Here is a 72089-nt window from a genome sequence, read left to right on the forward strand (position 1 = left end):
CACGAACACTGTATGTTCATGGTACAAGGTATAGAATGTATAAAACGTATATGTGATGTATAATGTAAATAATATGTAAAGATGCTGAAATAGAATTAAAATGCATCACGTAGTATATGAATTACATTTGACCAGAGATATGTTCTGAAAGTATAACGAAAAAAATATGTTAATCAGAATATTATTTATTTAAAACTTAATATTTATTTGTGTAAAGAATTCGGAAAAAATATAAAAATTATAATATAACAGAGAAATATGTTAATCATGTCTTTATTTAAAAAATAAATATATATGTATACGTGTATATTTTATAAATATACAATGTGCGTATTTTATTTATCATAATTAAAATTTTGTTAAATTAAATGATTGATATGCGATTGATCAAATGCATCTCAAATGCTCTTTTGAAATACATTATTTCACTTGAATGAGTATAAAAACTTGTTTGTCACGATGACAAGTGTTATAAGTTTACGAGTATTGAACCTTGTAATAAAGATGAATAAGAAGTTTCCTGAGAAAAACAAAAAAAAATATTTAGAATTCTATATATGACTCGTTGACATAACACAGCGACAATAATTCAAGATGAGAAGTTTTCTAAGTTGCAAAGTTTAGTTCGATCAATGTGACTGATTGTGATCTCATATACGACATATATATATATGTGTACACAGCGCGTCAGGAATTCGAAGAGTAGGCGCGGGGGATCGGAAAGCAAGCGGGCCGTACGATTCGTACGGCGCTTGTTGGCGAGCAATAATATATATATTATTATATATAACATATATATATATATTATATACATATATATATTATATATATGTGTGTATATAATATATATTATATATATATATATTATATACATATATATATTATATATATGTGTGTATATAATATATATTATATATATATATATTATATACATATATAATATTCATATATATGTATATAAATGTGTATTTTATATATATATACTTTACTATATATATATGAAACAATTATATACATATAAAACGTATATTTGTGCGACCACGTTCCAAAAAATTCGCAAAAGTTTAGCGAGTGCATATCAAACTCGACTAACAATGAATATTCAAGTCAGATAACATCATGTGCGCATCAAATTTGGAGAAGTAAGATAATTATTTTTAAATACACAAAAACTTTTTTCGCAATTTAAAAATCTCTTTTTATATTTAAGATTGTTAAAAGCAACATGATAATATTCAATCAACATGCTTCAACATGAGAATGGAAACGATACATCTGAAACGCTTAAATTTGAATTTGGCCATTTGAATTTGAATCGCGACTACGTTCAGTGCGCGCCGGTCATTGTATCGTGCGGTTAGTTACGCGAAAGTTACGGCAATTTTAATCGAATTTTCGCGCGCACCCGTACTGTTGAACAATTAAAAATGTTTTGCAAGTGTAATTCTTCATATCAGTGTGATCGTGTAAATGTTTCTAAAGCTGCTTGAAAGAGACTTTGGCCGTGGACGATGACGCTCGAACGGTAAGTCTGTATAATACCTCTAACTTATACTACACCATTGTCAAATGATGCGAATGAAACGCATAGTCATCCATCGCCAGAGACGGTAAAATGTCGAAAGAACACGATTTTGATATGTAAATAACACGAACGTTCGTGTATATACAAGTTGGAAAATACTTTTATCGATGACAACACACGCCTCGAAAATATATTGTAATATAAATCTATAATTTTTGAAAAACGTACATTCTTTCGAAATCACATGTAAGTACATATGCAAGTAGTCGAGAGAGTATGTAACGCGTAATATTTTAGTCTCATGTTTCCGCGCGTAGAAGAAGAATTGCATCATCTTTTGTTGCAAAAGAAGTTGCAACTTTTGTTCTGAAAGAGAGAGAGAAACGGTTATCTCTTTTCTAATCTAATTCAAACGCAAACTGTTGGCTTGGCGTGTCGGGTATACCTACAACGTTTACACGTATCTTGGAAGCTCATACATATAAGTTTAGCGGTTCGAGAGTCGACAGAATTACGGATAAGATATTACATCCAAAAAATGCTACGTTTAGACACTACGCTATACTGATATATCGTTTTACTCACAATCACTCAGACTGGACCTCATTGTATACAGTTGTGCGGTCGTTCTATTATCTTTATTTATCTTACCCCTCAAGCACATCTAGGTACAAATTGTGATAACCGGATTCTGATTATGCGGTATAGGAAAGACATTATTTCGTGCTTGAGTGAGATATTAAAACTGCGTTACATTAGATAAACGGTTGATTATACGATAAAGTAGCTGTCGCTCATGGAAGGTAATGTGACTTCTTAAATGTCTTAATTAGGATTACACAACACAGCGAATCGATCCCTCAGATCATGTGTAACGATATAAAGTCAATTTAAAATAACTAGTAATATCAAGTAGATTGATGGAAATTTTCATATGTCCAGCAATAGGAATTGAATTAAACGTGTCGTTCAATTTGGTTTCAAGGAAATGTTTCAAGAGAAAAACTAAAAGAACGTTTATTCAGAAATCACTTAAATTTGCAAGTAATCTGAGCAACCGATACAGCTTCTGACTTCTGATTTCTTAAAACTACAATAGAGACTTTAACATGATTTCTCGTTATATCATACATAAATATATACAAACACATTTTTTCTTATATCAACAATAATTCTCATAATCGTTCATACTAATATCATACAAATATATATATATATATATAGAGATATATATATATGTGTGTGTGTGTGTGTGTGTATATATATATATATAAGCTTTATATATCAATTTGAAGTATAATATTAATTTATATTAGAATACTCTTCAACATGTTGAAAGCAACATTTGCATTTTAAATATGCACATATCAAATTACAAATCACATACCAGTCCATTGCACCTTAAGGTTGCCATAAGATACACTCTTTGTGTATAAATATCATAATCATTAGTAAATATCGAGCTACGTTTTCTTTTTCTTTCTTAATTACATGTTATATGTACCAGTTTCGAGAGGAAGAGTGTAGTTTTAGGGGAGGATTACATCGCGCTTTATAAAATTGACTGTTTGCACGAACAGACAACTAGTGTATTGGTACCTGCAAAAGAGAAACATAATCGAGACGGTGCTTCCTAATTTATCTCGTTATGTACATTAATATTTTCAATATTAAGTTTTTTATATTTTTCACATAATTTTTCTTCATAAATTTTGTAAACATTTTCCAGAAAGTTACATAAAATATTTAATAATAACAAAGTTATAATAACTACAAAAAAAAGTAAAAGTTATAATAATAACTACAAAAAAAGTAAACACGCTTTGCATGCGACGTTTAACTTTGCAAATATTTAAAATAAATTTGTGTAACTTTTAAGAGATTTTTTTCAAAGCGCTACACGCGTCATATTCTATCGTATCATCTCTCTACCGAGATAGTATATTTTTAAGAAATAATCGAAACTTTAGATTATCTGTGTGTGTGATATATATATATATATATATATATATATATATCTTATATATAGAATAATAAATTATATCTGCGATTTCTCTAAGTAATATGGCAAACACCATTCAGAAACTTGTTTAGCATGCTACATAGTTTTGGCACTACGTGTCTTCCATCTTCTGCCTCTTATGATCCTCCCTAACCACGGATTCTTCCGCACTTGGTTTCTGAGTATTCTCTTTATCTCTACTACATTTACCCGTGCTCCTATCCCCGTGAATATTTGTACTAGACTCTGTTTCAATGTTATGTTCAACAAAACAGTGTACCTGTAACTCGTTTACAGTACGCATAGATACATGGCAAACTTGGCACTTGTATGATTGTAAATTGTCTTCCGCTCTTGTGTCTTCCGTCGAAACAACAGCCGGCATCGGTCGCTGCTCTTTAACAGGGAAAACGCGTCTCTGTTGACCGAACTGGGGACTGCGGAGGCGAACGTCGTTGACGGCTTTCGTTTCCTCGGTAGCGATTGGCACGTGATATGATCGAGAGACGTCCGCGTCCGTCGCTTTCATGTACTGCGCGTGAAATGCGTGCTGCGATATAGGTTCGCCCTCGTCCGATGAGGTTTCGCTGCCGCTTACGACCGGTCCAGGCAGAGTTTCCGTGTCCCACTGCGCGACCTTAGCGGGATCCTTCTCGCACAATCTTTGAGCTAACATCTGTCGAGAAAAACGCAAAAATCGATTTTTATGTTACATGTTCTTCGTCAATTGTAGAAAACAACTGCGTGCATCAACTTTGTTACAAACCTTCAAACTATTAAGACTATTATCACAGTCCGTAGTGTCAATATCGTTCAAATTGACACCCGACCTTTCCATCTCCGCGTATGTTCCAAATGGCAGCTTGCCCAAGCACTCCAACTTCATTATGTGCATCTTGCTACGAAGATGCTTGGCCAAATGGCCGTGTATTCTGAATGCCACTTTACAATCCGTACATTTGAATGGCCTGGGATTGCTAGTAGTCGCCGCACCAAATGTAGAAGTCATACTGACCTGTGGGTATAATATAAATTTTTATTTTTAGAAATTTAAGCGTATAATGTTTTTAGCACTTTTGTGTTGTTTACAAACATGTAGCATTGTTTGTGTTTTCGCATTGGGAAAATAAAATCAACTCGTCGATTTACCTTATTGTGATGGGATACAGATCTCTCGTGTTTTGTTAAGTGACCTTTCGTCCGGAAGGAAACTGCGCAACTTTCACATCTGAACGGCCGTTCAAAATAATGAATGTTGATATGCAATCGTAACTGACTAGGCTTGTTGAATATCTTGTTACAAATTGCACATATACTTCTCCCATCTTCTGTAATACTGTAATCAGATTCAATGGTCTTGAGCACTTGTATATATATATATATATATATACGACCGAAATTATTTTCAAATACAAAAAAAATAAATAAGTAAATATATAAGAGAGAGAAAGACGAGATAAAAAAGAATGTTGATATTTATGAAGAAATAAATATTCGGTAGAACTCCATTTATTGAAACAAATTTTTGAGAATAACATTAATTATCGGAAAGATTTACTGAGCTCTTATTATCAAAACTGCTGTCAAGCGTCAGTCCGACTATATATAAATTTGCGTAGCGCCAAATTCTTTTAACTTTAGAGAATATGTAAATACAATATGTAAATACATTCAAGGTTTCTAATTTGATGACTAGACATTAGTTAGATACCAAGCGGCGTTTTGAGATAAATGGAGTTTTCTACTATAATTCAAAAAAAATAAAAAAATAAAAAACAAGTTTATATTAACATATATGTATAGACGTTTATGCAAAACTTTTTTAAATTAAGAACACTGCTCACCTAACGTAGTTAGGCGGCGGTCCGCTCGACGGTTGTAAAAATTCTGCTTGCGGCTTCGGGTTTCCCATATTCGGCGAAGGCGATCGAAAATCCGGCCCGACAACTATTTTTCTAGCTACCGTGTGTTTTATACTGTCCGGTATATTTTGTTTCTCCGCATTGTGTTTCGTATCGTAGTAGACAATTCGTATCTCTTGAGTATTTCTCGCATCGACGTTTTGCGGTTTGCCAGATTCGTGCATGGATGGTTGTATTACCTCGTAGTTTGCACGATGATCTGAAGATTGCGTTCTGTATTCCGAGAGAACTCTTATGTCACTGCTTGGCGGTCTATTATCTGAATTTGTTTGTCGCATTTCCATATTTGTCGACGGCATAAGCTCCTGAATAACTTGCATATCGTGAGCGTTGTATGCCGCCAGATATTCACGGCTAGGTGGTCTCATTTCCTGTCCGCGCATTTTGTACTCCATCTTGTACTCCTGCTGACTCGGTAGTCTCAAATCCTGATTTGGCGTTTTGTATTCCTGACCGGGCGTTCTAATCTCCCTACTGGGCGGTCTCAAATCGAGATTTCGCGGACTATGATTCTGTATTCGCATGTCGCTATTTACGGCTCTTAATTCGTGATTCGCGGATCTCATTTCTTGGGTAACAGGGTGGCATTCTCTGGGTCTTTCTATTTCACTCATCATCTTCATCGCGAACATGGGATTTCTGTCAATGTCGTTGTTCACGTGCATCAACGGCGGTCGATTAACGTCCATATTCAAGGATTTTGGTGAATGTCGCTCGATCACCGGTGTATTGCGATGAGATGCGTCACCAGAATAAACCGATCTCTCTACGGAACTGTTGTTCTTAGTTACTGGCAAATTGTATTCGATATTCGATCTTATACCAGCAAGATCGTTAGTTAAATTGTGTTGCTCAAAATTTTCACGATTAGAAACCAGATGATTGGATTGCTCTTTATCTTTGTGAATATTTTCATAGTCGAACGCTCGTCTTTCCATCGCCATGTTGTTTTGATAAATCTTCTCTCTGATCTCCATTTTGATGTCGTCACTTGTATGCTTTGTCATATGTTTAATCCTAGATTCCATAATAGTGTGCTGCATCTTACTAGGATCGGTGTACGTCACTGTTGGGACGCCGTTGCAATCTACGTGTCTAGATCTACCAAGATCCTGATGCCGCGGATAAGTCTCTCTTTCTTGTACCTGCTTGTTGTCCATTTTAGTATTTCCTACACGATACTGCTGTTTGATTTTGCTGTCCATTACGTGTCTCTCCGTGAGATACGCTTGCAACATGTGACCTTCCGCGTCCGGCTTCCATTCTCTACCTTGTATAGGCAATCGTTCCATCGTCTGAACTATCGTTTGCAACAGGACCGGTTCCGAAACAGGAGTCAGAATATCTGCAGGTCTAGCTCTTTGCGGAATCGGCGAGGGTAGCAATTGCGTTGTCTGTTTTAACGTGAGATCTATAGGTTGAGATAACTGATGAGGTGATTCAGATGAAGCATCGATGACTTCTTCGACCTCGAAGTCAGCATCGTCCTTCTTTGACGATTGGATCACGCTGATTCTCGGTTCTTCTGTCGAATTTCGAGTCGACGGAAAGTAATAACGTTGTGGTACCTCGTTTTGGACGGGAGCCGTTCCTTGCGCAGTGACGTTTTGACTGCTCACGACCGATGTACTCGCCACAGTAGACACGACGCTCGCTATGGTAGTAGTCGATAAAGTCGACGACGCGTACGGATACGTCGTGGGTCTACCAGACGGCAGCAGACCCGGTATTGTGTTGGTCGTGTTACGTTGCGAAAGACTCAACAGGCTTTGAGCCGCTTCTTGTTCTTCGTTGCCAGACTCTTCACTTTCCTCACCTTCACTCTCCTCTTCTTCTTCCGAAGATTCCTCGACATTGCCCCCTCCAGTCGCGGCTAGTCGTGCAATAGCTTCCTTGTCAATATTTTCATCGCAAACCGTTGTGGGAACTGGTACCACGCCTAATTCCACGCACTTCTTATAGTGTGCCTTGGACTTCATATGCTTCGTAAGGTTGCCCTTCGTTTTGAAACTGTCGCATGAATAATTTAAACTGTGATAAATTGAAGACCAATTGAAGACAAGCTAACAGAGTTATCATATATTTTCAAAAACTTACCTAAATGCACAATGCTTGCATGTGTATGGTCTAACGTCTGTATGGGTTCTGATATGTTTCTTCAACATAGATGGTTTTTTACAACGAATTCCGCATTCTTGGCATACATATCGTCCCCGACCTTGCGTAAAATATGATATAATTAAAGATTTACGTTTGCAACACTACAGTTAAAAATAATAATAAAAAAAAGAACAACTTTAATAAGATCTGTTTCGAGCAATACAAAAGTTCTTAAAATTTATTAATCAAGAGGCAACAAGAATGTTGCGAATTCAATTTTAAATAGAAACGTTTCGGCCCTCCTCACTTGAGCCCTCCTCTCAGTGTATAATATAAAATTAGTAATTACGCCATATTACATGAATCGAAACGCAAAAGTATATAAAACGCAAACGTAGTTGAAGAGCTCGGTGATTAACAATAAACACAGACGAAGAAAACAGTTTACATTTAGAAAGTTAAGAATCAAACATTGAACAAAGCAAAGGCAACGGTTTATACGTATAAGTCCCCGCTACTGTGACAAAGTCGAAGTAAACAAGTTTGTTAGAATCCAAAATTTGAAAGATTTGATTTCGTCAAGTAAATTAAAATACGAGTGGCCAAGCAAATCAAGTGTCATTTATTAAATTTAGACCATGTGATTGTTCTACTAATATGTATGTATAGTCTCAGATATCAGTCTTTTATAAAAATTAAGATCATGGTCTAAACTATAAGTATTGTCCCAGTTAAAAGAATGATTAAATTCAAGTCTTATGTTTAGAAATTATTGATAATTGTGAGGATGTCTTATTAATATTGTTTTTATGTTCTTTAATTCGTGTTTTGTGTTGTCTTTTAGTCTGTCTAACGTAAGATATGCACACAACAATTTATATAATCAATTTTATAAATTATATTCGTATTAAAGTCGTGTGCAGTGAGAGGTCTTTGTGTACTTTAATAATTTTATTCAATCTATTAAGATATTTGTGTAACCTACAATGACTTCAGCTTTTCTGAAAGAGTGTTGCTAATATTAGAAATGTTATTAATATAATGGTAAAACAATTAAATTTCTGTCTGAACTAGAAGAGTTGAAGTCAAAAGATTTATCAAGTTTCTTGGAAATAAATTTTTTAATTCTAATATTAATATTGTTCTTAAAGTTGTTCTTTTTTTTATTATCTATATTACGAGCGGATTTCTATATTTTTTTATATAGTTAAAAATATTTATTATAATATCTAAAACATGCAATGAGATTCAAAGAAAGAGAAAGGCCGCAATACAGATTTAAATCCTTGAAGCCAGTCTTTATATATTAATCATTTGGTGAAAACGACAGTAAAAACAAAAAATAATATGTTTTTCCTCACCTCTTCCGCGCACATACGTATAATCTTCATTGCTCTCGAAGCCTCCGTCACATATCTTCACTCTCTTAGCTTTCTCTTGCATGTCATTTTCCAATCCGCTATCCGGACTGACAGGGGTGGTTGGTCTTTGTGAAGAATGTGTCAGAATATCTTCTTGCTTTTTCCACGCGGTAGTGTAACCGAGAGGCCTGTGCCGCGAGTCGTAGTGCGCCATGTCCACGTCTGGCGGTGTCTCCTTACATACCTTCCAATTGGAGTACATCGACAAACCGTGTTGCTGCGTAACGTACATCGGCTGCGGTCGATTTAAAGTGCAATAGAACAGTCTGGTGGAACACTTAAGTCCCAGATATGTGTAGGCGTGCCCGTTCAGATACAACTGACCGTACGACTTCTTAGGTCGCGGAGTTTCGGGACTGATGAGAGGGAGCGTGTTAGCCGTTGGTGTGATCCCGTGATGCATTTTTGCTGTAAACGTACCGGGCTTCAGTGGCAACGATGTGGGCCTTAAGAACTTTTTAGAGTTAGTCGCTTCCTTAGCGATATCGCCGCTATTTTTCGGCGATTTGGCCTCAGGCTGTTTGTCCTTAACAACTAATTCTACGGAAGTTTTTGTTGGCACTTCTGTTTTGGAAGAATCTAGATTTACTAGTATCACTGACGGCGCGTTATCGGCCTTTACCTTGGCCCCGTTAAATGAATATCCGTCCGCGTTCTTCGCCCATCCACGTTCGTCTAAAGCGATGCTACTCTTCAATCGACCGTTTTCGTGAGGAGATAGATCGTATTTGGAGATTGCAACATGCGTGTCTACTGGCGCTGCCCTGCCGGCGTCTATCTCGCTGACACCCCAATTGGACGGCCTCTTCCTACTTTCTGAAATGTTTTTCGGTGAGTATCTCAGTTTGCTATAAGAAGAAGTCGTCGGATCCATGCCGTTTGGATAACTAAACGTTCTATCCAACTTTGGGCTCTTGTCATATGTAAATTCTCTTCTCTCGCGCGGGCTTTCTAGGTTTTTGTATTTCACATTATTCTTGATATGACGATCAAGCTCTGCCTTGCCGATCTCTCCACCGGTAGGCGTCGACGGCATCCTCGCACGATACTTGTCCGTCGATGTCTCGACCTTGACACTAGGAACTTTAGGACTGGTCAAGCCGCTCTTCAGACTGTCGCTGTTCGGAGTTTTGAAACTGATTTTTGCCGTCTCCTTCGCCGGACTAGCCAAGTCCAGAGGCTGGTCCAGCATGGAGGAAGCATGTCCAGACAACGGACCCGGCATGCCGGGCACCGTACTAGGTTGCACCTTCACCGGACTAGCCAGATCTAGCGGCTGAGGTACCATGTGCAGACCCGGTACACCCGGTATTACCTTGTAATTGGCTTCGCCGGCTGTTATACTCGGAGATATGTCTATGGTTGTACCGGTCAGCGTGTGCGGTCCGGGCATACCAGGTACATAAGGTATTACTTTACCGCCGTGGAGAATACTAGTGACTCCCGCCTGTCGCAGTGTCAACGGATTGTAGGCAGTGATGCTCGGCAGCGGGTTGAGAATGGGAGGTTCCAACAGGTTATAGCAGTTAGGCGTTATATTCGGGGTTGATATGTTCGGTATGATGGGCGCCAACAACTTAGGCGTATTGGGTAAGGATATGGAAGAGCTAGATGTACTGGCCGACGCTGGTGTCGACGGTTTATGCACCATTGTACCACCCGAATGTAGTCCAGACCTCACCACGACCGATGTTTCCGTAGTTATGCATTTGCCGTTACTCAGATGCTCGTTAGTAGGCGAATTGTTTTGCCGCGGCTCGATCCTCATCGTTTTCGTCTCACCTGTATTGTCAAGTATCCTCACCTCGCCACCGAACATCTGTAGCGAGTTTGGACGTGGATACTTGCTGAGCTCTTCCAATGATCTCAAGCTTGTGGGAACGAGATCTGTTCTTGGTTTCTTGAGGACCGGCGCGTACGCGTCGACTAGTCTAGTGTTGCCTAGCAGAGGACCCGGCGAGGGTAATGGCTGCAAGGTGCTGTAATAGTCGGAAGACCTAGAGTCGAAGTCAGAATCACGTTTTTCCAACTCAGTCTGATAGTCGGTTCCTTTTCGAGGGCTGCCGACGCCCTTACAATAGTATCTACGATGTGTCTCCAAGTTGTCGATGCTAGTGTAAGGAATATTACAACTGGGACAGAGAAAGTTCTCCACAGTCTCCGGCCCGTTCGTTACAACACCGCGAGTCTTCAGGAGGAGATCCTTGATGATCGAACCTTCAGAAGTTGGCGTATCCTCTTTCGCTTCTTGGGCGCAACTGTCGCTGTAGCAACGTTTCCTGCTGCTCGGAGAGCAGCTCTGCTCTACAGAAGACAAGTTCAACGGTTGATGCTCGATCGACTGCTTTGTCTCCACCAGACTCTGCTGACGTTGCATCAGTTTGTGCAAACGCGGATCCACAGCCTCGACGATCGCCTGATTGTCCGTGATGATCTTGTCGATGTGTTCCTGCAGCTGTTCCGCGTTTGGTTTGACGGAATTGGAAGCAGACGTAGTAGTGGAGGGAGAAGAGGAGGAGGAAGAAGAAGAACTACTGGAAGAACTCGGAGATAAGGAAGACGATTCGGTGTCGTTCAGACACTGCAGAGCCGTTCGAGCTTGGAACTTCGGTTTGTAGATCTTACCAGTCTTCACGGTCTTCAATGCAGCGGTTGATACCGTCGTTGTCGTCGTCGTGGGCGTCGACGCGGGAGGCGGCGGTGGTGTACCAGTGCCATTGCTAGCACTGTCCGATAGACTTATGTCGGAATCTTCCGATACCTGCAAAAAAGAGCGTTAAATTGCCGTGTGTTAATTAGATGTCAAGGTCAAAACAATGGTATGAAATTTTTATGTAACACACATCTTATTTATTTTTCTTTAACAGTCTATATGTCACACTCCAAAATTATAAATATAAAAACTTGCAAACTTTAAGACTTGAAAATCACAAACTTTTCCTTTGCATTATTATTCAATATTAGATAACATTATTATCTTTTATAAAATTAGGATAATTTGTATAACACACTAAATGTTTCTATACTTTTTATTTTTAATAATTAATGGAATAATTGATAATATATAGATTACCTTGTCGCCTTTCTCCATCTTATGTGCGTGAGAGCGTGATCTGCGATGCTTGTACAAGTTTGACTTAGTTTTGAAGGCAAAACCGCACGGTAAGCACGGATAAGGTCGCTCGTTTGTGTGCGCCCTGATGTGCTTCTGAAGTACGCTCGGTTTCGCGCAGACCAGCTTGCAGTACGGACAAATATTAGCGGCCTTCCTGGACTCGACGGTGGGCTCGGTTGCCACGGGTTCCGGAGAAGTCTCGAGCTTGCTGCCAGGCTCTTTTGAAGGCTCCTTGCTGTCCTTCTCAGCGTCCTTTCTCTTGGGTGTCTCGATAGGGACGACGTTGTTCGCCGTGGCCTCCTTCTTGGGCTCGACGACCTTCGACGTGACCTCGGTCGTCGCCATCTTTTTAAACTTCTTGTGCAAATATTTTGGTTCGCCATCGTTATTGTTGTTATTGTTGTTGTTGTTATTGTTGGTCAGCTGTGGGTCTGTCATCGCCACGGTGTGGGTCTCTGCGAACAGCGCGGCACCAGGTACGTTTAATCACTGCCGATTGTCGGGAAAAAAGAAGCGAAGTGAAGAAGAGAATGCGAAAGATCACGTGCGACAGTGGTCCCCGGGTGGTGGTCTCTCAGGTGACTCAGACGCGAGAAACGGACGTCGTCGTACGAACAAACGAACGACGACGACGACGACGACGACAACGACAACGGAGGGGAAACGAAGGTGATTCACGAAGGATTCTCCTTACTCCGCGCGAATCGCCGAGACGATTCCACGAAACGGACGCCAATTAATTCAATATTAATCGCCGATTGTCGATATAAATGTGAATGTTGACGATGGAAAGCAAATGCGTAAAAAAGTCCCGACGTAACGGATTTACAGAAGCGATGTTTTTTTTTATTACGTGAGAGGCGACTTTACGTAAGACCGCTAATGACGCGTCTAATTTACAGTGACGATACTCGTTCGGGAATATTTTGCACGTGGCGATTGTACATAAGGAAAGCGCTCCAAGGCCGATCACTGTTCATACTGTGTACCTACAGACGATGGTGATTGAAAAATTCTAGATGTCATTTGCCTCGTGACGTTTCCACAAATACACAGATGATACTCTTGGTATCGTAGGTGTAAGAAGGAAAATATGAATTCTCGTTTAAATGCGTTTGCATTACGTTTTATCGATTAGTTTAATGATTGCTTGACGAACATAAAATAATTGATTTGCGTTAAATCACGGCCAAATCATCGAACATTGTTACATCGTTATTGCATTAAAATGTGTTTCGATTTGTTCAGTTTTATTTGTCCATTTTTATTTGCACGATAATGTTACACAAAATTGCACATACATGTGATTTTTAATTTCTTGTAAATCAAGTGTAGTAGATTAGCAGTATTTGATATAAAATAATGATATGGTATAAAAATAACAATACATCAGATATATTTACAGCAATGCATGCTGCATTCTATTTTCACCGATCGTCCCTCGACTGACAGTGCATCTATTTTCGCATTAATTAACTTGATCGTACAAGGTTGAGAGAGAGATACAAGTATCAAATTTATATACGAAATTGCATACGCAAACGCGAGAAACGCACGTGTGTTCACTTTATAGCGATTTATAGCGTTTAACACACAAGGAAAGTGACTCTGAAATTATTCTGCGGTACTTTCGCGAGCGGGAAAATACTCTCGACCGTGAATATAACCGCTAATAATAATCTGTCAATAGATATTTCTCCGCAGCAAAGAATAGTCGAGCCATGGGTTAAAACCGGTGATACCCACGTACGGGGAAAATAGCGGCGACGACATAAGAACTTGAAAAGGAATTTAATTAAGAAAATTATTCACACGCATATGCGTAAGATATCTTTGCGGCATGCCAATTTTAAAGAAATTCGCTTTAAGCTACGCATTGTTCTTACGATATTCTCAACGAGAAAATTAAAAACAAATTTTAATTATTTAATTATATGTTCTCAGCTTGTTGAATATTTAAATAAAAAAATTAAGGAAATGGCAATAACAAGCTAACACCAGATGTTCGGGTACAATTCTTTTATAATTCTAAGATTTTAAAAAAGTTTTAACAAAAACGTTTCGATCCACTATGGGATCTTCTTCATCATCTTCATGTGATCTTGAATAGATCATTATTTTTGTAAGTTTTTATTAAAACACCGAAGAAGATCCCATAGTGGACCGAAGTGTTTGTTAAAACTTTTTTTAAAATCTTAGAATTATAAAAGAATTGTACCCGAACATCTGGCGTTAGCTTGTTATTGCCATTTCCTTAATTCTTTTTACTTAATTATTTAATTATTTATTTTTAATTATTTAGATTTAAAAAAATTAACGAGGAACGAACGGCGGGTCACAAAAAATGTAATTTTAATATGCTGATTAAATATTCAAATAAATATGCATCAATATCGTTAAAGAGATATTTTGAACACGTTCGAGAGATTGCGGGGATTGGTTTAAACGCAATTATAATCAGTGTGTTTGATATTCAAGGCGCGACAGGTCGTCTCTGCAAAATTACGCGGCAATATAACGTTACGAAAGTGGAAGAAGGACGAGTTTAAAAGTTCAAATTCGTTTACGCATAAACAAAACTCTCTCTCTCTCTCTCTCTCTCTCTCTCTCTCTCTGTCGTGATTATGTTTTCATTTATAAACTGAACGATGTTTTTTTCCGTTTGACTATTGTTGTATAGTCGATCGACAATTTATTGGGTGTAAAATTGTTTAAAATTTTACACTGTTCTTCGTATATTCTTGTATCTCTCTTTTACTATAATGTTCGCGTAGTTAGAACGTCGACCACAGCTGACGCCTCCGTTACAAGTCGAACTTGATACAGTTGATTAATCTGATGTTATCGGCACGCGCCGCAGTTGCATGAAGATCTTTTGAGATCAAAATCTCCATTCGCGTTTCACGAGAGATGCAAGTTGCATAATCATGCGGAATTACCGAAACAGTTACGCTCAAATTCCGTATGTAAATATTATTTTGTAAATATTGTTTTCATTAAAATTTATTATTACCGTAAAGATTTATCGTGTGCTCTTAATTTTAAGTATCTTAATTCGTTCTTATACTTAAACTTGAATTTAAAACAAAATGAGTTTAACTCATTTCGCACAACTGAATGATTACTATTGAAATTAGTATGGGAATCGCAATTTTTATCTTATCTGCGTCTTGTCACCACTATCGTGTCGCAAAGAATAAGCATCGCCGTGACTGAAGGTTCACGTCGTTTTCTACGTATATTTTTATAGCTAGCAGAAATCGCTGGCCTTTTCTTGGACATCACTTTCGCGGTACCGTTCGCCGAAGTGCTCTGATAATTTTGGATCGCGCTATTTATACCCGCAAACACAGGGGAGAGAGAAATAAAGAGAAAGAGAGTGAGAACGAAGCAGAGAAAGAGACAAAAAGAAAGAGAGAGGAGTTGGCAGAACACAAGCCAACCTGATTCGTCGACGGAGACATTCTTCGCGGAAAGTCCAAACGACCAGACTTACGTCGACGGTTCATTTGGCAGCGGTTTTCTCTGAAGAGGAACGTCGGGAAACTACCGTTTCCGCGAAGCTTTCGATTTTAGAGTACGCCTGACGCACGACAATTTATGCGATTTTGCGAGAAGAAAGAAATCGCTCGTTTAATCGCGATCGCGTTAATTGCAGCTGTTAAAAATTACGGCGCGCATGCCGAGTACAAATTGACCGATCCGCGGATGAAAAAAGCTCCTTTTATAGACGACACGTTGTGGGAGGATACGCGTGACGCAAACGCACGCGCAAGATACGCGCGAGAGTTTCACATTAAGGTGTTCTCTCTCTCTCTCTCTCCTCCGGCCAGCGACACAGCGGCGGCGAATCCGGCGGGAATGAATGAAACGACAATGGCTCGCGCGCTCGTCTTGCCGTCCAGTCCATTCTTGTTCCGCTCGCAGTTCTATGCCTCTATATCTGCGTGTGCTATACTGCGACGCGGTATCTACGCCGTATTATCGCAGGATGTTTTATGAGTTACAGCCGACCCAGAAGTTCATGCGCGAGGAAACTGAGTCATCGACATCAACTCGCGTGGCTTTTGCGCGCGATCGCAAATTTACATAAGATGCCTTGTTATAACAATACGTGGCACGATATATCTACCAGTGTGACTTTAGAGAGACAGGTACAATAGGTGTGTCTGTAGGTGTGTGCATCGCTGTTTTAGTGAGAGAACATTGTGAGAATGTTCGAAGTAGATTGTGTGACTCATACTCCTCGCGCAACTGCATTATAATTTGCAACTTGGCGATTGAAAGTTGAAGTTTTTTTCAAAAATGCGTAAAGCTGCGAAGCAGAAGAACGCTTATAGTCAACGAATATTATTTTCAACGAGATTTATTTTGGAAATTTTGATCAATTAAATGACGAGGAATATATAGCTTTTGACACAAACTTGCAGTTTTATAAAAGATTCTTATTTTTATTGAATATAATTCAACTAAATGATAAATATACTTATTAGCATTTACAGAGAGTATTTTTCTCTGATTTTTCGATTTGTTGTATCGTTACGCGCGTCGGTGAATCGAGGCTGATAAACGGACTGACATAAGGGGAAGGGAATTATCACATCGACGGTGGTTTACCCACTCGAGTTTCGGTTTATTCAATTAACGGCTTCTCAAATATTTGTCTGAAATTGCAGCTTGTTATCGAAGTTATTCGTGCATTATGCGCGCCATGTTCACGAGAGAATCGCCTTGTAGCGAATATACTTCACACAAAACAAGTGTATGGCCACGCAATAAAATACGGTAAGCTCGTATATGTGCGCCCGTGCGCGCGGAGTCCGATGAAAATGGGTCATGATACGTTTTGTTTGCGTTTCGAGCAAACGCAGATGCAGATTTCGGCGAGCTACACTTGGCCGTATAAATAAAATACGCCGCGGATATTTCTCCGAATAACGCGCTTGAATAACCACCCCCGCGCACATCGGACGTATTTAACTTCATGAGAGATCACAAACATAGAAACGAAACATAGAAAAACACCGGCTAGAGACCATTCCTTTTTTTGTACACAAAAAACATTTTCTCGCGTGTGTAATATTTTACCTTTCTTTATTTTACTTTAATAAATACGGGAAAAAATCTTACATAAAAAATAGAACCTTATTTAAAAGACTTATCTATATATATATATATGTGCGGTCTTTTTTTGGTATTTCAATTGACGGACTCGTCGAATTTTAATTTTATTTTGACGTTAAAAGAAAAATCAACTTTGACGTGACCTTATCCCGCGCTTATTCGACATTTGATATTTTTCATCTAGAGTTACTTTCAATTTACGTCCACTGTGAGAAATAACTCGAGGAAAATCTCAACGCCGTTTTACCTTTTAAAAGAAGAATCATTTTCGCCTCCGTACACTGTTTTTTTTTGTTTTTTTTTTTTTGTGGCAAATTCGCGCTTTAATCTTGTTTCGACAAATGTAATACTTGCAAGCAAGCGCGAAGTCGTGCGTACACGTGTGTCGATAAAATTTCAAAAATTAAAATTCTACGATACAAAGATCAGCGTGAAATAAACCTGCCACCTCACTTCGGATTGATCGAGGTGAAAAATTACGGTTCAAAAATCCTTGCGTGCTGTTGTGCACGTAAAAAGTTACTTGTGGATTCTCGGGACGTAAAGTTTTATTTTCGGCCGATGAGTTTAGCGATTTCGCCCACATTGCCCGTTTTCGCCGGTTCGAAAAAAAAAAAAAAAAAAAAAAAAACCGACGCGCCGGAGAGAGCCCGAGCTACGAGAGAGCCGGTCGAATCCCTGGGCTATTTTATTGATATATTGGTGTTATTATTGTTTGCCCTCTATATCTCGATAGCTCTCGCTCCCTGACCTCGGTCTCCTCCCTGGACAATGCATCACTACCAAGCGTACGCGCACGAAGATAACACACTCGCTCTGTGTATCTCGCCATATTTAGCCAAAAGCGAGTACAAGGCAAAATTTATGCACGGTTCACGCTTGATTATTGTATCTCTCTTGTGAATCATCAAATTGCAGTTCTATACACACGCCGGTCTTAAGATACACACAAGTAGTTTCTTATCGATTTACGCAAGCGTTAATTGAAGAGAAGTTAATATTCTATAAATTTTCGTTTGGCAATATTTTATTGTTTTAATAACGAAATAAGTTATGCAGATGTGTTGTATATTTAGGCTTAAAAGCTTGAGCGAGAGACCGAAGAGACGAAGCGTAAATTCGTACAAACGACCAATTGCAACCTATGAATAGTTCGTTCAGTCTGCCGTCGTACGTTGTATCAACGTACATCACGGCCGCGCCGCCCGTGTGCGGCTATATAGTCCTAACAATTCGTTAATCGTTTTATGCCGGACGCGTCAGACGCGTTAAACGCTCGTTCAACTAACCGCGACATAATCTTGTCACGTCTCAATTTTCACACTTACGTCTGAGCACGTCTCAGTAACATCGATTTTATCATTTGAGATTTTTTTTTTTTAAATTGTGGGTTTCAATTCTCTTTTGTTTCAATATATATATATACATATATATCTTGTGCGATATAATTTCGCGATAAAAATTAAAAGTCGCCAATTTGTTACTTTGTTGTGTTTACTGTTTTTGAAAGATCATTGTTTCCGTCAGCATGTAAAAATAATTGGACCTTTTACAATTCATTTTAATAGAGAGAGCGGTAATAGATTTCAAGTTAAATTAAAATCGTTATAAACAAGAGTGCACGAAGTTTTATATATATTTTGTTCCGCTTTTATTATTATTTCTTTCTTTTAATTCGTTCTGTCTTGCTCTCTCTCTTTCGAGATTAAAAATTTGAAACAAATAAAATTAATGTTTCTTGCGCGTAAATCAATCGATCGATCAATCGTAAGTATATAGACCCGTAACTTGGCGGGAAAGTACAATGCGATTTTCGTAATCTCAATTAATTGCGGTGCGAAACACAAGAAGAGACCGCAGCTCGTTCTTATCTGACTCAATTGATAAACGGGAAATCAGGTTTGAATGGTGTTACGCCATTCTCAGTGTGTTATTATACAACAAACGACGTCGATCGCTCCCCGCACCTGTATATTGAAGTCAGCGAATGCTCGGCATTCCGTCATATATATATATATATATATGTATGTGTGAATCAGTGGCGTCGAAACGTTATTGAATGCGATTGCGGAAACCGGCTCGGCATTTCTGCGACTTTCGCCGGTGAGATCGTCGATTTCTCAAACATCTTCGTTACCGAAGCGAAGTAATCTTACAAAGCGATGTTTCAACTTTTATTTAAATGTTTATTTTTAACGCAACAAGTTCCAAGTCGTTCAATAATAACACGAAAAAAAAAAACAAGCATCCGATCAGAACATTTCGGTAATTTATCGGAATCAATTATCCGATCGTTCAATATATAAATTTTGTTTAACCTTGCGTGCAATTCTCTTCCTCACCGAACGGATGGGGTTTGATTTAACTGATGAGAAAATCAATAATGGCAATATATAGTTTTCCGTAATGTAGACAATATCGTATTTGTCTGTACAACATTGGTAATTTTAATTGCTCGCTAATAGTATTTTAATGTACGCGGACGGCATATTTACTGTCACATTTATTGTTCATATATATCGCGAGATACACGAACGCGCCCGGTTAATTAGCGCTCGCTCGTTGTAATATTTTGCAGTAAATCGAATCAATGCCGCGTGGCGCAACGTTTCTTGCGCGTAAAGTGATCAATTTATTCCCTTGTTGAAATTTTATGTAAAAAAAAAAAAAAAAATTGCTAAAAATATTGTTACATAATGATGTAATCAGCGCATCCTAATTATAATAAATTAAAAAATTCTAATAATCAAAACTGTCATTAGCTGTATTTTGTTTTCAACTTGATTTCATTAACAATCATTCTCTCATTGTGTTATTATCCTTGGAAAATTGGATTACATCACAGAAGTGTGTCGTCACGGAAGCGAGGTTGGGAAACACTGGTGCATCGCGTAGCGGGTCTGCAGCGGCGCAAGCCAAGCGGAGCGCGCGTCGCTGCACCGGATGAACTCTTCGACCGTACGCCGGCCGTCGTTCCCTTCGTCCCGTCTGTCCGCACAGACTGTACTTGGTCGTACACACGCGCGCGACAGCGGCCACGAGAACGTTGTCGTACGGTGCTGCCACCGGCGAGGAAGTGGGAGATTCCCGCGACGCACAAGTGAGTCACGCGCGACCCGAAGCCGCGCGCGTCTGACGAAGAAGCGGCGTTTCCCTTCGTCGCCCCTCTCCCCCCCGCCTCTTCGCCCTCGTGCACACACCAGTCAGCCTGCTTGCGTCTGACGGAACCCAACCTCTTTCCTCCGCCGTCGGCCTTCGCGCGGCCACAACTGACGCACACAGCCGCGTGCTTCGTTCTCTCTCGGCTCCGATCGCTCGCGCGACCCGCGTCGCTCGGGGATTCCGCCCAACACGAACAGTCCCCCACCGCGCGCCGGCCGAGACTCGACACGAATCTACGTCGCTCTCGCCGCCGGTGAACGGGTGATTGGGTCACGCACCCCGTCGTGCGTCTACGTGCCCTAGGACGTTCACGGCCGTGTATCCACGGAATCCCCTCCCGGTGCTTTCCGAAGAAAGGAGACTCACTCACTCTCACACACGTATGCACACATGTGTACGCAACACTCCCTCCCTCCCTCCCTCTCTATCTCTCCAAGATTGTAATGACGCCACTGTTTTTTCTTTTCTCTTTAGTGCGCATCGTTTTTAGACTTTTTTTTCTCTTCTGACTCAATTTATAAATTTCTTGACGGATTAAATGCCCGATATATTATGTGAAACGTGTTTTTAGTTTCTATATATAGATATGCGATAAATGTATATTTACTCAAATCTCCCCGTATGAGACTCCGTAAGTTTCTCGGCCGAGTGAAAGTAAATAGGCCCGAGCAAGATTTTAATCTATCTGTCTGTCACATTACATCATTTAAACTGCGCGCGCTATCTTGATTTTTATTTCAATCTCACGGGGAGTCGATAAGAAGTCCGATAATTTAACATTGAGGAATGGCGTAAAATATACATGTGCGCGTTCGCGCGATTTTCCAGATTAATCAATATCTCGCGACCACGCGATTGAGTCATTCGGAATATTGCTGTATCAGGCGTGTAAACAATGTAAACTCCATATTTATCTTCCGATTCGTTTAATTAGATTCTATCATTGACAAGCGTGCCGTTATCAGCGATATTATCTTGATGTGTTGCGCTTATGACGCAAAGTACAAATCCAACAACGAATTCCTCGTATTTCATCGCAAATCACACACCGCGACGCACAGTTCTATGAATCGCAGATTCATCAAAGATCGTTAATCAATCATATCACGTATAATACCAAGAATAACGTTCGACATGTTGCGAACACGCTTCGGAATTAAGGGGAGAAATACATTTGTCGAGCAAATAAAGCGACACTTCCGCAATTCTTTCCACAAGTGTGTGTAAAATGGTGCGTTTCGCGTTTATCGCGGCCTTTTTTCCGCGAAAACGAGCAAATCGAACGAGAAACAGTTATCGATGCTTGTTGAGCGTGAACAATACGATAAGCTTTGATGGAATCAATCGCAGTAGCAATCGCGTCACAATCGATGGATGACACGATACGTTATATTATAACTGTATCTCCCGACCGTATAGTCGGTTGACGATTCGCCGCGCGTTCAAATATCAGAACTTACTTATATGATGTAAAATTAAATATAAATATAAATTAAATTAAATATAAATTTGTTTTTGCTATCAGGCGGTTTTTAATAATATACAACAACACATTATTGAGATAATGACAAGTTTTGTGTCTACGAATTACGTGAGCTTTTATTTGTACAGTTTTAAAATCGAAATAATTAAATCACGATTAAATCACGATTTTTTTTCAATAGAATACAATCTATATCTGTTGGAAAAATGTGATTTATGAGATAGTTTTTGTGTGTTTGCGTAGATAATTTTAGTTATTAGCCACACTCTATCGCGTTGTATGATAAAAAAAAAAAGGGAGAGAGAGAGAGAAAGAGAGATATCAAGTTCGAAAGATCACATTGTCGGGATGAAGAACCCAAAGAAGATACATCTGGCAAGAACGATGAGTGTCGTACAATCCTTTTAAGCTTATTACAAGACCGTAACAGGTTTATAGTATCGCCGGGCAAAGCGTAATGAAGTTCGCCGGATTTACGACGGGGGGTTGCACGGGCAGTTAAAGTAAATTTAGATAGTGAGTAAAGTAAATTCCATTGTATTTCGCGCCTCTGCCTTTTGCGGTCATATTTTAACCCCGCGCTGGGACACGGTTTTTCCATTTGACATATACATCTCGTCTAACTTTTTATTTCGGGAAATTCTAACATCATTCACAACTGATATCGAAATTTCGTTATATACATCGCGGGACGAACCAAACGTTGAAGAAAAAACGGAAATGTTAAAAATAAAATATTAACTCGCTCTTAAACTGTAAACTAAAAAATAGCAAAAATGCGGTTTTTTTATGTATGAATCCAATATTAAAAAAAAAAAACCTCTCCGAGTGCAACCCCGAGAACTCGGAGCAAATATTTGATAATAAAACACTTTGCGTTATTTTACGTAACATCTTTTTACCTCGTATGTGCGTTAATCGCATCGCAGTTTTCTCCGATTCACGTAATACCGCGTTTAGCAAAAAGCTAAGCAAACAGATCGAGACGCGATTGCGAAAAAGTAATTCCGCGAAAGGTGTCAATCGTCGATGCTTATGTCATCTCTTCCGCATAACGCGCACGCGCTCGATATAGCGCGGGAGATCGAATACCTTTGACAGATCGTCCGTAGCGAGCAATGGGTGGGGTGAGGGGAGGGGGGAGGAAGAGGGAGAATTCCACGCGAGAGCAATCAGCGAGGATTCCTGCCGGCTGACGAACGATCGTCTGACGTCTCCATATTCGCGCATAAAAAAAATATAAATTCCGGTTAACGAGAGAGAATCTCTCTCATTCGCGCGCTCGCTAAAAGCAATCTACAAAAAGAATGTCTTCGCACAAAAACAAACCATTAATATCGTCCTGTTGCGTAAAAGATATTCTTGGCAATTATTTATGTAAATAAATTTATGTAAATTACACTTTCATACACGTCATTGCAAATTACACGCGAATATATAAAATTTCTTAATTGTTTAAAATCATTTTACGAACGAAAATATAGAAATACCGCACCTTTTTTTTTTTGTACACGCAAATGTAAATCCCATCGCGTGTTTCCTCAATAGAAAGATCTCCGTAGATTGATAGCAATTTAGAAAAATAACACTTGTTATACACGTTCGAAAACGTTCGAAGCAGTAACAGAGAGATGTTTACGGAATAATAAATCCTCCTTCATTCTTCGTTTCTTTAACTTGTTCACGGACTTCCACGATCATCCGCGCGTGCTATTGTTTACACACAAAACAGCCGTCAAGTTCATCGCGCGTGTGTTTATACTTGTTTCAAAGAAACGCTAACAACAAGCGTTGTTGGGAGAGCTCTGCTATACTTGTCCTCGAGTCACATCTTATTTTCCTTCACTTTATAACCGCGTACATGCATATATCTATATATACATAGTCTTGTCATTGAATTACTTACAAAAAAAAAAAAAAAAAAAAAAAGTATCTTTTTTACAAATCTGTTGAGCTCGCATGTAGTTTTGTCTTGATATATTGCGAACCGCGTTATTCGAGCGGGAGTTCAACAATAACTCGTCAACAAATGCTAAAACAATTGTTAAAATTTAAAGAACGACGCGAGAGCATCTCCTTCAAGTTTTAGTGCGCTCAAGAGTCCCGAACGAGTTGCGTCAACTCGAGTGAATTTCGCGCAAAGTGCCATTCTTTTAGAAAATATTTGCGAGCATTGCACTCTGTGAATCGAGCTTGCGATTCTCCGGTCGAGAATCCCTTCCACGAATAGGCGACAAATCGAGAGAAATTCCGACGATCCCACTCGCGGCCGATTCCGGCTTTATACGGCTTGGCGGTCGCTTCGTCCGTCACCGTGTCACACCGGCTTGTGCTCGCTCGTTCTTCTCCCGTGTGTCTTCTTCTTGGCGTAGCGTGAAAATAGCCCAGCGTACTTGGAATATCGCGTGGCCTACGCGCTAAGCATGCTAAACCGGCATCGTCGTTCGACGCGGACGTACGTGCGTGCGTGCGTGCGTACGTGCGTGCGAGAATACGAGTGATCGTACCAACAAAACCGGCCATCGAACGCACCTCGCTGCTAGAAAGTATCGATAACTTTCTTTGGATATTCGCTTATTTACATACTAGATTTTACGGCGTGTCATCGATAAAAATATTATCTTTTGAGACAGTTTTTTTGAGAATAACAAATATTAATATTACATTTTTGAAATGAATGAAACAACATTCTTAGGGGAAGAACTTGTTTAATTAAATTTTTAATATCTACAAACTTCTTCTTTGTAACAATCGAATGTTTTGTAAACTGCGTGATAAAAATCACACTGGTTTTATTTTGCTTTTAAATTTTTAAATACTCCACAAAGGTTTTCGAATCGTACGTTTAAATGGTTACTAATATGTCAAAAGATTTCGAGGAAATTCCTTACAAAGAGAAGGAAGATTGTTCAGACCGAACAGACGGGAAGAAACGGCTCATTTGTTTGCCCCCTTGCGTGTGCATTCCAAAAATGATTTTTTCGCATCCGATTTTATTCTTCTACGTCGCGTGACTGTTTTCGAATGCGTTTTGGATAAATACTCGCTCTGCAACTTGTCGTGTTTATTTTTCAAAGTTCACACGTACTCGTTTGACCAGAGGTAACCGACCAGCGTCAGATATCAGAGAAGTCCGCGATTAATTATAACGGCAAAATGTTTAATCGCGGGTTATTTGTAATTTGCGTGCCGATTCTTTACAATCTAACGGATGATGATGAAATTTTCATTCAGTAATATTTGATCGACTTTATCAAAAGAAAAAAAAACTGCAAAAAAAAAATTATAAAGATTACACGTAACACACACAATATTTGTTCCTATTTTTACGATTCTACTTGCGATAAGAGATCAGAGACTTTATTTTTCACAGAACTCGCATTTTTTTTTTTTGTAAACAAAGCTGTTTCTCGTAAATATCGTTTAGCGAGTTAAAAATAAAACACGAGTGCGGGTTTGTTAAGAGATTAGTCAAGACTGCATTGCACACTTTCAAGGATGAAAACGTTTAGTCAACGGTGATAATGCCAAATGATTGCCGTCGATTATCTCTGTCTCTCTCACTCCGAATATTGAATACCACCGAGTAGTCTGGGGCAAAAACGTTTCTCGAGTAAAGACGTCTTATATCGCGTGCAATGCGCGTATAGTCGGAAGGTCGAAATTACTATCGCGTTCGCGATGCGCCCCCACACACGTGGTCTGATTTGCGATAAGAGACGAGGATAGAGAGAGAATAGCCTAACGCCCGACACGGGGAAACTTCGACGTAACGATCGCGGTATCTCTCGTAAATTTTTACAACGCGATCGTAACGCCGTTCACAATATACGGAACTGGTCGGGGAAGAAGCATCTCCAATCTCATCGTCTTTCTCTCGCCTGCGACTGCACTCGACTTTCCGAGTATCACGAAAACATGTTGGTATCGAGGCGATGAGATCGCAGGGAAGAGGAAGGGAACGACCGAAAAAGGAGAACGAAGTGGCGTCCGTTGAGAGGGAGAAAGAAAGGAGTCCGGAGTGGTAAACCGGGAGAGGAGGACGCGGATCGGAGAGCGCGCGGTCACAATGCGCGAATGAACAAGAGAGAAAGAAGAAGCCAGAGAACGAGCGGGAGAATGAGGGAGAGAGAGGAGAGAAGGAAAGAGAGGAGGAAAGAGAGAAAGAAAGAGAGAGAATGAAAGAGAGAGAGAGAGAGAGACAGAAGCACTGTTGTCGCATCATATCTCGCGAGTATACGGGGTCAGAGAGAGGAAAAGAGGGACAAACACGCCGCGCGCGCGGAGTGTAGAGGCAAGCGGGAAGGGGGTGGGGTCGGTAGTGAGAGGGTAAAGCGGGGAACCGCGGGGAGACTCATGGTTCACCTGTCGTCATGGCAACGCCGCTTCGCCGCTCACTTGTTACTCCATCGGCATAGCTCGGCCCTCGGCAGCGGTCCTCTCGCAGCCTCCGCAGGAATACGAACGCGAGTCACGATCCATCGCGTGGGACAGAGAGCGAGACGACGCCTCCTCTCCGACGAGCGCTCGTCTCTCGCCTGCTCGCCGCCGCGATCACTCTGCCTGCCTCCGAGGATCGACGAACCCTTCTCCTTTTCCGACAGATACGGCCGTAGGAAAAAAAAACAAAAAAAGAAAACAGAAAGAACAGTCGCGGAAAAGACACACAATCACTCACTCTCTCTCTCTCTCTCTCTCTCTTTCTTTCTCTCCGCCACTATAGTATCCACTATGCAGATTTATCACAGAATGCGCACTCCACTGCGAGATGATACACGCGCGCGTGTATATTTCGTAAATGTATATATCCTCGTTATGCTTCGGTTTTTTGAAAGTAAGAATCCGTTCCGCGAACAACTGCGGTTCCCAGGTGTGATGATGAAAATATATATGCTTGTTTTTTTTTTCTTCTCTCACACCCGCGAAGAAGAACTTAGAATTCGAACGTATCACAGAAACATATAACGCGCGGGGAAGAATTGCCGATTCGCTTCACTCGCTTGTCCTCCCGCCGCGTACTTAAGCCGAAGTCATCTCTTCTATTTTAAGCTCCGTATCCTCTATCTTGTCTTCCCCTCTCTTTCTCTCTCTCGCGAAGCGATATTCACGCACTTATCCACACACACGCACACATATATAATATATGTATATATATATATATATATACACGTACACAGAGATAATGCACGCACAGAACGAGAGAACCGTGCGGGCGGTCGGGCACTGTAATATATCGATACACGCACCAAGAGAGCGCGCGGCGCGACTTGTCTTCTCTCGTTATCCACTTATTACGAGCGCGTCAATCTGTTTGCTATGCAAATCCCGTCTGACCGGTGCTGACGTAGTGAAGCGACGACGGCAATGACAACAGGCTCGAAAACGGCACCGTTGACGGCGATATCTCTCTCGCTAATGCATACGGCCGCGCGCAGTTAGTCATTGCCGAGCGACATACGCAGAGAAATGTAATCGGCTGGCGCGCGATTCCACGGGGTCTCCTTATCCCCACCGCGTAGCGGCGACACGACGACGGCTACGACGATACACGAGCAGCAGCAACACACAGAGCAGGCACACACAACACGGCGATACTACCGCACGGTCACCACTACCATCATCATCGCCGCTACTACCATCGCCGGGCGATCGCGGCGGCTACGACGACGACGACGGCGACGGCGACGGCGACGACGACGACGACGTGTCGGGTCGGCGCGTAAACGCACACCGTGCGAGAAACTCCGACCGCGAATTCCCCCGACCGCGATCTCACTCGTCCGGTGACGTCATTGGCGCCTAAACGCGTCGTTGTGCGCTTCGGGAAGGGAGGGGAGGGAGAGAGGCGATTCTCTCGAGCGTCCCAAGAGAGAGAGATCGGTAGCGGGCTCCTCCGACCGATCTATCGCACGACACGATGTGCCGCGACCTCGTTACTGCAGATCGTATATGTGTGTATATACGTATATATGTTTACAAGCGAGTTTTGTATATTTTAAGTGCGAGCGTACTACCGCTGATTCGCGTCTCGTGCTTTGCCAAAGAACATCGACGATCGCAAGTTTCTCTCTTATTTCTTGATTTATTAAGAAAAGGCGGCACCGAATACCTCCCTCGACGTTTTGATTGGTCTTACACGGAATGATCTACGATCGATTGGCGGCTTCCTTTGCTATTCTCGTGGCCGCTCGTACTCGCCGCGCGTGTAACTCCTCTCCTCGCTACTGTTCCATTCATCGAGTCGGTAGATGAGACGAGTGTAGATACCGGGATCTGTGTTATAAATTTTCTACGTTGTGATCGGTGTGTTTTTTTCCGATACGCGGTATTTGCTGAAACGCGACACTCGCGAGTTGCCGATTTCTTCGGTCGCTCTTTTTTTTTTTTTTTTTTTCAACAAAATTTTCTTTCACCGTTATCATTAAATAATCAAACCAACACTCTGCACGTCAATTCCACAGGTTTCCCTCGTTGAGAGGCGCGTCGGAGTCACGCTTTCTCGTTTCTGATCACGATCAATCGAAATTCCACTCGTTCCTTCTCTCTTCGTGCGTCCCGCGTGCGTGACGTTCGTCAAATTTTCACAATCACACGCTGTTTCCACACGCACCTCCCTTTTCGCACTTCTCACTTTTCGAATTGCGCTCTCGATCGCGCTCGATTCCCGCAAAACACACACCACCGCTGCACTTCGCGCGCACGCAGCCTCTTTTTCCAACTCTCTTTCTCACTTATTCTCTCGATTTCGGATCGCAACACACACTCGATCCTAAAATTTCACTCGAGTTCGAATTCGTGATTTTTCTTGTTTTGTTTTTGTTTGTTTTTTTTTTCAACGATCGTTTCTTCTCTCTCTCTCTCTCTCCAAGTTTTATATCCGCTTATTTCGCCACACGCGAATTTCTCTCACACACGTCGTTGTCAACAAGTGATTCCCTAGAACGCGAAGCGGGTCGGCGCATCACACACAATCCACGATGTCGCGTTGCGATGCCGCACGCCGCTACACCTCCTCACGGCGTTGTTATTGTTGCGTAACTGGCGGGTCCCGTGTAGCTGGTTAGCTCCGCAGCCGCGCTGCGAGACGGTCTATGGAGTGTGGTAGCGGCGTGGTGAGGCGAGGGACGAGGATTGGGAAGGACAGAGGAAAGGGAAGCGAGAGTGAAGGAGAGGAGCGGCGCGGAGCGAGGCGCTCTCCGTGTATAATCCGTGCGCCAGTGGGCGAGTACGCAACGAGGGAGAGAGAGGAGCGTGCGAGCGGTGCGCCGTCTGGCGTGACTGGCGACAGTCTACTGCTTCCGAGAACCATGAGGCGAGATTCCGTGTATCGAACGCGCAAGCACAAGAGGGACGTTTGACGACGGGCGGCGGTGTGGGAAGGGAGAGATCGGCGCGCGATTCTCTCCGTGGGTAAGATGGGCGCGGAGTCCGAAGCATGAAGCGGGGACGAAACGAATATAAGAAAGCTCTCTCGCGAGCAGTTGTAAAAGAGCAAGACAGAGACGGACGTTAGCTCGGAGAAAAGAGAGGCACGCGGGAGGGAAGCAGACGCGAGACATGAGGTTCCTTCTCCAGGGACGCAGATATATATATATATATATATATATATATGCGCGTTTTCTCTTGTCTGTATGCGCGTAAAACACACTAACGAAAGAAGGGAGAATCGGTCGCGTTTTATACGTCACATTGGGAGAGACGATAATGAGGGTTTTAACCGTGGCCTTGTTGCCGTCATCGGCGTCGCGCGCGAAATGGAAAATTCGCCGTGAAATTACGCTCGAAGAGCGATCTCAATGTGCGTGCCACTTCTTTTCTTTTCTTCACGTATATCGGCAAACGAGAGAGTAGAAGCTCGTCGGAAACTTGAATGATTCTATACCGCCAAACGCGAAATTCGTATCGTTATACGTATTTTTTTTTTTTTTTTTTTACACAAAAACGCGCGTAATTTACCTGTTTCTGCGGCGCGCATTTGTAACCGTTTCGCAAATCGCCTTCTCGTATGTTTTCTTCCCATTAGACTTCACTCAAGTATCAAGATTAGTGACCGTAGTTGATCGTCCAATTTACTCATCGTAAGGGAATTCCTTCTCCGCGATCGGATAAACAGTCAATGAAACGGCGAATTAAAGGCGAAGTTTTTGGGAGATCCAGTTTTTTTGACGGCAGCACCCAAACAAACCGCTAAGTAAAAAAAAAAAAATGAAAACCTTGCAGACGTGGAACTCTCAAGAGAGAGATAATCTGCCTTATCTATACAAAATCGTTGGCTGACTGGAGCAGGCAAGGTATTTTTTTTTTTTCTCTCTCTCTTATATCTCATATCTTCCAACAACTTCGCCGCAGAGAAGAACAATTGTTATCTCGGTGTACGTGGTACTCTTTCACAATTCTCGACATATTGTTATTTACAGGGTATATAGTCAGATAGATAAAAACTCTCGAATAATAATTCTTCTTTTTCTCGCTGAAAAATACTCAAAACGCACAAGATCGTAAAGTTCAGCGGTACATATATGTTTAGATGTTCAGAAGTGATCTTGCGACGTTCTTTTTACACATTACAGACAAGAGCTTCTTCGCGCGTTTAAAATTTACATTATAAAATAGCATGGAATATACAGCGGAATTGAATTATTCGCGACTGTGTCTGTGTACAGCTGATAAAATTATAGCGTGACACTATCGTGTACCTATCTACGCGAGTAGGGGAGACTGATGGGGCTGATTGTGACACGCGGGTAAAAAGTTACAAGCTTTGATTAGTGATAAAAAATAAGTGCTACATTACAAAGCTAAAAAGAGACAAACGCGACAACTGTCACGCGTCACATGCGTCATTAACATTATCGTTGTTGCAATTATTTTTCATCGCTAATTTAAGGTTGTAACTTTTTGCCCGTGTCACAACCAGCCCCAGTCTTTCCTATGTCAGTTTCGTTTCGTCAGCGTCTAATGCTGGGAATAGACTATGCGCGCATTCGCGATTCGCGATTCGTGATTCGCGATTATACAAACACACTTTTTGCGTGTATTCGCGTGACTACTACGTAGCTACGTAGCGCATCGCTACGAATCGCGAATCACAAATCGCGAATGCGCGCATAGTCTATTCCCAGCATAAGCGGCACTCGCGTCACGAGGTTTATTTGGAGGCGCACGTTATTATCCGTCGACATCGTCGTCTGCGATTTTTCGTTTGACCTCCGTTGCAATTAACGGTGATGGCGATTCGTCATTCAAGGACAATCGGGCGGACGTATAATTAACGATTTCGCCGCGCGGAGCACGAAAGAGTTTCTTCTCGACACACGCATTGGAAACATTCATCGATCGCTCGTCTCGAAACGCAAACGGTCGTGTTGTTGTTCTCACGCACACTTACAAGCCGTCGTGAGCGATCACGACTTGCACACACGATATCACGCGTGTGTGCAACAAGTTACTTTCGTTAATTGAACGCAATGGAAGAAGAGACTCTGCCGGAATATAAAGTTCAGCTAACAGTAACATTGTTGTTTTTTTCAGTTTGCGAATTTATTTTTTTATATACTGCACGCACACACACACACGACAGACACAATAACATATACACACAACTAAGTATGTTATTGGAAAAAAAAAAAAAAACTACCGTTAATTGTTCAGAGAACTTTGTTGCATACAGATTCATTTTATACAGAGACCGGCGATATAGCCGGGAGATAGTAGAAACACGAACTAGGTGAGGTATAAGCAATTGGGGAAACTTCTGTCCTTCCAGGAAATCCCTGGCCTTCGATACTAACTTTAGGCTTTCCCCCATAATTATCTTTTTCCACGTATTTCCAGATTCCACTCGAGTCGGTTTCCCGTGTAACAGTATAACGCCCGATATTGTCTCTCTCTCTCTCTCTCTTGTCGATTATCGAGAAAAAAAAGAGAAAAGAAGCAAAATAAATCGCGAGAATGGAAAATTTGCTCAAGTTAAATTCCGTATTGTTGCGCGCAACGCGAATATGTGTGTTTCACGTTATACGAAACTCACGGGTCACACAGGTTCTACAAAATATAGGTTAAACACAGTCGGCAATTGCTGTCAGATTATGCCGTTTCAGCGTAGTATGTGCGGCATATGTAATCCGAGTGTACGTACATACATATAATCAAATGTTTGCAATAATACACTCGCAAGATTCGATTTATCAATTTATTTCGTTCTCGCTTTCGTTTAGATTCTGATTTTTGATTATTGCGACAAAATTGTCTACATCATCGTCCAAACGCATCGTCAGTTTGGTAGCACGCGCGAAAGTGCTGAGGAACGTCGCGACGGAGAGGTTGTCGCCGGATCGCGTTACGTCCAAACTTCACTTTTTTTTGTCACAAGGAAATTGAGATTACGAATCGACGGTAAAATCCGATGTGTGTAACAATAACGATCTTTATCTCGCACCCTACTTCACGCGACGGACAAGCACTGTTTTTTTTTTTTCGAAGAAGAAAATCGAACACAATTTCGCGCGACGCAAACACTTGCATTTTGAAATTTGCAAAATAGCCCCGTCCGAGAATTGGAGAAAAGAAAGAAAGTACGCGTCGAGAAACCGACAAAAATTTCTTCTCGGTCTCGGTTTTTTTTTTTTTTTTTTTTTTTTTTCCATTGTTTTCTTCGCTTCGAAAGGTATCGCGCGAGCGTTCTGTTTATATATATGGGGGTCAAAGGCGTAACGGCGAGCGCGCGCGGAGGGAACGTTTCGCTTAAGGTCACCGTGCCGCGAGAATTTCATTAACGCTCCCATCGGTAAGCAGTCGACCGCGCGGAAGAGAAGCGCGTTCCGCGGAGCACTTAATAGAACGGGCGAACAGCCTCGTCGGCTCGGCGAGGGATTCCGTTCAATGTGAACGCCTCAGTAAGCAATGCAGTTCACTATAGAATACCGGTAAGAGTTTATATATGTATATATATAGATATATATACACACACACAGAGAGCAAGAAGGACGTTTTATTATCGGGCGCAATAACGAAGTACGCCTTTCTGAATTCTCAATGGGGAAAAGGGGGTTGCAACGTACGTGCGCGCGTTTTTTTTTTAATCTTAAACGTTCATCTTGGCGTTGTTTTAATTCGCTCTTTATATAGATATTGAATAGTCGGTCTCGCAACCGTGTGTGCGCGGATTAATGAAAAAAATTTTTACATTTCCACATATGCATTTTCTATTTTTGAGACAAGTGAACGAACGATAAAAAAACGTTTGCAAAACAAATTGTTGTTTCATCAAATGTTTCGTGTGGCGTGCGCGCGTGGCATGTAACGACCCGGCGTAATATTATGATGAAACGAGCGAAGCGAGGCGCGCAGCAGAAATCCGATCGCGGAGAGGCGAGATCGCACGCGCGTGCAAGAGGTCAAAGCTGGCGGAAAAGTCGCCATCGTCGTCGTCCTCGGTGTCGTCGTTGTCGGTTGGATTTATCGACCGTTGCCGATTCATCGAAATGTCGCCGTCGGTGTCACGGCATTTCCGATACCGCCGTCAAGAGACCGCATTTTTGCCCACGTGGCTATCCGCACATGGCACATATTCCGTTATATATCGTTGAAATAAGAAGAAATTTATCGTTGTGGTCACGCATTTTATTCGTAACTTGCAGTTTTTTTCCGCGCACTTGTACGGAGACACGCATTACGTAGAAACTGATGACGTACCGGATGTTTGAAAGCGATATTTGAAATTCGTAGAAAAAAAAAAAAAAAATGAAAACATCATTTTGACACGTTAACATCGCAATTGCGAGATCGATTATCGATATTTTCGCTCAAAGACAAAAGAGATTACTGTTCGAGAGACGTAACAATAATCCCGTTGATATCGTACGACCGCGCGCGATTGCTTCGCGTGAAAGACACATCTCCGGAAGTTTATGTACGTAAAACACCAAATCTCGCGTATTAAACGACGATAACGCGAAAAAAAATCCGCGTGAAAAAAAACGAATAATCGTTTCGGATGCACGCGCTGTGCAATAATTCTTGCAATTCTTTAATTGATATTAACACGATGATCATCAAGTTTTTTGAGTTCCTTAATCTCTTTCTTGAGTTAATTTGCGTTTCAACAGAAAATTTGCATGGAGATTTTCGAGAAAATTCGTACTAAGAAATGACGTGCTAATGGAAATTTCAATTGAATCTCAGTGTGAAGATAAATTCACGATATATTCTCATTTCTGGAACAATATTCGCTTAATATCAGATGGCTGGTGTCACACGCGTGAGAAATATCGCTTTTACGTCACTCTTTATTACCTCGACCGCATGGATAATTAATTGAAATAAGTAGCGCTTATATTTTCTCCGTTCCGCTGAATAAAGAAGCTCGTTCTTTCAAATTAAAAACTCCGGAGTTTTTTTTTTTTTTTGAGACAGAAACGAGATTGAAGCTCGAAAGTCATTTGTAAATGACTTTCGAGCAAATTTTTCTTCTCGTGTTATTAACATATCCCGACCGTTGATTTTGTTCGAGTCACAAGTTGCTTCTGCATCGTTTTTGACACAAAAATTTTGTTTCCAAGCAACATATCGTTTGGATTGGTTTTAGTGAAAATTCATTGCACACATGGCAAGGTCGCGAGGAAAATTTTTGCGACTTTTCGAGATTTTTTATTGGCCGCGGAGTTGTTCGTGAGAAATCGTAAAGAGTTCGCGGCCGACATTGTGTCTAGACTTCTAACGTGCGCCGCGATAAGACGAGCTTCCTCGAGTCGTTCGTTATTATGTAAGCGGCGTCGTCGGAAAAGAGACGAGCATTATACATATTTGCCGCTACCGTTTATACCGTTGGCGCGTAATGTCGGACGAAATCGCGTAGCTAAAGCGTGGCACACGTTCTTCGTCACAAGAAGCCTTGAAGCGGGACACGCAGGTGGAACGAATTTTCTTTCTTTTTCTTTCTCTTTCTCGTAAGTCGCGTATTATTGCGTGCACCTGTCGGGTCTTGGTAGCGTCCTCGGAAATTCCTGAAACTACTGCTTTTTGCAACGGCCAAAAAATGATAATCTGTTTATACGTTTATACTTTAATTAGACAGCGTTATGTGGGAACGTATTAACCTGTAACATTAAAAAAAAAAGAAAGTAATTACGTATACACGTAGATAGATGATGATAAATTACAACTTTGTAAACTCTGTTCGGAAATGCCGTATTAACGAATTGACATACTTTTATATTCGTGTCTGTGAATAATTATTATTCAGTTTTACATAATTTGATAAAATTTGACGAATTTACAGAAGTCATCAGTATTTTTGCGATGTAGAGTCTCAAACTGTCTTTGACCTTGTTTGGTTTTTGATTGAATACTTTGTATCAAGGCGTATTCTGTTTGAAACAATAGCTCTCTCTCTCTCTCTCTCTCTCTCTCTCTCTCTCTCTCTCTCTCTCTCTCTCTCTCTTTCTTTCTGTCATTCTCTTAACTTGATTCCTAGAAGCGCAAAAGTGAAAGCGGTGTGGTTGTGTGAAACATCCTGTATATTTTCGTTGTCGCGCGCACGAGCGCGACGCTATCGCGGCGACGACCACAACCGCGTCGTCACGTTGCACCGTAGTCCGTCCTAACGGTTCTTCACTTGCAGTCGTGTTTCAAAAGTGTGTTGAATTTGTACAATCCCACTGAGAAATCTAGTTTTATCTGTTTGTGCTGATAAAACTCAATTCGATCGCCTGCTGATGATGATCCACAACTTTGTAGCTGTCGACGTCCGATATCAAATGGCGCGCACCATTTGATTGCATCCTCTTTTCTTAGCGACTTTTGATTACGGTTACACAAGCGATATATAAATTTCTTACACTATGTGGAATCTCTTAGAAGCCATTTCTAGAAAAACATGTTTTCGGAGATGCGTTCTCAGCGAAGAAAAAATTTGTGATAAGCGCAGCCTTCAAACAACTTTTTGGACTGACTCACACACACACACACACACACATATCTTTGTTGTCGCGCTAATCACGAACTTTTTCGATCTGACGCGTCGCGTCGGATAGACGGTGGCGTCTTGATGTCGCTTCGCGTCTCCGTTAAACTGAAGTGCCGCGAAGCAATTTTTTCACGGAACTCCACGATAAAGAGCGTCGGTATCAATACGCTTTCTCGAAATGTATCTTTATTTACCTTTCGATTGTTTACGACAGTGTGAATCTTGAATGTTCAGTTACACCGTTGCTGAATCATGCACTGCTGCGATTTTGTTTTTTTCCCCCGATCCGGTTCAGACGGTCACAGATGCCCACGCGTTCAATATTTTATTCCATTCTTTTGTTTTTCCCGGTGACTCACTCGCAGAGTGCACTTGTTGAATCTCGCGTATCTCGCTCGGATTGTCCGCGCTCGTTTCCTCTCGCTTTCTCTTCTCCGCTCTCTCTCTCTCTCTCTCTCTCTCTTTTTTCGCTACCTTTCATTGCAATCTCGGTAGCATAGGTGAAATATATCGCTTTTACGTGCTTTCGGAAAAAAGTTTCAATTTGCAGAGGCCGTATCGGACGGCGAGGCGTGTATGCAGCTGTGAAATATTCGCGGAACATGCAACAGATAAGGATTAAGGTATATTTGTGTTGCGCAATCATCGAAAGAAATACAACCTTCCTCTACTTAGAAAAATGAACGAGCACAAATGTGCGCAACAAGTTTTTCATATTGTATCTTTCGTCGTTTTTACACAGAATATCGGGATATTTTTCAGTTGCTCCAAAACGAACCTGAAAACACCGCGGCGTATACAATCCAAACGACGGCGGCGGTGAATAGAAAAAAAAAAAGTATAAATGCCTTTATTCCCTGCGCGAAGAAACTCTGAATGCACGTCAAACGAAACAAACGGTCATATAAGGCAATGTACACACTTGATTTGCTCATAGAAAAGACCGAGATACTCGAGAATTACGTACGTCTGAGTTTTACTTTCATGCGCTTGACAAAATGGAGAATACGGAGATACTGAGAAATTGTATGTCTACGTACTTGAATAATTTCCAATAGGACACTCTAACCTTTTTTTTTTTTTTTTTTTTTTGATTGGATATATACAAAGATTTAGCGCGCGCAAAGTGCCCGTTTCAAAGAATCATTTGATTATGTAAATGCGAAACTCGCGTCGGAAACTCGAATTGCCGCGATATGTGATTTGTAAGCAGCAAAAGATTTCAACTCCATCAACCATATCTCTCGCGCAAACGAGGATAAATTCTTGAAAAAATTTATATATATTTTTTTTTTTTTTTTTTTCAAAGATCTTAAATACTTTTATATAACACTGGCGCAACATAATGTGCAACATAATTTCAATCTACTATAATTGGACGCCGAATTTCGAAACTCTTATCGAAGAAATGAAGACACTGTCGCCATTCTAATAAGCGAACCGTTCCAATAAATGCATCATTATCGTTTATCGTCGGTCGATGTGTACGCGGCCTTAGATTATTGCGACGGCTCCGCGATGTCCGGCACATCGCGGTCAGCGAAACTCGCAAACGAGGCGTTCGTCACGCAGATGCGTTGTCGCGTTGCGAAACAACGGAGTTAGACGCGAGAAACTGTAAGAGAAAGAGAGAGAGAGAGCAGAACCAAATGATGGGATGGCGGCGCAATTCTGTGCTTCTTCAACCTCCGCGATTAGCTCCTGCGGTTTAATTAGTCGCGGCCGGCGGCGAGAAAAGAAGAAGAAAAATTAACGACGAGAGAAGTCTCGAGCAAAGCAAACTCTAGGCGCGCGCGCGCGCGCGCGTAGTGTTACTTAAGTTCGTTCAGGCTCGATCGAGTGCTAATTTGCAAGTTGCAGACTGTAATTTACGACTTCACTGCTTCATAAAAATTATGTTGACATCCGAAACGATATATATAATATTTCTTCAGTATATGTTGCATTCGTATCATTAAGCAGTAAAAGTGTTTTTAGTTTACGATTTTCGTACGCATCAATATTTCAGAAACGCAAATATATTTTTTTTGTAAAAAAGATTCAACGTTTCATGTCTCGAAATAATCCACATGTTTATTTTACGATTTGTATTTTTTAGACGATTGAAAGAAAAAGGTAATTATAAGATGTTTGATATATAATTTCTAATCAATAAAAAAAAAAAAAAAAAACGTCTTATCTCAAAGCAATACATGGTACGATTGTATGGGTATCGTCTGTGTATCTCAGAATGCGTGAACTTAACAGTATTCTATATCTGATTGCACATTTAATAACTGCATGAACGGAAGAATTGCGATTTTTTTTTTTTCTACTATCTCTAGTAGAGTATCTTTGTCATGTAGTTGCTACCTATGACCGATATATGACACATAAACAAGCGTAATCTTATCTAGAGCCGTAACTTTGGTGTCTTCTGCCTCGCTGACGCCCTTTTCGATATAAGTAATAGACGGAAAATACTCTGATCGTGATAAAGAAATTTTTTTCATATCTGGATTACATTAAAGTGTAATGGCGCCTCTAATAGAGATAACGGATGTTTATTGTTTTAGTTTTTCTGAATGAAAGTATCAGTGAAATTTTATTTTCCAAAAGAGAAAAAGAAAGAAAACAATTATTTATATATATATATATATTTATACAGTCAAGCCTCGATACCTCGAACCTCTATAACTCGAAAACTCTATAAGACGAAAATTTTGTTCATTCGCTTCCGCTCCGCGGAAAGGAAAAAAGAACTTCGATAAATCGAAACCTCTACAATTCGAAGATTTTAGATCTTCCCTTGAGATTCAAGTTATCGAGGTTTGACTGTATATATATATATAATGTTTCTAAAATATATAAATCTTAAACGTGCTAGAAAATTTTACTATCTCACAGATGAAGAGAAACTCTGACCAGTAAAAGTTTTATCACGTAATAAACACACTTGTTGCAGAATTTATTTGTTTGTAAATGTAGCATCAGATCGCTGATATTGTGTTCCGGCATGAAGAAGTGTTTAAAAAAAGCGCGATAATCTTCAAACTGAATAAATAAGTGACGTCGTCGCGGCGTTTAATGTCGCCGAATATATCTCGCCTCCTCCTCTCTCGTATTTGTCATCGTTTTTTGTACACATTTGTCTCGTTATCTCTGTTTCTAAATTTCGCCTTGTTTACATTTGTATATCCCGTGACAAAACACAACTTTGCTAAAGCGTTAAATCAGCAAATCGTTTTATTTCTACGTAAAAGTGTGAATACGCGCGTATATCGCGCGTATATCGCGCGCGACAAATAAATATAAGTGGATAATATTTACAATAGCGTATATATCGTCTTTCCGATGACGCTAATCGCGCGTCGCTGTATACAAAAGAAGTAATTACACGCCACGTCAGGGGAAACGAGCGTGTCACTTTGCTCCGAATTTCGTTTGTTCGACATGTGTACGGGCACGTGTTGCGCGATACGTCCAGGGTCGCGCGATCTCAAAGTCGTCACTCTCTCGCGTGTTCTGTTCCCTCTTCATTCTCACTTCTCTCTCTCTCTCTCTCTCTCTCTTTCTCTCTCACTCGCGGAGGAGGAAGATCGCTCGCACATCATGTATGACGCAAATCGGCGGCTTGCCACCGCGCGCAACGTTTCTTGTTGATCTGTTTTTCTGAGAAGCGGCGAAGTATCTCGATGGCCGGATTAACTCATTCGAGCTGTCAGATATAATTTCGTGATTAGTCGGGCGCCGGGTGGGGAAGGATATTAAACTTCGTCGCCCCGATACTGCGATCGTGATTTATCGCGATCGTTTCGTCATGTAAGATTACAAGCGTCAGCTGAACAGGGGCGCCCCGCGATATGAGTAAATACCAAAATATTCGCCGCTTATGTTCTTCTTGTTTTTGTCGGAATCTTTCTTCGAGAAAAAAAACGACAACTTGTTTTGCCTAGTGACGTACGGCGCCTGTAATTATTGCATTCAATATATACTGATAAGTGCTTTTTTACGGAATATTCGATGTCTGTTTGTTCTTTCTTGAACCGCGTGATCCTAACTGGAACGACACACACACACACACACACACACACACACACACATGCATGTCTTATGCAAGCAAAATCTAAAAATAACGTCAATCATCAACACCCGACAGAATCAATGAGGATTGAGAAATCTTATCTCTCTCTCTCTCTCTTCGCTGTGCTTATTTGCTGATTAATTTTAGAGTCACGTTTAGGAAGTGCGTAACATTTTTTTCTAGAAGAAAATAGCTACTGTAGATATAAGTATCATCGGTTTTCTCTCTCTCTCTTTCTTTTTTTTTTCTCTAATAGGAAAGAATCGATTGGTTAATTATCTATGCTTACCAGTATATTGGTATCATCGTTGCGTCACACTCCGCCTTCGGAGTTATTTATCGCGCCAATTATGAAGCTCTGATGTAAATGAATAATTTCACGGTATATCTTCGGAAAAACTTCCAGTGACGTTCGATGTTATCGTCAGCGCTCATATTTGTTTCCGTTGTACAAGCTCATGTCACGTTATAATCCAATACGTACGTCGGTTAATATGGCAATCGTTATTAATAAGAGATCGTGATTGGCGATTTTCTACGTAATCGTGACGAAGATAACGAGAGAATATGCACGCGCGCAACCACGTGTCAGAAAATTACACGCGGTGATAAAATCACCGACGGTATGTATGTGGATACAAATTCACGTTTGTGTAATAATTTGAGAAAATTCTTCGTCTCTCTCTCTCTCTCTATAGGGACGCGCGATTCCATTAATAATTTCACACCGATCTCCTTGGTTTGTTGTTCCCTTGGGATTCACTAAGCAGGCGCGAGAAATTGTATGCGGTCTGTACATCTGATTGAAACTCCGTGTACGGAGGTACGCGAAGTGTCCCAGCGTGGTTGTACAGATCGCGCCGGTGGTTATAAACCACATACACACACACACATACACGTGTATCTGTGGTATTTGCATGAGAGGCGGGTTTGTGCGCGCACACATGCGTCGCGCCGCGCAGTTTCACGCATTCACGCATCCGCGCACGTGTAAGAGGGAGAATCGCGTGCAAATACGAAACCGCGTCTTGCTTGCCATATGCATCACGCGTTACCGCTGTTTTTCGTGCACATTATATGTACGGCGCATGTGTATCGCGCACCGGTTTACAAGCTCGCTCGTATAAAGAGCGGCGGGGCCCCGTCGTCATTGTCTCGATCGTGCTGGTTACAAACGGCGTGAACCGCGCGTTTTCTCGAACGCGCACCGAGAACCGCATGCCAGCGTGACATTGCAGGTTCCGCGCGATAACTTTTGCATCGCGATACAGACACACTGTCAAGATTGCCGTTGCGCACACACGCGAATCCGCGATTCCCTATCAAGAACCAACTCCGAAGGAGACACCAAATAATACGTACGAGTTTTATTTTTGAAATTTAGTCGCTTCGATTTACGTGACAATTTATGTGCGCGATTTTATACGCCGATCTATACAATTCAGAATTTTTCGAAGTTTTCTATTCAGAGACTGTTTTCGTTATTACCAGAGCAAATATCTTTCTCGAGTTTTTTTTTAAACATATTTTGAACAATTTTTCTATATAAATTATGTTGAAATTCGCCTTATGAACGTGTTTGAGCCAATATATTTGTTCATACACACATACACACACACACAAGATTTATTTATGCATTGTGAATTATACAATATCAATATTTACTAATATTTTGTTAAAATAAAGTACGTGAGCGAGAAAGATCGTTACTTTCGCTAATAATACAAATTCGTATCGTAAATGTCTGCATATTGGTATGTGAGAAATCGAAAAACTTGATAAGATAGCGAACTGACGTCATTCAATTATCCGTCGCACTTTCCTCAATGATGCAGATTATTGGCAGCACCGCGCTCCAGTAATATATCAGGATATATCAGAACGTGTCAAATTAATTTACACTTATCGCTTATATCAGCACTCGCTCGATGTAAGAAAAGAATAAAATTCACACGACCGCAATTTCAAAAAAAAAAAAAAAATGTTATTTTCGAGAAGAATAATCCTGATGAATAACAATGATGATAAAAATCTTGTAAAAAATCAAACAAGACGAAGTCTAAATATATCAGAATTTATGTTGTTCGTAGAAAGTAACTACTTTGAGCAGTGTACAAACAAACTTGCAACGTTCATATAATGGCGATATTCTCAGTCATCAATAATTAATTTAATTACATGTTACTGTAATATAAATGCGACAATTAGACGCCAGAATGATCTGAACGAGTAATTTTGCAACAGAGGAACGAACTTTTGCTATCGGCAATTACGATCCTTGCCGTTAATGACTCGTCCGAATAAAAAGCACCTTTTATAGCGACAATAGCGCGTTATGCGCAACGTGTCTAGATAACTGTTTATTTATGTCTGTTATTAACGGCAATAAGAGCGCGCGAAATGGGAACACGATGTTCCGCATTACTATTCTACGCGATCATCGCGATGACAAGACACATCTGCGACGGGACGTATATTAATTTTAATTTTGTGATAAAAATATGCTCTATTGATTTGATAATTCGTTTCGAGTAAACCTCAACGTGATAAAAAAAAAAAAAAAAGACAATAATATAGTTAGGAATAGAAACGTTAAAAGACAGTTGGAGCAGACACAGTTGTTGTAGAGTGTAAAGATGTGACTTTGATTTTTGACTTATCGCACATAGTTCGTTTCCCTCAGTTGCTTCATTGCTTCTCTGTGAGGATGTGATCTGTCAATCCCATCTGAAACATTTACATACGTTACACATCTTAATATACGAAGACCATAACTACTGCTCATTCTTGTAAATTTTCCTATAAAAATCTTTTTATTTATGTATCTTTTGCGAACATCACATTTATACTTGTTTTTTTTTTTTTTTTTTAGACATTATATTGATAAAGACCTAAATTGAAGATCGAAACGTTTATATATTTATACATACACCTATGCTTTTAAATAAACAACATTTCACATCTTTACACTACAACTGTGTCTGCTTCAACTGTCTTTGAAACGTTTCTATTTTGAAAATATTTGGAGCTAAACATCTTTTAAAAATTTAATAGTTAGGAATATTTGAGTCTCGATACCGCTAGCGAAAATTTTGTTTTTTTGTTCTATCTATTGACATGTTGCGATGGCATTTTTTATAAATGCATCATTAATCTCACGGTTGTTCGCATTGTTTTCGAAACCATATCAGTATATAACGAGATACGCGCCAGCTGCATGAGAATTCGGATGATCCGAATCTAAATCGAGAGAGGATTAATTTTCTCCACTTGCGCGTGTGCGCGTTTCAGTCATCTTCGCGTCGTCTCTCCGTAGGAATCTCCCCGCGTGTCGACCGGTTACAACCGTGTCGCGGTTGTCACCTGTCAGATTGTCACTTAGTCGTCCAATTATCTTGCTGCCGGGAAGCTCGAGCTGACGGCGAAGATGCGCGGTCGAATCGAACAGATTTACCGGAAGAAGTGGGGCGCGCTCTGAAGGAACGATGTCGGAGCGAAAATAGGTGCGATAGGTAGGACGTTACCTGAATATTTTATCGCGCGACCCGGCGATGCTTAAGTTTGCGTTATCCGTTGCTATAAAAAGCCGCGCAAGCACCGCCCGGAGGCGTTGTCCGGGTTTCCTTCGTGCTTCTTTAGCCGCTTTTATTTTCCGGAGCACTCGCCCCAGGCGACGTCGTCGAGGTCGTCTTCCATTCAAACCACGAGCGTCTGTTCACCCGCTCCGCTCGCGAAACCGACCGGACGAGGTATCGATTTGACCAGAAATAACGTCACCGTCAATTGCGGAGCAAAATTCCAGAGAGAAAATACCACTCCCGTATCTTATACACGTAAAATATTTCATTTTCACGTACTTGTATAGTTTTTTTTTGTTTACGTACGACCTTATGAAGTTCGTATTTTGAGATTAAAATTGTTTTTGTGCAATTTTCAGTGGCGGTCTAATCGCACATATGCGAACGCAATAATATTTACTAAAACTTTGTGTGTATTTAAAAACAATTCTGTTAAAATAATCTGCAATTATTTGCGCCGCAATCGTTTTGTGTGTTGAAAATCTAGCGTGTCTTTTCGAGACAAAGAAATCGTAAATCGTCGGGAAGAGAGCAGAAGACGTCGATGATATCGAGGTTGGGTTTTCTTATCGACTAGTCTAGTCTTGCAAGGGAGTTTTCTCATGGCTTCGAGGGGTGAGAACGAGGGCAGCTCTAAGGTTGGTTAAAGAATAAAAAAGAAATAGAATGTAATAGGAAGGAAAGGTTTCTCTCTCTCACTGTGTGGCTCGCCGTTTTGACGTAGCATACATACACTTTCAAGAAAATCCCACAGCAACGTGACTCGCAGCTTCCGTCAATTTCCACCGGAAACAAACTTCGAACTATATACGTCTATCTCAGAGAGAAGGACGTGCATTGTTCCTGAAGTGAAATTTTCGAGTAGCAGTGGGCGTTTCCGATTGCTACTTTTATTAGACGTCTTTCAATATATGTCGAAAAATTTTATACGAAGCCATTGTGACCTCTGGTGGTTATTTTATCAGATCGTCTTCCATGATCTGTACGTAAAATGAATTTCGCGAAAGAGTCAATAATTTCCTTATATTTCTGTGAGTAGAGTATATTTTCCATTCTCTCGCGTGTGTCCTCCACAAAAAATTCATACGTAAACTTTGCTCTCAATTTGCGATAAAACGGAATCGATTACTTCTTTATAGTGATTTATTTAAGAAATTTTCATTCGAGGTTGTTACTTTTCGTTTGCGACAAATGAAAAAAGAAATCTTTATATTTTAACTTTAATTATTATTTAATAAATTATTCCAGAAATACAGATCTCTCGACAATATTTTGATATATTATTAATAATGGTACGCATATCGATTTCGCAATTATTATTTTCCCCGAGAACAAAGTGTCTTGTCTCTTGAACGATCAAATCGGGGCTGATAAAAATCGGCAACGCCGCTTCTTCGGTCTTTTGTGTGTCGGTCGCACGAAATAAAGCCAGTAACAGATTTAAGAGCGCATACCGAGAAAAACCGACGAGAGAAAAACGCAATGTTTCGTAAAGTATGTACAAGTTTCAAAAAGTGTTTCGCGCGTGCAACAGTCGGATTCGTTCAAAACCGATCAACGTTTCTTCTTAAAATGTAACGTATTGCTCCGATTAGCTATAAAAATTTAAATGTCAAATGTCGTTGATCCGAACTAACGTATAGAAAACGAGAGATTTTTCTTTTCACATAATATGCGATTGCGGCAGAATTTCTTATCACTCGCATCGTATACTGTTTTTTTTTTTTTTTTTTTTTTTTTTTTTACGCGTGAGTAGACACGAGAACAGAAATATGATGAGTTGTTTACGTATCACTTTGCTTACGATGAAAGGTTGCGCTGATTGAGTGAGGTATATAAACGACAAAAAACAATTGCGATTAGAGGATGACCGAATCTTATCAGCGGCGCGACTCGGTAATACGCAATCTGTCTCTTATCATATTATTTGCAATCGACTCAGCCGAATTACGATGAGTCATTGCTGCCATCGGCGAGGCGATGACAGCAGCGCGACGAGATTCGGCTTCGCGCTATCATGCACTCTCGAACAATTATTCTGATAAGACTCTCTTCTTAACGTGATGCGAGTCACGCTTGTCGTAAATATGTACAATACATACAAACGCACCGCGAAGATCCATCTATTTGAGTTCGAAACAGTCATCTAGATCATAGACAGAAGTGATAAAATTATTGACAACATTATGAAAGTAATTACTGACGTTGATCGATTATTGCAACCTGAAAAAAAATATGACAAGTAAAAATAAACTGTCTCGTAATTTTTATAAATTATCAAACAAATAATAAAAACGTAAGTTTTAAGGAAATAATTTTTTCTCTCTTTCTCATTCTTTCTCCGTCTGTCTCTTTTTCTCGCAATTATGATTAGTTTAAATTTCACTTAAGTAACTTTTGAATACCCTTTCCGCAATTATCTTCTGTTGAAACTTGGTATGCGGATATATCTTGATCTGTGTATATTCGCATATTCATTTGCCTTTAGATTGTTCTGATTAATACATGTATCACAATGGTATCTCCGAAATATGATGCAGATGCGCCAATGTCGATCGCGAGACAATATTGTCGCCAGATAATATCAGTAGGGAATTTACACTCACGTTGATAAGCGCGTCCCCGATTCAAACGCGCGCGCGCGCGCGCTCGCAAACGTAAAGTTTTTCACAAATATTATTACCGGAAGACTCGGCGTAAGAAATCTTTTTGCCAGAAACGATTTCGTCCTACAACTACGCTTTAAGACGAGGCCGGCACGATTTTTGCACTGCGAAGTACCTGCTATTCAGGTAACTTCTTCGCACACTTTTCTCGTTTTCTCAATTATTTATCGTTACCTGGAGCTAGTAAACGGCGTGAGAACGAACAAAAATTGAGAAAGAGAGAAATAAAGTCTCAGTGACGTTTGAAAGAATTTTAGGTTAAGGAATTCTCCTTTTGACACTAGAGTCTGCAGGTCTTATTGATGAATCGTCTTTTCTCATTTTTCACTATCTTGTTCTTTTTCTGCGTCCTAACCGCCTTTTGGAAGTTTGGAACCTCTTGCGGAAGTTTGCTTTATTTCGAGGTCATTCTCTCTCTCTCTCTCTCTCTCTTTGTTTCTTTTGCTACGGCTGTTTTTGAAGATCTTCAGAGATCTAGTAGAGTCCTTGAATCTTTAAGTTTATTTTTATATTGCTGATAGAGAAAAAATTTCTTTCAAAATTTAGCCTGGGAAACTCGAATTTCTAGACTCTAGGTAGACGGTGAGCATTCTTTTACATATCTTTTTTGTGAGAAAACCTGTTCCTATAAAAGACAAAAATATAATAAACTGTAAATCTCAGACTCTTAAATGCCAGGAAGTACCGTAAATATGTGTACACATGTATACCTATGCACAATTATATACAGACACACATATGTCGCAAAGTTTTTAAATTTACTTCGTTAATCGTTGATTGAGAACAAATTTTGATTTTTTTATGTGTAAACATAAAAAGTCGGAAATTAGAATATATACAGATGTATTATTAACGTAAATATTGAAACTTCTATACAATATATTGAATGCACCACGTTGAAAAATTTTATATTATTTTATTTTTAAGTGACATTTTTGCTAACACTAGTGGACTTGTGAGCGTTTTACGTGAATCGCGAAGAAAGAAAAGGAATGTATGTGGGAGAGAAAGTAAACGTAATGTGTCTGATACACATGTGTGTGTGTTGGGGTGGCGGGCGAAAGAAATATCCTAAATCACGACCTGGTCCTAAATATATCAGAAACGGAAAACGTGGCAACCGCTAAAAGTTTACCCTCTTCTATCTCATCGCACGTACACGGGTTATCGATTCGGAAGGGAGAGGAAGGACGATAATATCGTAGTTCACAAACGATGAGCAAACACGAAGCGGTAACGATAATCTCGTAGGTATGTATACACGGCCAGAAATAAAAGTTGCGATCTCTTAACAAACGGTCTTTGGTTTGACGATTGTCACGAAATTCAACCGACGCAATGCGTCACTTCGAACTTTGGTCAGACGGATTTGATCATTTTTTTCTTGCGTGTTTCCCCAGAGAATTCCGAAGACTGTGAATTATCGCTCGCGCGATTTCTATCGATTCTGATAATTGGGGGACGTAAATAAATTCTTTCTTTTAAGTCAATTGTTCTCCAGTCAACACCTGAAGAAGCGAGTTTCAATTTGAGCTCTCAAAAAATTTAATTCCTTTTTTGTTTTTTTTAAATTTAGTTTTTGATCATTTTAATTTGTTAAAATAAAAATGTTATTTTTTTCTCACTTATATATTTTTGTTTTACACGAAGCAAAATATAACGCGGCGCAGGAAATATGACAGAAATATGATGAAATATTTTGTTACGTTGAAACGTGCGAATTGACAAAGCGTAATCCGGTCAATAACTCCGGGGGGTGTTTTACAAAGAACTCATAAATCGTTCCCTCTCTTTCATATGTCGTCAACGCGAAATTGCGATATCGCTCGAAAACGTTGTGGGAGCAAGTGCAGCACGAAGGAGAGAAAAAAGGCGTACGATATGCGTAATAACCGGACGTGATAATTGATATCTCGCTGCGCTGTATCGCGTCGCGCGTAGGTGGAATCGCCTTTCATTCAGTCTGCCGCTTTGTACGCGGATGCGGTGCATTTTCATACATAATGTATGCGCGCGATTTGTGCTCGCACGCTTTAACCGGGCGAACGCTTATTAGATCCATTGATCCGTCGTTGATTCCGATGGATGGATAATGAGATAATTGAAGGTTGATTTAACGACGTTATTTTCTCGAAAGCGTAGCGCCTGACAAATCGATGTGCGCGGGGTCCCGTGTAATATATTGCATTTACATCGATTATTTTCGCCGACGCATTATTTAACGCAACGCGGCGCTTTTGCGTTTGCCAATTCACTCATTTTCGACGATTTTTCTCGTTGATATAATAAGGAGATAATTGATAGTTAGTTATAACTGAACCTGATCTTGTTTTCTGAACCAGATTGATTGACATAAGTACATTGCTCTTTAATAGAAGAATTTGAAATCGATCACATATTCACACCGCCAACGCGGTTTTCAACATCGCGAGATATATATCTCTGTCATTATGTTATTGCGTTCAATTGCGTTTCTGTTTTTTTTTTCTTTTTTTTTATGATTCTAATGCGTACGTTCTGAAAAAACGCGCGTTTGAAAATGTTGAAAAAAACAAACGATGTGTCTTTAGCTTCACGTCGCCAGTTTATTTGAATAAAACACACAATATACAGAGTCTTATCTTCTATGCCGATCGAGACAGAGATTGTTGAACCGATTCTATCTAGGGTGAGGTTATTGACAGCTCTCCGCGGAGAGCCACGAGAGTTAATGTTTCCTGCGCGATTTATCGATACTCAAGCGCGCGAGAAAATGATCCTCTAACGACCGTAATTCAGCGCTCGTGTGATTTCCTGAATAGTTTCACAACGATAGCACTCTGATCGCCAGAAGATCGAAATCATCGGGTTGTTTATCCGTCCATCGAGGAAACGATCGCGAATTACGCGATCCTGTCGATACGCGCGGAATCTCGTGTGATAATCAAGGCTTAATGAAATTAGTCTTTTTCTTTTTCTTTTTTTTACTGTGGAAACCAATTGAGATGCGCGTTTAATTGGTTACATAAAAATACACGGAACTTGAAGTGTATACAAATGATGTAAATTATGTTGCCAATAAAATTGCACAATCGCGCGTGAAAAAAATATATATATACACGCTCGTTGGAAACTTGCGGCGTTAGCGCGTGAGGTACCCACACACGGAGTGGAGTATATGTTTATGTGCGTCTCATAGAGAAGACTAGTAGATAGTTCGAAACTGTGACTAGTTCCGAAGTATTAGGAGCGAATAAGGTGAGAGAGAAGCTCGCTGATGCAACACTCGCATACTCGTGTGCATACTTGTTTGCGTGTGCGCGCATCGGAGTTGGTTTAAATTCCTTGAGAACGTAGAAAGCATCGTAGATAATCAGATAAAAAAAAAACAAACAAATTACATTATCTATCATTGGAACAAATATATGTATGATGAAAAAAATATTTTATAAGAAGGAAAACAAACCAAAGAGCCTACGGTCCAGGTTTAGAGGTGGGGGCGTTCGAAATTGATACACGCGAAACGCAGTGTATTTTGGGACTTTACTTTTTTATATATTTTATATATTATATTAATATATTTACTTTGCAAACAGTGCTGAAGATGATCGACAATAAATTTTGATCGAAACGGAATACATTACGTTTTGCGTCAACTTTGAACGTCCACCTCTTAACCTGGACCGTAGGCTCTTTGGTTTTTTTTCTTCTTATAATTTGTTTCTTCGAGCCGTTGTTATGATATTAAAAAATATTTAATAAATTAATAACACAATTTATATATTATTAATTATACCGCTTATTCCTCTGACGTTCTGGAAATTCTTCAGCTGTAAATAAATGAGAAATTTAATCGTTTCAAATTTTGAAACAAATAAATTTCTTTGATTGATTTTTGTGAGAAATAATTTATCACTTGTGTATATAGGAGAGATGATTATTGTGATATTACACTTGCTCAACTGGTTACTTTGACCTCACGCGAGTTAAGTCATCATCCCTTTTCCCGCTTTAGACGCACATCTGGCGAGCCGCGAATCCCATAGGAACGAATAAAGCGAAAGAGGAATTCTCCGACTGGTCTCCGCGATTCGTGGTGGCTACACACGTATTCTCTCTGTGCGGGTTAACTAGATCAGCGAGATCGATGGCGAAAGAGGAAAGCCGGGGAGAGAAACGAGATGGTAAGGGAAGGTCGGGTTGGGCAAGGTGATACGAGAGAGGCCTACCTAGCCTGGTCCAAGCGCGCGCAATTTCCAACCGTTAACGAGTAAAAAGCATGAATGGACGCCAGAGCGGCGCCGTATATTATCTCGCCTCCTTGTCTCTTTATTATTATTCTCTCGGTCTCCTTTTATATCTTCGTCTCACTTTCTCGTCCCGCACGGTCCCGCGTTCTCTCTCTCTCTCTCGGTCGTCTCCTTTGCCTTTTCTCGGTCTCCTTCCCTCTTCGTCGATCTCCCCGTTTTTTACCTTCTCTCCGACCTCACCGTTCGAGACCGGCTTGCTTCGTCCACTTCGTTTGTCTCGCTTTGCGACCGACCGAAGTTTATCTCGCTCGCGCACGAAGAGAAGCTGGTTCGCCGGTGACAGAATAACGAAGCGCAACCTGCTCCTCGGCCAGAACCCGGATTGCGCTTTTTACTTTAACCGCGCGCGCTGTTTGTCGGAAAGATCTTGGTTATTTTTCCAAGACCGGGGGAGGAGGAAGGCTGAGTCATTGAGTACTCCTGCGACGACTTCCTAGGGATGGATGGCACGTGTTAACGGCTTTGAAAACAAAACAAAAAAAAAAGCAAAAGAGACAACCGGTCTGTGCGATTCTTCTCGGAAATTTTTTTTCCTTTTTTTTTTTTTTTTTGAAGAATTTGTAAATAAAATGAAGAAGAATGAGAGTTTTTCTCCGAAGACGCGCTCTTCGAAGACGTTTGCGTCCTACGTTTGCGAAGTGAAGATAATTTTATATCTCAGATTACATTTTACTCTAGTTATAATATGATATTGCGTACGAAAAAAAAAAAAAACTATTAATAAAGCGATATATATAGTATATCTCCACTTCTATTATTTTTCTGACTCGCGTGCGACGTAAAACCCGGCGCGACGCGAATATCGGAATTATTTTGCACAAAGAGAACAATTAGCTCACAATCGGGGAATAAAACGCCTCGATGTGATAACACACAGTATATAGAAGCGAGCAGTGCCGAGCTATACATTCACCAATGCAGTTCATTGTTTCCACTTCTTATTACGTGTTCGGCTTTTTCAAGCCGCTTTATCAATTTTTTTTTAATTCTTCTGCAGTGTGTCAGATTATACAACGGGGGGTCACGAGCTAAGTAAATCTCTTCATTTCTCTCTGTACACATCAATCTATTGTAATACATACAAAAGCATCGCGTGTACATATACAGCGGATTTTCTTCACTTTTTTATGTGTCGTTGTAACATCATCCCTTACCGCAGCTTACATCCCCGAATACCACGGCGCCCGTTCCACGGATGAAACGGAATACGGGTAGAAAAAAACAAAAAAAAAAAAAAAGCCAGCGCGCGATCGCTGGCTAAGCGATTAGATGGCAGACAGGATGTTGCAGTATCAGGAAAAGGAAGATAGAGAGCAGACGGACGGGCGATCCGGAGAAGGCTCGGATGGTTCAAAGAAAAATGAGAGAAAATAAAAGGAAACTTCGATGAGAGCGGAGAGCGGGAGGAAAGAGAGGAACCCACGTAAGAGCTCGAGTGGCCGTGTCAATGTGTCAGAGAGACGGTCCTCTCGCGGCCGTGGGGTTGCCTTTTATGTCCACGTAACACGACCACGGAGCCCTACGAAGCCAGGGTCTCGCGCGAATGTGGTGGGGACTTGGGCCTCCGCGAGGGCATCAGACCTCGTTCAGGCGGATATTATCAGAACTCCGGGCTGAAACGCATGAGCGCGAACGGAATATCAAGAAGCTTCTTTCTGAGGAACACGCGTATGCCGTTGGTGTAAGAAGACTTGAATGAAGAGAACCCGTCGTTGGACGACGGGGCCTTGAAGGGGACTGAAAATCACGTCGCTCGGTGAGTCCTGAATGAAGGAGGGACCGCCTCGGTCGGTCTCTTTCACTCGGCGCTTACTCGCTTTTTCTCTGCTCGAGCGAAGTTGCTGCTGGCAGACGGATAATTAAAGAGGTACTCGTCTTGATGTTTTTGTTCTCCTGTTCCGGCGGAAGCTTGCGACTGATGTAGCCGCAGAGATCGAGGTGAGAGAGATCTCTTATAGGAGCTTACTTATAGATTGAGAAAAATGTTAAATATCACGCGCTAAATGTGTAAGTGGGATTTTATAAAAAAAAAGATCTAGATAAATAATGGAAATAGTTGTGCGAAGATAAACGGTTGCTGAAATAATTCAACGTCTATTGAAAATCTATGTTGCAATTTGAAGATAATCAGCATCGAGCAATCAATATGTACATGTAAAAGCTTGCGATCTTTTATCGGTATATTTGTTTTTTATTTCGTAACCAATCGGAGATTATTTATGTGTGTATATCGAATCGATTGTATTGATAACTTTTCTGTCTTTCCGATTACATCATTATCTGCAAAGCGCAAATCCGATTGGGATTGGTTTACCGCTGACCTTTATCAGAGTGACGTGATTAATTAACAATCTTCGAAAATGCGCATTAAGCCATCAATCTTCTGTAAGAAGAAGAAAAAACAAAGAAAAGTGATAAAAGATAAATTCTTAAGAAAAAAAACTATCCGATCTGTTTTCTTCATTGCAAACGGACCGTTTCCTGGAAAATCGCGATTTTTTCCGACCCCCGTGAATTATCGAACGGGATTCCAAAGCGGAATCCTTGCGCGCGCGGAGAATATCTTCTTCTTCTGCTTTCGCATAGGACGATATTTTGTGCCGATTCTCTCCCGGCTGATCACCTTCTCGCGCGAATTCCATCGGGGAGTCGCGGTATTCCGGCAATTTCTCGCCGGCTGTAAAACAGTTTCCATTATTGGGATCCGTTCCAGGAGTCTCGGCACTAGAATCGGGAACGATTCCTCGTAACAATCGAAGAATCCGCACAGGATCGAACGTTTCATTTTGCTCGCGCCGTTTAGATCGAAGCTCGTTGTTTTTGGTGTTTTTTGTTTGTTTTTTTTTAGCATCGTTCTCGTTGTGTAACGTTCACGAAAAAACAAAATAAGTTTAAATTTAAACGATAAGTTTGAACGAAGAATCTACCTTGGAAGATCATCGGAAACATCGACAAATCCATTTTGTTGTTCAATTAAAATTTAAAAATATTGTTAAATAACAGACTCGTGTGTTTTCCGAATTTACAAACTCAACTAATCGGTTACATCTTTTGGAAATCGCTCGAAAATTGCAACCGCATCGGAATTTGTTTCGAGAATTTTCTGCGATTTGCGCGGAACAAACATCTTCGCGTCATTTTATTTCGAAACCGTTCTTTCGCGAGATCGTTTGAGTGTTTCCCGCGAAACGACGTCGCGCGGCTACTGGAAATCGTTCCGCAAATACGAGTACGTGTTTTGTGTGCTCATCCGAAAGCACTCGACGCCCGAATTCGATGCACCGTGGCCGGAAGAATCCGCAAATGGAATTTGTCGCAAAACGCCGAGGGAATTCACCGTCGCGATCCGTCAATATTTCCTCAGATGTACTTTTCGAAAAATGTGGAGCACCACCGTCCACGTGCGATTAATCGCTGAACATCCGCTGACACATCGTCTACATTTTCTTGTCATTCGTCCAATGTTATTAGAAAATGTGACTCACGTTGTCATTAAGCAATATAGCCGCAAGATGAGGAAATGACACGAAACAAATTTGCGTGTTTTTATTTAACGCTGTGTTAAACAATAATCACCGATTTCCTTCATTTTTGTGTACATACGCAAGCGAAGGAAAAAAAACGAATAATCACCGATTTCCTTCATTTTCGTGTGCATACGCAAGCGAAGGAAGGACAAGTAAAAATAAACTTCTCCGTCAATGTTCAAAAATATGAAAGATGAGAGATACATTTAGAATAAAAAATTGCAATTGCATTTGACAGGTACAAGCGGTAATATTGTAATTAATTATATATATATAAACTGTGCAAAAATTATCGAAACGCATTGTCTTTCTTTTTTATAGAAAGTAGGTTTTTTTTTTTTATAAAAAGTAGAGGGATCTCGAAAATAACAAGATTATAACAACAAAAACAAGATTATAACAACAAAAAATGTGACTGCCGAAAGCTCGCGCGCTCTCTTTCACGATAATACACTTGTTAATTAACGCAGTGATCTCGTAAAATCCAGACTTCTCTCGGTGTCGAAAATAGAACGAACTTCCCTTCGAGAATGTAAAAAAAATTCACCGGGCAAAGTTTCTTGGTCCCGCTACGACGATCGATACTTTCTTCTTGACGCGGTCGAATTAACAAAGTCGATTTGTCTTTCAAGATTGATAATCTGGCGTGGTTGATCACGTGCGATAATTTACTGCAACACGAGTCGTGTTTCTCGTTAAATACCAGTGCTTCTAGTTTACCAGGAATCGTTCCGCAAATAGAGGGACGTGTTTTGTGTGCTTAGCTAAAAGTGCTCGAACTTACGGCGCAGAAGAAGACCAAGTGGTTTCTAACCGCTAACGAAACAGCGCTTGATACAACAGATCGATAAACAGCTCGCGTAAATGACAGCCCGTCGTTAATTAACCAAGATGTCGACAAGTCCGATTTGCAAACTTGCGGATTTTCACTGAGAAAAATATATTTTATACTTGTGCGTTCTAAGAGGTTTGGAATTTGAATCGAGATGCAAAATAGATCACGTCTTGATTAGAACAACGACATTTCGCGCGTGCGATTTTGGTTGTCAATGCGAAATGCGTTTTCTCTTTTAACGACTAATGTTATAGCGGCATATTACGCAATGTCGTTTTTTTCTTTACGGAATTCGAAGCTAAATAAATCGGTCTATGAAACCAAGTTCAAAGTTGCAGCAAATAATCGCAATTAAACGACTACGCGTATTATTTTCCTGGGAACAATTGACGTAGGGAGGAAATTATTATTCATAATGCGCACTAAGATAAACAAATGCGGTAATATGTGCACTAAGTGACATCAGCGGAATTTGATAAACAAAAGTCACGTTGTGATCTCGAAGTTTTCCTGGTCAGAAGTAATCGGATCTTCGACGGCAAACAACTATAAAATAGATGTTATTTTCCATGTAAATTTATGTTTTTTGTGTCTTGCAGTTAATAGTAACTATTAATTTTTGTTTTTATTATACCTAAGATTGGAAACAACTTTTTGCCGTTAAAATTAAATTTATCGTATTAATCTCAAAAGCTAGATGATAATCCTTTCAGAGAATTACATATATGTATACATATATATATATATACATAGAAAAAAAATGGAGTTGCTTCAATTAAAGTTGACGTCACGGGCTGCCACAAAAGTAAATAGTTCATTCAGTTGCATATGCGATTAATTTAATGTCTAGATTCTTAAAGCAACTGTCTGCTCTGTATAGTGCAATAATATTAATGTTGCATCAACAGGATATATTTCAATTAAACTGATACTGTTGATTCAACTTCATTTTTTTCCGTGTGTATATATATATATATATATATATATATATATATATACTTTTATGTATCGGAGAAAAAAAAGTATATATATATATAGAAAAGAGTATATACATATATATATACTCTTTTTTTCTCCGAGATTCTCTGACGCGTGCAACGCAATGAATTGTTCCACGCAAACGCGTGACACATCTCAAGCGCTAATCTCGCTCTCTAATTAATAGCGCGTCAACATTTATATTTTTATACAAACTTTTATACAAACTTTTTGGTGCATTTTATAAATGTCAGAAAAACGATCGGAAGAAATATTTATTTTCACGAATTAAAACAACGAAAAATAAACAACGAATGAAACGTGAGGTATGCGCGAAGACTTGCAAGAGAGATTCCTCGAAGAACCGAAATAAGCCTACGAAATGCACATTCGATTAGTCAGCTCATCCATCGGTATGGGCGTGCATCCAATTTTCAACAGCGACGCTTACTCGTCGCTCGCGACGCGATATTCGACATTTTCTGATCTTCACGCTCGAAACAACTCGTTACAACTTTATTATAGGATTCCAGAACTTTTGAACACTCCAACTTTTCTCGGTGTAACAAACCGCGGCTGGTCTGCTCGCAAAAACCACTCCGCGAATATTGCCCGGCGCTTATTCTCGTGGTCGTTAATCCGGAATTGGCGACTGTGTACTATTATTTTTGCGAGACTGAAATACCGTCCGGCATATCTCTCTGATCCTATGTGACATCGATAACAATCCGAACTGTTAGTTATAGCACGATTCGAATAATAGATGCGGTCAAATGAGAGATGACCGATTGAACCGTTTTTTTTTTCTGTTTTTTTTCCGTCAAACCTACGCGAAGTAATTTTCCGATTAATAAGTTTCGAAATTACATTTTTCATTTTGTGAAAAGCAACATCGGGAAGATTGTCATATATGATTTCTATCTTACATATAGTATTGTTTCGAATTAACTTAATATTCAGAATAAAATCTTTGATTGCATATGTCGCAAAAATTTGAAATATAACAGAATTGCACGTATATTGTGACACTTTCTAAAATGAGAAAAAAACGTAAAAAAAATTCGTCTCAACACCCGAGTCGAAATTTTGATGCTACTTTCAAACTTTTGAAGATACTTTGAACCTATTTAACTGACCAATATACTTATTTAAACCTACTTTGACACTTATATTCATTTACTCCTCTTTTGAACCTTTAATTCTATAAATTTTACGTTACTCCTATTTTNTTGGAGAAAATGGAAATTTGTGACACTTTTAGGTTGAAAGTAGGAGCAAATTTTATCCTTGCAATTGAACCTACTTTACTATCGTAACTCCTATATATAGTAGAATGAGAGGTTCATCAGAGAGTCAAAATTTCGACTCGGGCAAATTTAGTTTCTATACATTTCGCGCGCAGTTTCACTTTTGTAACACGTTTGTTATTCTCGCGTTACAAAAAGAATTACATACAAATTGAAAAAAAAAAAAATATATATATATATAACAGGTGAACGATGATCGCGTCGTCGGCGACGATTTACGACGTAGAGCTCGGAATATTCGATACAAATTGGTCTGACGCAAATGAAGTTCCCGCTCGCAATTTCTCTGCTTTTGTTCCGGCTCGGCCATGCGCGGACAATCACGGCAATTTATGCGTCATGATTCGCGTATTCGGTTCAGAGAAACGATTCGCCATCGTCGCGGCTGGTCATGGGTCTCCTCATATATATATATATATATATATGTATATATATATATATAGTGTCACTGTGTGTGACACAGGCCGGCCGGGAATGTCGTTAATTCGCGGATAGCTCGGCTCGAAGGTCGACGTGCTGCTGTCTCCCGCTTCTATAGACATTATCATCCGGGAATGACACGACTCGTTAGAGCGTTACACCCACGCGATCGAACCATGAATTTATTCTCTTCAGCGCGTCTCCGCGCGTTCGCATCAATGCAACTTTGCCGCGTCGAAAATGTTTTTAATAAAAAAGTTTACATAATTTTTACGCATTAGGAAATATATTATTTTTAGATGGATTCTCTGGTACGAGAACGACCATAGATTTTTATAGAATGAACAGAGATTATCATTCGCTTGTCGAGAAGTAAACTGAAATTCGCAGAAGAATGCAAACTGATCTGAAAAGAGCGGGAGAATTTTGACACGGCGAAATAATATATCGTAAACAAAGTGTTCTGAAAATATTCGCGACACATGATATTCGGTCGGAAAAATGCGCGACTCGGTGCCAAGAGGAACGTCGAAGATGAACGAGGTTTTCGAAAAATGTTAGAACGCCTGAGAACGCAACGGGGGCGGAGTTCTCGCGAAACGATGCCGCGGGAATTCGCGCACGCATTGGAAGTGGATGGAATCCCGTCGCGCGCGAAAAAATGTAAACCGCGCGTGTTGCACCGAATCCCATCTTCCCCCCCGCGCCGCTTGGGTCGGTCGTCGCGGCGCTGCGCCAGAAATATATGCGACGCGAATTTTAATGCAATGATGTTAGTTGCTGCGAACCTCTTTCCTTCTTGTTTCGTCAACCATCTCTCCCGAGAGAAGACGGCGAAGAGGACCGCGAGGAATCGAAGCCAAGGCGAATTTGTGAAAGACCGAAAAGCTTGCGCGCTAGTTCAATGCTGTAATAACTCGGAAGCGGCTATTTCGGTACATGTGGGTTTGCGGAAAAATAAAGCGTGTAAAATTAGATTACGTGGAACATCACTTTTGGAGATGTGTATCTTGCGGATTTGCCAGGAGTTGGGCAGATCGTCTTCTTTCATTATTCAGAAATTAAATATTTGAAACAATGGCACGTGTTGGAAATGATATCGTGATAATGAGTTTGTAACAATTGAACTCACGTTCTTGATGATGATTATTTTAACACCTTCCAGTATTTTTCAGATGTGTAACGCATTTCGCATACATTGTGCGAAAATTTCACAAATTTTCTCGAAGAAGAGAGCAAAATATAAACGAGAATTACTCTAATTCCGAGAATTACGGAGTGGATTTATTCAAGAGTTATGTATTATCGCGGTCGAAAAAGAAAAAAAAATAGGTCAGTGCTCCAAATTTGTGATTTCAGCTTCCGGCCGGTCGGGAGCAGCAGCGACGCGATCCTAAAATTAGGCTCGTGAGAATCAGGGAATTCCACTCCCACGCTTCTGCATGCCTGGACGGCACGAGGGAGAGAGTATGGCGCCCTGCCAAAGTGACGTCGAAATCGCGAACACACAGTGCGCTTCTTCTTCAGTTATCTTATCCTTCTTCCCTCGTTTACCTCGAAACGACGAACGTTTAGCTCATTGCGGAAGTAACTGCGGTCGTCGTGAAAAAACTTTCCTGGAATCTCCGGTTTAAATCTATCTACAAGCTCGTAACGCCATACAATCCTCTCTGGATCATTGGATTCTGTATTTGTAAAGAGAGATAAATCTGAATGTATCGCGTTCGCTCTCAACATGCTTAATCATATAGTGTCCGTCGTAAGCGCAAAGAGATCGATGGTTGTTCCATTTTATGGGGATTATTTAAAACCTCGTAAAAAATAGAGAAAAAAAAATAGAAATTGTTCCCAATAAAGAGTGATCGCAAAAAATCCCTGTTTTTCGCCCCTTTGATCGATCTCATAGATCTCGTTCAATTGCGATCTAAATCTTAGCTTATGATACAATGACGTATGTAAAATTTCAAAAGATGAGCATAGGAACGGTTTCGAATTTATAGAAGAAGAAAATATTTTAAATATTTTTTTAAATATTAAAAAAATATTAAATATTAATATAATTATTAAATATTAAATATTAATATAATTTAATATTAAAAAAAATATTTAAAAAAAGAAAATTATATGTTTTTCAGCTTGTTGAATATTTAAATAAAAAGAATTGAGGAAATGGCAATAACAAGCTAACACCAGATGTTTGGGTGTAATTCTATTTTAATTCTTTATTTTATCACAAAACTTGTTTTGTTAAAACTTTTTTAAAATCTTAGAATTATAAAAGAATTATATCCGAACATCTGGTGTTAGCTTGTTATTTCCTTAATTCTTTTTATATAAAAAAAGAAAAAACTTCTTCATGAATTAGTACCTTGACGTCGGTGAAGAAGCTTATTATTGTAGCACATAGTGCAATAATATAAATAAACCTAATCCACGTTGTGTAGAATTGCAGGTTCAATTAATCACAACTTTGACCTTTTATAAATCCGAAACCGTTCTACGATACCGTTTACATACGTTACTGTATCATTATTCTCTCAAGTAGAATCAGTGCGTTGCACTGAAAATCAGTAAATTTTTGATTCAGTGGAAAACTTATAACTATGAATCAGTAAATATTTACTGATTTTCAGTGCAATACACCGATTCTACTTAAGAAATATATAAAGCTAACATTTAGATCACAATTGAACGAGATCTATGACGTCGACGAAAGGGATGAATTTTGCGACCACTTTTTTGGAATCTGATTTGTGTGCCGAGCGAATTTTTCTCTTTGAAACAAACTGAAATAACAATAAACTCTATAAAAAAATATAAGAAAATCAAGTTGCGCAATTATCGCATTTCGCTGCTTTTTATTCCGAGAAGTATTCGTTACGTTAAATTATTTGCGCAGCGGAACACGTTAGAATGCGTGGAATTTGCTACCGAGAGATTTAAGGAACATCTCTCACCGGTAGCGGTGTGTTCTCGACTTTGCGAGCGATCGTCGGGAGTGTCGTGTCTCCGAAATAAGAATCGTGGGAAGCGAGGAATCACGTTCCCACATTCCTGATGTCAGAATGGCGCAAAACCATATCGCCCCGTACATCCCCAAACTGACGTCGAAATTGCAGAGAACGCACACACACGCGACCTGTTCTCTCTCTCTCTCTCTCTCTCTCTCTCTTTCTCTCCCCCTCTCCTCTTCTTCTTGTTCTCCGCATGAATGCCGTATTTTTCGAAGCTGCAACATCCGTCTTTCGTGAAATACTCACTGGGAGAATTCGCACGGGATTTCTTTAAGTTACCTTCCCGGAATCGGTCTGTGCGTCACGGAAGCGTAAAACTTTTCTCTCGGAAACACGCTCGAGAGGTCGGGTGAAAAATCGATGATGACGCGAAATGAGAGTACATTACGTCGTATATATGTATAAGCGCGTGATCGATGAGAAACTACCGGAGCAAAGACGTCAAAAGCAGCCGCGCAGAGCAAGATAGATTTTTGAAGCTTAGGATAATCGGATAATCGTCGAAATGAAAGATGACGAGTATATGAATCATTTTTACGAAATAAAAAAAAAAAAAAAAACAACATATTGAGATATATCGTGTGGGAAGATGTTTTGCGTTCGCGCTGACTCATTATATGTGTGTAATTATATATGTGTGTTTGTTATTCACGGATCGATATGCGCGCCAAAAATGGAGAACTCGATGAAGAAGGGAAAGCTTCTCCGCGATGGCGACAGCTTCCTCTTTTCATCATTCGTTCGCGAATTCAGACGCGCGCTCTCGCTTTGCATACGCGCCGCATAAAAAATTCGACGCGCGTCGCAACGGAAGTGAATCGGCCGTTCGATCAATCACGCGCGCGCGCGCAGGAAAAATTCTTGATAACTCGCGCGCGAACGATGACGATTCTTCGCGAGGGATCCATGTGCGTCACCCGGTGAATTACCATATGCATATAAGCGATTTGTATAAACATATATACGTACACAATGCTGCATCATCAATTATCGATCTTACGAGAATATCTTTAGACGCGATATTAATTATTTCCAAAATTGTATTGATAAATTCAGGGTTTTTTAAATTTATTCATAGGGAAGCGCGTGCGGATTATATCAAATATGCAGCATCTCCAAAAATTTCATTTAAATTCAAAAAAATTTTAATTTCAAGTTTAAATTTATTTAAATTGTAAATTTGAAAAAGTGGTTACATGTTACGCCAATAAATATTACACAGAGTTTGTTTTCAAACTGGTAATACAACCGAAAAAACGTACTCTCTCTGCATACAAATATCAAATCGTAAATGTAGAATAAAATGAAAAGAGATCACACAAGCGTATTAAAATGTAAATATGATGTTAATTTGTCATTTTTTAATTCAGTTTTCTCGGAGTGTCGTACGCAAAAATGCAATTTTACATTTCGACTTGCATGTAAAATCGCAACACATTTTCAATCGTATTGTTCGGTCATATCCAATATATTTTGCGATGTCAGCGTCAAATCTTAAAAGATTTTGAAAAAAAAAAAAAACATTTCTTGAATCATAAATATATCCACAAATGCAATTTTTAGTTTCGTACAACTGTAACACTACGTCATTTCCGCCTACGTCACAAATAAATCAACATAAATTTCGTAATAGGATGTAATATTGAACATAATCATTGTTGTTCGATTACAATATAATGTATATCTAGATTTTTTGTAAGTTTGCTGGAAATATAATAAAACTATTTTAACGTTATATTATACATATTCAAGTATCAAAATTTGAATATATATTTTAGTATTGATTCTTATCAGTTAAATAATTGGTTAAATAATTTTTTGACAATATGGAATAATTTTTTTGATAATATTGTGTAAAAATATATTTAATAAATTTTAAACGCTTCTCTAGTGACTGACCTTATTCCTGTTTTAAATGTGGCTTGATTGGCACCGATAAAAGAGCTCTCTCTCTCTCTCTCTTTCTTTTTTATCCGAGGTCGTATGTATGAAAGTTTTGCATAAACCGATGCAAACGCACTTAATAGGGGTTGATGTCATGCGTTACTCACCGATTATGGCGGAACAGGTTCTGCTAGACGAGCGATAATCTAACGCAACAATCGATATCTGCCTTTCAATTTGTCGCACACTTGGCGACTGGCCGTTTCCTCTTGTCCTCGGTATTTAAACGCATGAATAAACTATTGATTTTCTATGTTAAATTTATTTTAAGTTTTTTCATCAAAGAGAACATTTTATAAAATTAAATAAGGGTTTTTTTTTTATGGAATACGTTTCTGCCCGGGCATTTCTGCAAAGTGATTAATTTCTGATAGCTATATGTTGAAAAGTTAAAAACGCACTAATATACGTTAATAAATAAAATATTACTGATTGGATAATAAAAAGCTTAAGCGAAATCAAATGAAAATCGTTATTTTCCGTTCAGTCTTCTTCACAAGTGTATACAAGCGATATAAATATATATTCGACGAGAAAAAACTTTAAAAATCCTGAAAATCCTCCGTTTAAACAATTCTGTTGTACTTTAACGGACTTTTTTTCTCCAATCATTCGTGATTATTGCAAAGTTATTTTTCTTTCTGAGCACCGCGATGCGAAAAAAAATGTTGCCGCCGATGCGGCATTTGAATACGCTTGTATATATCTTGTTTTATTAATATCGTTTTATTCTGCGATGTGTATGTCTGAGAAAAATTGTTAGCTTCGGTTCTCATTCGTCTTCTTGCTGGAAACAACATGCAAAAATATTTCTCTCGACAGTTCTAGATCGCGCGATAACGGCGCGATACATATACGACTTGTCAAAATTAAATCAGTATTCGGATTTTCTTATTGACAGTTTTGTGTAACGTTTCCGACAGGAAATAAAACATTTGTCTTCCTTTTTCGAATGAGAAACAATAAGAAAAAAAAAAAAAATGTGATTTCCTCGCTTGTCTCCGTTCTTTGACTTCCCGACGCTGTGTGTCGCGTCGTCGCGCGATATTTGGGATATTGAGAATTCAAAAAAAATAGATGAGATAAGAAATCAATTCACCTTGGCAAAAGCGTGAGGATTGATCACAATGAACCACGTGAGCCGACGGACTTTTTGCATATATAGGTATTGTCCAATGAGGATTGATGTCACACACGCGTTGACTCACCTCCGGTGCGATGTCGAACAGGTTCGTCCCGAGACAGGGAACATTAGTTGCTGATGTCATAAATGCAAATCGCGAGAGGGATCTTCCGCGCTCGCTAACCGCGCCGACACACATGTGTTCCCTCTTATTCGCTATTCCCGGCCGATTCGAGAAACCGCGAGTAGTTATGTGGGTTTATTTTCACTTATCTCTTTCTCTCGATCTTCTTCTGTCAGAAACGTCGCGAAAGATACGCGTCTCATAACGATGACATATCGTATTAAATCTATTCAGAATCCCGGAAGAGTTGCTCCCCGCGTCAAGATTTCTATCTACAGGTCGGTGACATCTGAAACTAACCGACGATTATACGTCTAGGCGCATCGCATGTACATGTATTATAAATATGTCCTTGAAAATATAAGAGATACAATAATTATCAGTGTTTCGCTTCCATATATGGATTTATCAGGTACTTTTCAAATTCTTAAACAACAGCTCTCTCTTTCACTTGACAAACATCATGTGAGAATCATTTGTTGTGTTTTTTTTTTTTTTTTTTGTAGTTTTTTACGCTATATTGAATGTCCACTTCCTTCCTGGACCAAAGGCTCCGCGGTTGTGTACCATTATTTGATTTTTCCATCGAGCCGTTTATTTTATTTAATTTTTTTTTTTTCGTTTGATCACTGATGCGCGAGTCCGTCTTTTACTCGCGATTCATTTATAAATTTATATCACCGAAGAAGACCCAATATAGGGTCGAAAAACACGTCTGGTATTCAATAATAAAAGAGATTATTTAATACACACGTACACCAGCTGTTCACCTCGCATTGGCCCACACCAGTTCTAATTTATTAATTATCACGAGATCATCATTATACTTTCCTACAATAATTATATATTTATTATGTGTTTGTTAAAATAATTATATTTATTATATTTTTTGATGCAATAAAAATACATCATGTATATGAATTGTTCAATTGACACGTAAGATCAAGTAATGCAATATTTTTCTTCGTTTCACCGTAGATAGACAATAATAGCTTATTTTGAGCAACCTAGCAAATTGAACGTCGAAGTACGTTCAATACAGTGTCGGTCAACAGAGATAATTAAATTGCCGTAATAGCCATCGATTCTATCCCTCTTCATTAACTGCCGTTATTTATTACGTTCCTCTCCGTCTCTCTCTCTCTCTCTCTCTATATATATATGTATATATATATATTCCCCGTAATTCTAATAAATGTTTAACCCGAAAAGCGGTTGTTTATATATCTCCATTAATCCCGTTTGGCAAATATACTCGAAAATAAGTGACGTATTCGGAGCAATACGGCGAGAATGATCGATTTTATCAAAATGACATAGCCGCGAGATCGACGCTATTAAAATGACACCCGCCGATCGACGCACTATCACTTTGCTCAAACGACCCGTCATCGACATTACGCTTGTATATTATGCAATTAATTTTTCAACACAGAGACTTCTCTCTGTCAATAAATCATCATCGATTTCAAAATCCTCAATAATTTTCAATCAAATTCGTTTTAGCGAGAGTTCGTTCTTTCTTCTAATGTGGGAAAGTGATCGACACATGACATTCTCTCGCGCGCGAAGAGATAAAAAAAAAAAAAAACGTTTGGAAGACAAAAATTTGAACAAGAAACTGGACAAATTATAAACACATTGTGACACTTGTTTTTCTTTTAATACGTAGAGTAAAACATCCAACGCGATCGGCACTAAGCCCAATAATTGACACTTTAAAGATCTGTCAATATATTTTTTCACAAAAAAAATACCAATCAAAAAGATCCTAGAATAATATCGCTAGAAAAAAATCCAAATTAATCCCACCATAATGTCAAAAGTAAAAAGTTGTCGTTAAACAAAAATTGTTAACAACGTTGGAAAAAAATCAATAAGTGCCAATCATTGGAGGGATACTACTATAACTATAGGTTCGGTTTTTACTCTGTTTGAGAGACGTAATAATAAACTATACGCGAGAAGAAATCAATTTGCGAGAGGAATCAATTTTTATGACGGAAACAAGTTAAGCCACGCTACTTTTTCTCACATCGCATCGTTCGCGCGCTCTCGCCGTTTCTTCTTCGTAAAAAAACGTTGTTTCTTTATTGTTCAGTCAGTCTCTCGCGATCTGTGCGGAGAATAGAAGCGACAAGCATATTCATCTTCGTATAAAACTGCCGTAAACACTGACATTATGGAGGTTTCGTGGAAGTGAGAACAAGGAAAGGGGGAACGGGAGGAAAGGGAGAGGGTTGTAAAAGGCTGCCGCATTGAACTGCACGCGATACGAAGAAACCGAAGCTTTCCCGGAACTTTATATCTCTCCTCCGAGTTTACGTCCTTCGTCAGCCCTTGCGCACATGTCCGCGCGTGTGGTGCGCGCTTATGCGCCGCCGTATCTGCAGAAGTTTGAGAGAAACGTACATTCGACTATATCCGAGCGCGTAAGTTTTATTCGATAAGAGAGTAACGGTGACGTTACTCCCTAGAATTATAGATTACAGTTACCATCTCAGGTGATAAGAGAGACGTTGTACTCTCGCTTCAGATACTTTTTCGATATATTTTCAAACGCGAATCGTGCGCACACGTGTTCGGTGTTTCCAACTTCAATATTCGATTTAAATTCTCTTCTCGCTCAACTATTCTCTATTTACAATTACAAACAACTTATTTTCTATCCACGGACAATATTTTTTTTGTCTTTTTTTTTTTTTTTACTTCTTTTAAATTTGCAATTTTGCATCTGTTCTGTTTTCAAAGTACGTGACTCGTTCGTAAGGGAGAAGATTACAGTGAAAGCTTTTCGAGACAAAGAGAAAGAGAGAGAGGAGCGTACGCAATTTCTGGAATAACGAGCCGGCCGAATCAATGAAATTAATGAAACAGCAATTTGTGCGAAATGTCACGCTCAGCGAGTACAGTGAAGGACTCATCGAGTCCACGAATTGGAGACGCGATATTGTTTCAATTAAAGGGTCGCGTCATTGATCGGGCGAACGAAACACGACGGTTTGGATGCGACAATACGTGTTCGCTTGTACCAATCATATCATATGGACTTTGTATTTTTTGGCATTTATATAAATAATTTTATCATTTGTAGCTGTGTGTACAAAACTGTGTGTTAAATGCTTTCGGTCGAATTTAACAGTCTATTTAAGTATCGATGGGTGAACAGAAATCTCTCAATGCCCCGACGGGTGTGTCAGCGTTGAATCCGCGTCTTCCAACTTGAATGTCAAAATAGTCATTGAGAGAAGCTCTTTGCTCAGGATTGCCGTTGTTTCGGGACAACGGCCTTTTGTACGTAGATCTGTCGGTCGGCCAAACACACATCTGCTTTTACTTGAGAAACCTGCTGTACATGTCGTTTACATTATTCGCGTTATATTCGCAATTCTAGAAATGCTGGCAGCATTTCCGGCGTTGTCAGAATCTGTCAACGCCCCCCGTAGTCGCAGCAGACTTCGAAACTGCACAATTCGACCGGCGAAAGTTTTGTAAAATTTGAGATTGTTTTTTTTTTTTGCGTGTCTTATCAATTTTGAGAAAATTTCAACGAGAATTTTTTAGCTTTGCTCAATACATTAGATCCGCGTAATTAAACTTTTAATTGGCGGAATTTGAATTACGTTTTTTAAATATATCATATATTTTCCATAAACATTTATATTTTTAAATATTTTCTGAAGATTTGAGAAGCTGCAAATGTGTTGTGTTTTTGAGATTGTCTGGTAGAACGCGAAATCTCTCGCGTGTCAGGACTCGCGATATTTGCGACGCGCCTTTTAAAAGTCGTCAACATGAGTGATCGCGCTGAGTGAGACTCACTCTTCTGAGAATCTCGCGTTTCTTAATTTTGGCAGCGATTTTCGCGTACGATTTCTTCCGGCTAATCACGAATGATATATGTCGTAAACACTAATAAAAAAAAAAAACGCCATTTCATCGTGAGTTAGTAATAAACACGATTTTGCGATGTGACGTGAGGTAAAATAACAAAAACGCGATGATTCACTGGATCCGATAGCAGTTCGGCAATTATCCTTCGTGCTGTGCTCGTCGGGGGAGGAGGTTAGGTTAAATAATCATCATTGCGAATCACAAAAACAAAATCGCGCGCAATTTGTAAGAGATATGATTACCGAAAGGAACGATTCGCGCCTTCACTCGCGTGATTCACACTATGCCGCGTATTGTAGTAGCGCGGCGTTCTCGAGAAAAAAGAAATAGAGATTCCTGTCCTATCGAGAGGACTTACCAGTGACTTCAGCGTGCGGATACAGTTGCGAACCATAACGCGGTGAATTCTCGGGAATGGAAACGTCATCTGCGAGAAAGTGCAAACCTCGTCAGCCTGCATCCTTTTCGATCTGCCACACCTTTTCTTGCGCATTTCTACCTTTTCCGTCGCTTCTGAAAGTCTCGGGAAATTCCTCGGCAATCGTTCGATCGAACGTCATAATTTTTGCAAGTATATCACTTAATTTTTCAGCACACACAATCTCGTAATTTTATAATATACTTTCAATAAATTCAATAATGTGTGTGTATGTGTGTGTGTATATAAATGTATGAGCACATACCATATCTCTAACAGATAGAATTTCAAGGAAACTTCTTTCTCGCGAAAGCAAGTCGCAAGTTGTTTATTGATCAATGCAAACACTTGAAAAATTAGAAAATCAAGCGCAATATAATCTACGTAAATGGAATTTCCGATACAAACAACATCAAGTCGCGATAACACGGGGATATAAAATTTTATTTCCTCCTCTTCGGCGACCGAAATCGAAATTTTCTGACGTTTGCACAAGTGCAGGGAGTTTGATAGCTTTTTCTATTCTTATTATTTTTTTTTCTTTTTTTTCTTTTTTTAGAGCTCAAACGCACTTTTGGCAGTTACATTCTATCCCATTGAGAGCCCGCGAGGGTCGTAAGCTATACGGTCGGAGCCGTTTCGTTAACTGGATACGAAGGTTTTACGAGTCTTTTTACGATTGACGTCATTATTTTATGAACGCCCGTTTCCCGAACGTCGGCACATCGTGAGCTCGCTCTCATTTATGTTGACATACACGCCAACTTGCGTGTGTGTATGTGTGTGTGTGTATCCCGCGATATATAGATTAAACGACGACAAATTCTTGGCATTATGACAGACACAAGCGGACGAGAATTTCTCGTAGCGCAAAAAGCGGAAGTTGGCATAAATACGGAAATTGGCGTAAATGCGATCGTGTCAAATATAATTCCGCAGCTTTATTTCATTTTAATTGAATTACGCGAACGAACGAATATCCTACCGCCTATCTGAAATCATAATTATACTGACGAGCAGCATCTGCATTCGATTTTCATCAGCCCAGAATTGTAATTCGAGCGTGACATCATTTTACACCTGTTTACGGAGTATAAATTTTAATCGCTCAACGCGTTACTTGTAACATTATTGAGAGTATAAAAATCAAATATCGCTTTTAAATCTATCTAGCTTTTAAATAAACAATAAAAAAGAAAATTGATTGCATAGATTTTTTGGTTCGAACGATATTTTAAACAAAATATTGTCATTTCGCTTCTCGTTGTGCGGCGGAATGACAAAGTGTCGCCGTTGCGCGTCGTACGCTCGTTTTGTTTCCGTGAAAACAACGCGCTAGACTCATGGGAGTACACAGATTGTCGTGCCAATTCGCGCGCGATCGAGCGCGTTATTCCGTCACGCGGAAAGAAAACGTCCAACGAATGCAATTATGCATCTCTCCGGGTGAGACAGGCGTGGAACGTGAGATTGCGACACGCACGCGTGTGCACGCGTTTTTCAACAATCGCTCGTGCGCACATTGTGTCGAAAGTGCACCGCTTAATTCGCCGCCGGCGAAAGCGTAATTATAGCGTTGCGCGCTGTTTGCGTGTTGCAAATCTGTCGACGGGGTTCTAGAAGCGGATACGGTGCGATCTATTAACGCGCGATTTTCTTTGTGAGCTCTCACTGTCTAAAGTTAGCGAGCGTCTCTCTCTCTCTCCCTCTCTCTCTCTTTGACTTGCGCCGTTATATTTATATTGCATCAATATTTTGTATCGCAAAATAATTGCGAAGTGCAAAATCGTCGAATCTTATTTGTTGTGCAAAATAGATTTAACAAAATAGATATTTTATCTTTTCGTCTTGTTTTCGCGATTTTTCGTGTCTCTGATTGTGCCACGTCAAGTATTTAATCTGAAGCTGATACGTTAATTGTGAAAATCGATAATTTCACCGCAGAAAACCGTTGTATTTGCATTTAGTTGCTTCTCACCGCGATATATAGTGCGGCGAGATTTATACCGCAAGAAAGATGTGTGTTAACCCAGTTACGGGTTAACTCGCACACAATTCAAGCACGTCGACCCAACTACGAGCGCGATAACTAGCTCTTTTTTTATTTTTGCGGCACAATGTTTAAAAGGCTCGTTGCACTTTGACGAAACATATTTCGGCTACGTAATTTCTGCGAATTATTTCGGGCAGATGCATGCGTGAGTAATGTACTCAAAATAATTCCTCACTGCGTAGTATCGAACCGCGCGCGCGCGAACGGCGAACCGGACAAGACGATCTTTATGCGAATTCGCGGAAAAAAGCTCGATTTAGCCGGCGCCCGAGTCCGGCTCTCTTCTCTGTCACGTAAGAAAAAAAATATGACGGAGGAGAGGCTGTAACACAAAGTATCGGGTGATTTAATGGCTTACGAGACTCTCGAAATACCTTCTCGAGTCACCTCTCGGGAGAGTTTCTCTCTCTTTTTCCGTCTTTTTTTGTCTCTCTGGCATCGTCGAAAGCGCGATGAATCAAGACGAGGTCGTTCGCATTTATCACATTAATATGAACACGTTACAGAGAACCCGCGTTCGTATTTTCGAAGCCGAGCGAAGAGAATCGAGATGTTAACTCGATCGTTAAATTGCGATAAGTCGTCGCGCGACTTATCATTTTTTAACAAATCGCGAAAGTTTGTTTCCTCTAATCTATTGTAATGTATCTCGACGATAACATATTATTGTCGAGTTTAAACTTCATTTTTTTAGAGCGAGCGCCTCGGTAACAGCCCGTAAATTACCGTTGTTCTCTGCTAAACGCGAGCGATATAAATTGAATTCAACGCTCGAATGTGTGTAGGATTCGCCGGCGATGACAGATAATAACTGCCGTCCAGGAATAGTGCGCACACATCTCGTGCGCGCGCTGCTCTTTACGTAGAGAGATACTTTAAAATATCGTCCTGACGTTTCTTGCCTAGAGCGGAAAGAAGGACGACACACCTCTTTCAATTTTCTAATGTTATTTTGAGTTTATTTTAATACCAGCTTATATTTTACACGTGTATATGCGAGTCTCTCTTTCTCTCTCTCTCTCTCTCTCTCTTTTTCTTTCTCGAAACTTTTCGCGCGACAGCAATAGACGCAAGAAAACCGATGCTATTTTCTTGACAAAGACATTATTTCTAATTTTTATTAAATCTAGAATAAGTATTGACACTGTTAATTAAAATATCGGAAAAGGAATTTTAAGAGAAAACTTAAATAATTGATATAATATATATAAATTTTATATTGAAACTTTATTTAAGTGGATGGTACTCTCCCTCCCCCCTTGTAGTTTCGAGCGGGAATAGGACGTCGTTAAAGTTTCAATGACACCTTTATTTTTGAAAAATAGAACGAAGAGAAAATGTTCTCTCTTAAATCACAAAATATACGCGCATAAATAGCAGATATTGGATTTTAACTGCGCGATATCGCACGGATGTTTTTCTTGGCGAGATCTGCGCAACGAGCGGATCGCAGCGGATTTGCGGCTACAATGAGGCAAATCGCAACGGGAGATTTTCCAAATTGACCTCGCGCATCTCGTCTAATCGCCTATTTCCATCCTTCCTGGTGGTTTTCGTCGATGCTTTTCGCCCCGCGGTCCGCAAAACTTTGGCGAAACTCCAAATCGCGGCTGTCGCTCACGCATCGGGTCGCTCGGGAATCCTGTACTCGGTGTCTATTTTAATGTCGGGTCGTCGATTAATCATTAGCTCTCAGTCCCCCCCCGTCGGGGTCGTGTCACGTCGCCCTCCTCCTCACAGAAGGAAAACGAGAAAGGCTCATCTCTCTCCTCGATCGCAACGGCGTGACGTCGTGGTTCCCGTTTTCTTGTCTCTCTCTCCTCCTGGCCCCTTTCATCGCGAATTATCTGATACCACGCGGAATTAATGGGATCGGTTTCCGCGATATCCGGATTCACGAGTGCTCAATATTGAATCTGATTTTCGCGTAGCGTCCCCTCCCGAGTACGGGAAAACGAGTAAGATGTGGCGGGATCATTAATTAGACGCTGTTTGATTCATCAATTCTGACGACGGTGTCTCTTGTGCGCGGGAGT

General features: G+C 40.0%; 1 protein-coding gene across 1 annotated transcript; it reads right to left on the reverse strand.

Annotated features, from left to right (window-relative positions):
- Positions 1 to 3278: 3278 nt before the first annotated feature.
- On the reverse strand, positions 3279 to 27499 carry LOC109857257. The gene is made up of 8 exons (XM_020433411.1): positions 26220 to 27499; positions 12044 to 12540; positions 8911 to 11731; positions 7547 to 7667; positions 5372 to 7459; positions 4677 to 4863; positions 4294 to 4542; positions 3279 to 4203 (listed from the first exon to the last, which is right to left on the reverse strand). Exons 1-8 carry the CDS (start codon positions 26227 to 26229, stop codon positions 3640 to 3642), a joined length of 6537 nt encoding a protein of 2178 aa, XP_020289000.1. The 5' UTR covers positions 26230 to 27499; the 3' UTR covers positions 3279 to 3639.
- Positions 27500 to 72089: the final 44590 nt, after the last annotated feature.

This window comes from Pseudomyrmex gracilis, unplaced genomic scaffold, assembly GCF_002006095.1.
Source record: "Pseudomyrmex gracilis isolate BER0280 unplaced genomic scaffold, ASM200609v1 scaffold_5, whole genome shotgun sequence".
Lineage (NCBI taxonomy): Eukaryota > Metazoa > Arthropoda > Insecta > Hymenoptera > Formicidae > Pseudomyrmex > Pseudomyrmex gracilis.

What these genes read in the sequence shown, in the direction of transcription:
- LOC109857257 (XM_020433411.1), bottom strand. An exon ending in TACGTATGTGCGCGGAAGAG is followed by an intron (nt 7,668 to 8,910) that starts GTGAGGAAAAAC and finishes ATTTTACGCAAG; the next exon opens with GTCGGGGACGATATGTATGC. An exon ending in TGCAAGCATTGTGCATTTAG is followed by an intron (nt 7,460 to 7,546) that starts GTAAGTTTTTGA and finishes TTCATGCGACAG; the next exon opens with TTTCAAAACGAAGGGCAACC.